This window comes from Notolabrus celidotus, chromosome 1 (assembly GCF_009762535.1).
Source record: "Notolabrus celidotus isolate fNotCel1 chromosome 1, fNotCel1.pri, whole genome shotgun sequence".
NCBI classification, from domain to species: Eukaryota; Metazoa; Chordata; class Actinopteri; order Labriformes; family Labridae; genus Notolabrus; species Notolabrus celidotus.
The window spans coordinates 41,099,095-41,171,183 of record NC_048272.1 but is presented as its reverse complement, the minus strand read 5'-3'; the positions used below and the strand labels follow the sequence as shown (position 1 = coordinate 41,171,183).

The window sequence follows — 72,089 nt, the reverse complement described above, 5'->3', positions numbered from 1 at the left end:
TTATAAATTAAACACAAAATGTGCAATGAAAGAACTGTGCAGGTATGTTTAACATTACATGCAGCGTAAACAGAAAATGTAAAGTCCAGTGTGCTTTAATGTTACACATAGATTCAGCCTTCATGTTACTGTAATGTTCTCTGACTGAATGAAGCTGTGAACAAGCATGGGTTTCCTCTGAGGTATTAATGTTATTTCAAATGTAATTATTAGGTTTTTTTTATGATTTTCAATTGTATTTCTGGTGGAATAGACCACTGAGCTCTGTGTCGGAGGCTAAATGCATAGTGATAGAATAATAATTTAGGAAGTCCCGGACCACATCTGTCTACTGGGAGTTGAAATTTTTCTAACTCCTTGGTTGTTTCCCATTCCAAAGAAATTTGTTACATAATCAATCAAACTGTTTAAAATACTTTATAGGAATATTTATCGGGAGAGGTTGGAGAGGGTAGTTAATTTTGGGAATACAGTTAATTTTCAGAGTGTTAAAGGTGACATATTACGCTCTTTTTCATTAAAATATATTGGTCTAAGAGGTCCCCAAAACATGTCTTTAAAGTTTATTGCTCAAAAAAACACTTTGAAATCAGATTTTTGGTCTGACTGTAAACCCCTCTTTTTCAGCCCTGCTCAGAACAGGCTGTTTTCTGTGTCTGCGCCTTTAAAGGAGAATGAGCTCTCTGACCACGCCCCCTCAGGAAGTGGATGTGCCCTCGGCTCTCCAGCAGGTTGATCTAATGTTTACATGTTGGCTGAATATACACGGCTGCTCACAGACCCACGTTACTTCAACCCTCTGAATCTGATCCAGAATCTGATCCTGACGGAGAGGCGCCTGCAGCAGGACCTTTCTGAACCATTGGTCACAGATTTAGTGTTTCTTATTGTTTTATTTGTCAGTATGTAGACGTGTGTCTTGGTACACAGCTACAAACATGTAGCTATGTGGCTATGCTAACTAGCGCTAGCACTTATCCATGATATATAAAAATCATCCACTAGATCTTCAAATCTGCAGACGTGGGGAGTAAAACCAACCTTTGTGTTTATTAAGACAGCCTACAACTAGCATGCCTCCCTCCTAAGCTCCTTGTTAGCACACATGTGTGCAGGGAATGAAAAACAGAGGAGGGGTTGAGTTGTATTTTATACAGTCTATGGGCTGAACAAGCTCCGAGCTCTGACTTCCTGTTACAGACCGGATGTCGTTGTGACGTAATAAAAACACTGAAAACTGAAACGGCTGGTTTCAGCACACATTTACAGAAAGGTGGAGAAATCAGAACAGGGGCAGAATGGATTCTTTTTATTTTCGGGGGGTTTGTAGACAGGGACACATATTTCAGGTAGAGAACCATTAAAAAGTCCATTTTGCATATGTCAACTTTAAAAGCCACAAAAACTACACAAGGAGAGTAAAAATTACAAAGCTTGCTACATCTAAGTTTATTTAATATATTACACAGATTTAGGATAATGCAAACAACAATTATAATAATCCACTGCTATAATTATTGTTTTTAAAACAACTTTGATAGTTTTTTTTCTTTTTTAATTTAGTTTACCTGTTTGGTTTAAACTTTGTCTGTTAAAAGTGTGGAACTTATTTGCTCTTTGATGGTGCTCCACTTTGTGGCATGTAGTAAGGCTTTAGATTTATGCCAAAATGGGCCAGCTCGTAAAAACATATACACAAGAAGATAATAATATTTCACATGTGCTCCTCGCGAGGAAATTCAACAACCGGGAGGTATTTAGGCAGATGCAGGCGTGCATAAAAGCACAGGGACGGAGGGAGGGAGTGACACTTGCTTGTGAACAACAATTCGCTCGAGCACAAATCAGCTTTGTGCGGAAAGTTTCTGCGAGAGCGCAGCGAGGCATACACGTACACACAGGCACTGCTCTGCTCTCAAAGCTGAGTTCTGCTCGCGTGAGTCAAACTACCTTTGACATATTGGAGGCGGAGACCAAGTGACGCACTGACCCTCTGATGATTGGTCAGCTTTCAACTTGACCACACCCACATGACCTCTGAAGTAGTGAAAAGGCTGGATCCAACACTGCTGCTTTGAGGTAGACTGGATCTGAAAAGCGGGCAGTAACTCATCTTCCATTTTCCCATTGATTCAAGCTACCCCCCCCCCTTCTTTTACTCACTGTTTGTCCCGAAACGTCCAAGAGAAGCTATAAAGGTGCACAAAGTCATTGGAAAGTGGAAAGTCTGTAGAAAATGGAGGGGAAATCTCTGTGTATCTCAGATGGGGTCACGCGGTAGCTAGCAACAATGCTGGCTATTAGGCTCACTCTGGGGTATGCAGCTGTAGGTCCCGTAAGAGGGTTGTTGGGTAGACCGTGAACTTGGGTTATATAAGCTGCGCTGCTGACCAATCACGACACAGCGAACTGAAACGAGCACGCTGATAGGTTCCCTCACCTGAAGTCTGAATGTACACAGACATTCATTTGGTGAATAGCTCCTGAGAGGAATATAAACAGGAACAGGAAAATCAAAACTTGTAGAGGAAAGTGTCAAAATAAAACACCTTAAATAAAATGATACCTTTTATTTCTGAAAATAATTGGACTGTATGTATAAGTGCCATGATATGATAAAATGATATCATTACACACATACAAAAAGAGCGACACAAGTTTCACTATTATGCGCATGACAAACAGTGGGAACAGTGTTATCCTATAATATGACATGGAATACAGTATCATGTATGCCATTGTTTCATGGATGAACAATGATATTTGCATTTGAGGCACTAAAAAAAAAAAAATGACATGAACTTAAGGGAACCAGTTATTTCAGATGAGCTCAAACCAAAATGTTCCCTGGCTGTAACCTGGATCATGATGTAGATGAGTGATACCTGTCTGACTCACCAATTCATTGTATGCTTGGTGGCTAGAAGTCGCAGAGTTTAAATGATCACATTTTGCCCTCTTGGGATCAAATCTGACTTGACCCGTGTCTGTAAATACTTTATGTTTACATATTCCATGACTTTTGTCAGTAGCTGTGATGTACTGCTCATTGATCCAACCATCTTTGCTGCAGTAGATGTTTGTGAATGTGTGGAGAATGTTGTGACTGAAGCAGAGCACAACTCATGTCCTACTGTCGTTATCACATGACCACTGGAGCGTGACTCGATTGGCCGGCCGTTGGGTTCGATGTGAGACGACTGATTGCTTTCCCCTCGGATAGATAGGGGAAGTTTCCCTCAAATGACAGAAGGTAATAATGGGCTACTGTCATACCAGTCACAGCCATGGGGTGGAGATGGCAAGTAGCCCCTTTTCACTTCAGGTCATTATGAGTGGTACAATCCCCCAAACACCCCGGCCACCCCCCCTTCCATATGGGGTACTTTTGGTCAAAATGGGGTACTTTATTCCCAAACGTCCCGGATGGTGCCCCGATTGGTTGGGTGGGTCGAGGTGTCCCCGCCCTCATTCCATATGGAGTACTTTTGGTCAAAATGGGGTACTTTATTCCCAAGCCCATGGTTTCACCTCTGAGGAGAAGCTAGAAGCATATGCTTGTCTGAAAGGCTTTGTGTGCTTAAAGATTAGTCCATTGAAGTCTAAGTACACAAGGCTGGTACACTGACACTGACCCTGTGAAAAGCTCAATAAATCAATTCTGGTTCCTTTGATTGCTACATTTTGGGTCACTTCTCAGTCCTAAGAAGTAGCCCATTATTACCCTTTCAGGGGTAGCCCAAGTCGCCCGTTTTTACCTGACCGAATGGCAGCTGTGACCCGCCATTGGAGGGCTCCCGCTGGCTGGCTCTTAGCCAGTGTTCGGGTGGATGGTTCCTCCAGCTCGCGGGTTCACCTCTGATGACAGTGACACTTTGCGCTACTTTTCAGTCCCAAAAAGTAGCTCATTATTACCCATTCAGGGGTAGTCCAAGTAGCTGGTTTTTGAAGTTGAATAAGCAGTGTGGTGACCCTTAAACTCTCCTCTCGCTGCATGGAGGACCTGTGGTGTCTTGGTTGCTGGTGTGTAACTGTCTATTGACATGTGTTTCACAGGTTAACCACCACTGGGGGTGTACCAACGGGAGGTGCTAGCAACGATCACACTGTTTAACTCAAGACACGGACAGTAAGTAATATTTGAATATTGACATTTACAGGTGCACTATGTGGTACTGCACCTGTCATACATGAATGACTACATGTGCAAATTTTCTTTTAAAGATGTCAAAGACGAAAACTGAGGGGGATTGCCCCATCTGCGGGAAATTACTCCAGTGCGTGTCGAAACACCTCAGGGAGATTCATCTCCTAAAGAATGGAAAAGAAAGAGCAATCCTCAACCTGCTGGCCACAGGAAGGATCCACCTGGGTGGGGGCACTTGCCCAATTCAATTGTGCAACGCCACAGTGTTGCACCTTGAAAAACACATTTGTGGACACAAAGATGTGACACAGCGGCATATAAAGTCCAGCCTTAAGGCTCTGAAGAGGCACACAGCTATCCAGCAGTTGGCAGCACTGCGGGCATCATGCCCAAACCCCCCGATGCTGAGCCGACTCGACCTGGAGGAGGATCCCCATGAGGGAGAAGACGGGTGCCAGGACCCGGCCTGTGTACACGTGCGGCAGCAGTTGGCCGAGCTGAAGCGGGAGGTCCTGGACTTGCGGACGGAATTAAAGCTCCTCAGGGTGAGTGAATCAAAAGTACAAGTCCAAATTGATTCACATCATTCAAATTCATGCAAATGAATTTGCGGTTTCGTTTTGTCTTGCTAACCACAGCACCAGGCAGGGGAGCCGGGACCTGCACCGCAGCAGGCAGGGGCGTCTGTGGACATCCCACCTCCACCACCACCACCACCACCACAGCAGGACCCGGCAGGTGCGACAGGGCACACCCCACCACAAAAGCAAGGGCCTACACCCCAGGGGGCAAGTGTCCCGGCTCTTCCTGGCCAAAAAAGAGCCAAGAAATTAAAACACTTAGCAGTTGAGGTGGAGGAGGATGAGCAGGGGCAGCAGCAGCAGGAGGAAGAGCATCTGCGGGTTGAGGAGGAGGAGGCCACGCCTGCAGCTTGTGCCTTTGAGGAGAGCTGGAGCGAGGTGAAGGATATGGTTTTGGTTAATCGGTGATGGAACAATTGTTGCGCATACTTCCTGATAACAATGTTGTGTGTTTTTTGTTTCAGGAGGAGGGCCAGAGCGAGGGCGTAAGGGCGGCCATCGAAAACATTGTGGCAGAGCAAACCTTGAAGGGCCAAAGCCCCAAAAAACATACGTCAACAAGCCAAGGCCCAGAGACCGTGGCGGCGACAGGCTGGAAGGGCCTTAAATCAGTGGCCAAAAGCCCCAAGAGGAGGGCAAGTGAAGCCCAAAGCACAAAAAAGAGGCCATCAGAGCAGGCCATTCATAACTCACTCTTAAAAATCTTTGGGGGCAAAAGTAAAGCATCCAGAATGAGAAATATCTCATTCCCTTCCTCAATGGGTGAGAAAGAACACATTGTGTGTGCAGGTGTGTGTGCAGGTGTGTGTGCAGGTGTGTCACGCCACTCTAAACACTCATCCCATCTTTGTTGTGTCTTCACAGAAAGCTACCTTGAGGATTACTCTACATTTATCTTCTGCCCTGAGGGCACAGATAAGATGCAACAAAATGCAGTGAGCAAGGCCAGCAGAGCCAGAGCGTTCATTAAGTATATGATGGTGGGGTGGGAGCAGACAAATTTTTGGACATGGGAATTCCTGCTCAACACAAAGCACTTGAAGGCGTAAGTGTTTGTCGAACTTTGAAACAAGTAACCGAGTACTCGGAACACAAGAATGATGCGGACTCAATCCAAACTTGTCTTTTCACAGATACCCGGCTGTCCTCCGAAAATTTGGATGGGCCCCACCCACAGTTATACTGTATCTGGGCCATGCAATTTCCTTCATGGAATACTTCAGAGATACCCCGCCACAGTACTGCCGCCTGGGAGCGAGTTGCTCGATCCTCATCTTCAGAGACCTAAAGAAAATTTACAAGGACGTGAGCAGGACTGTCCTGGGCCACCAGACCCTGATTAAACAAGATAAACAGGGAAGGCTGGTGGCCAAAGAGTCCCTGGCCACCTGCCAGAGGCTGGCCAAGGCCAAAATTCCATCACTGTTGGGTAAGGCTGTGTTTGGAGGCAATCACACGTACATCCATCACTGTGCTGACGGCTAAAAGGCTCTCTCTCTCTCTCTCTCTCTCTCTCTCTCTCTCTCTCTCTCTCTCTCTCTCTCTCTCTCTCTCTCCCGTTCAGATGGAGTGGAAAAAGGCCCCGCCTAAGGACCCGAAAACGAGGTACCGTTTTTTTGGGTACTTGGCGGCCTACCTCCTGTCAATCTATGGCCATAGAACGGGAGTATTGATCAGCATGAGGGTGAAGGAGGTCAAAGAGGCCCTGGGCGATGATGAGGCAGGCTACCTGATAAACGTGAGTGTTCAGTGAGGGTTCAGTCCATTCACTTTCCTGCCTGTTCTGTCGTCTCTGTCTCTCGCAGGTCATGGAACACAAGACTGTCAGAAAATACGGACTCACCCAGATTTATCTTCAGGCAGAAGAATATGCATGGTTTAAGCGCTGGCTGCATCTCAGAAAGAGGGCTGTTGCCCTAAATGGGTACTTTTTTAATACCTTGGGCCGGGGGCAGGCCAAGGATATGGTCTGCTACTTCAGGAGGGCGTGGACCGAGATGGGCCTGCCAGGAGCCCCCAGCCTCCTGGACATCAGGACGGCAGTCGCCACCTACGTGAGTATTGCAAACACCTGGAACTTGTTTTCCACAGAGCAGATACAGTCCATACTGACCCATGGCTGATCTTCTGTTTTCAGAACTTTGAGACCAATGATGCCAAGGTGAGGTGCAACATCTCAAACTTCATGTGCCACGATGTGGCCACGCAGGAGCGATTTTACGCCCTGCACAAAAACCTCACCCGTGCCAAAGAAATGAGGGAAATGTTTGTCTGCCTGGCTGTGAGGCAGGACAAGAAAACCCTCGCCACAACCCCTGCCACAGCCCCTTCCACTGCCACTGCCCCTGCCCCTGCCCCTGCCACTCCTGGTCCAAGCAGCATGAAAAGGCCCCGACCATCCTCAACCAAAGGAACGGAGGAGGAGGAGGAGGAAGAGGAGGAGGAGGAGGTGCTGACGGTAATTTAAACGACTGTAATTAACACAATGCCCCGGTCAAAATTGAGTGAGCTCAATATGTACTTTGTCTTTGTTTCCCCTACAGACATAGTTTATTATTTTTCTAAATCAGTTCTTTGTGTTCAGTTGTTATATTCTTGTTCTTGTTTTCAAAGTGTTATTTAATCTTGTTCTTGTTTTCAAAGTGTTATTTAATCTTGTTCTTGTTTTCAAAGTGTTATTTAATCTTGTTCTTGTTTTCAGTGTTAATTAATCGTGTTCTGGTTTTCATAGTGTTTTTTAATATTGTTCGTGTATTTAGAATGTGTTATAATTGTTTAAAAAAAAAAAAAAAAAAAAAAAAAAAGTAACATAACAAAAAAAAAACAAGTTACAAAACCAAAAGAAAAAAAAAAAGTAACAAAAAAAAATAAAAATAAAAATAACCTCCACATGGGCGCTGCCTTGACGTTGCGTGGAGGCTAACTAAAGCGCCCCATAACCCCGGAAGAAACTGTTGTTTCAGATGCCAGAGAGACAATGATGCAGTGACTACAGGGGCAAGTGGCAAAGGGCAACCTGAAGGAGGTATCTGGGAGGAGAGGTCAAGCCCTCTCGTATTGTACGAAAAACGGCTCGAGCGGGGAGGCTGGACTGTGAGTATGTCCATGGTGGGCTCCAGGACATGCACTGCGTCGAGTTTGGGGTCTCTCGGGACGACAGGGGCCTCGTGAGACCCAAAGAGAAGCGTTTCCACCACATAGTAGCCGAAAATGAAGTAAAAGGCCTCAAGTCCCCTTTTCTTCAATATCTCATACATGCTTCCAGATAAAGGGCAGAACTGTGAGCATGTACAATGAGTGTGCTGATTTTCAGGCTGGAGCAAGTTTCCCAAGTGGAAAAGGTGTCCATAAAGGAGGTGTTGGATGCCAGGGGCGTGAAAAATACTTTCATAAATGGTCGTCCAGGCATCAGGGGTTCCCTGGCAAGTCAGACTGTGGTCAGTGTACCTCCAGGCAGGGAGAGAGAGGAAAACAAAAAAAAATTTCATCCAGGCTGGAGGGGCCAGATCCGGACTGATGTGGCTGAAAATGAGGCACCAAGAGCGGATAAAATACCTCCGCGATGACCCCCTGGAGGAAAGGTGGTTTTCCTCTCCAGAGACTTATGGTGCGTTCACACCAAACGCGAATAGAATCATTCGCGCGAATGAATTACATGTAAAGTAAATGCAGAGACGCGAGTAGAGGTCTGGCGGCGCGTATCGCGAGTATTCGGCAACACGAATGACGCGCATCTTTCGCGCGAATGACGCGCATCTTTTGCGCGGAAGATGCGAATTCATTCGAGCGAAAGATGCGAATTCATTCGCACAAATGATTCGCCACAGTTGAAATATCTGAACTCAAGCGAATCATTCGAATGCGATGGCCAATCAGCGTGCAGATCAGCCTATGAAATGAGGCGGACCCGTCGAATTTCATTCATTCTGAAAATGGAGGAGAGACTGATCGTGGCTGTCTGTGGTTATCCTGAGTTGTACGACACTTCTTCATATTTTTATCAGCACAGGAACAATACCAGCTGCCTGCTTCTTCCCTAAATAGTTCTTGCATAATTTGGAGGTGTGCTTTGGGTCATTGTCCTGTTGTAGGAGGAAATTGGCTCTAATCAAGCGCTGTCCACAGGGAATGGCATAGTGTTGCAAAATTGAGTGATAGCCTTCATTATTCAAAATCCCTTTTATCTTGTACAAATCTCCCACTTTACCTGCACCAAAGCAGCCCCAGACCATCACATGACCTCCAACATGCTTAACAGATGGCGTCAGGCACTCTTCCAGCACCTTTTCACTTGTTCTGCGTCTCACTAATCTTCTTCTGTGTGATCCAAACACCTGAAACTTTGATTTGTCTGTCCATAACACTTTTTTCCAATCTTCCTCTGTCCAATGTCTGTGTTCTTTTACCCATATTAATCTTTTCCTTTTATTGGCCAGTCTCAGATATGGCTTTTTCTTTGCCACTCTGCCTAGAAGGCCAGCATCCCGGAGTCGCCTCTTCACTGTAGACGTTGACACTGGCTTTTTGCGGGTACCATTTAATGAAGCTGCCAGTTCAGGACCTGTGAGGCGTCTATTTCTCAAACTAGAGACTCTACTGTACTTGTCTTCTTGTACTGTTGTGCACCGGGGCCTCCCACTTCTCTTTCTGCTCTGGTTAGAGCCTGTTTGTGCTGTTCTCTGAAGGGAGTAGTACACATCGTTGTAGGAAATGTTCAGTTTCTTGGCAATTTCTTGCATCCTTGATCTCACAGCCCTCTTCATGAAGCTGCTCCTCATCTTCATCACTAGTTTTTAGGATCAACTGAAGTTTTATTTCCTGACATTTTGAGCTGCTATGAATGTAGAAAGATTTAAAGACAAGCTGAGGTACGTCTGCTACACAGGTCCCGCTAAATGGGAGAGTCCACCTTTAATTACCAGGGGAGATTTAATTACCACTTTAAGGAGATTTAACACTTCAAGAGCTGTTCTCAGAATGACATTAAATAAGTCTATATTTATATTAAAATAGGATATATGAGACACTATTTTACAGGAAAATAATGTAAAATTAGACATTGAGCACCCCCATGGTTTGAATGGAATGATCCACGTTTCATATGCAAATATTCCACTATGAGATTGGCAGTTGACTAAGGCTCGTTAGAACGAATCGTCCAATATTCGACTATGTGGGGTCACCCCTAGTGCTTACTGATGAAGACATTTCTCCACCGAGTGTAGGCTCACCAAAAGCTACTGTAATAAAATATGATTATATTATAAGTTTGTATTATATCAACCTCGTTTTAAACGTAGTTTAATCATGATCTCTGGGAAATGAACTGCATTACCCACAATCCTAGACTGTCACAGAAACATCTTCTGTGTTTTTTTTCTCTCCATGGCCTTCAAAATAAAATAATGTTATATGGGAATCTGATATGTAGTGCTTTATGAATCATAATGGGATCACACTATTATTGGTTAATTATGTGTATGCTACTTACATACATTATTTAAGCTGAATTCAAAGATAAGCTACTGTTGGAATTATGCTGTTGACAGTCAAAGACCGCTTTATTTGCCCAACTGGAATCAGGAAACTTATTTTTGAAGGAAGCTCGTCAAGAAAAACATTAAAGCTTATTAAATATCTTCAGAAAAAAAAAAAAAACATCCTGAGAAAAGCTACATGCTGCATATGTCACCGGAGGATGAAGCTTGCCGAAAAGAGTGGACAGGATTATTACAGCTGGTAAGCATTTCAATGTGTTAGGCTTCTTAATTCACTCATTGGGGGGTTAATCATACAGTTTCTGCAGCACAGGAGCACCACAGGGGACAGTGCTCTCCCCCTTCCTCTTCACTCTGTACACCTCAGACTTCAGCTACAACTCTGGGAGCTGTCACCTCCAGAAGTTCTCCGATGACACAGCCATCGTCGGGTGTGTGTCTGAGGGGGACGAGCTGGAGTACAGGGAGGTCATCGTGGACTTTGTCAACTGGTGTGAGCTAAACCACCTTCAGCTCAACACCAGCAAGACCAAGGAGATGGTGATCGACTTCAGCTGGAAAACACACCGGACTGCAGCGGTGAACATCCAGGGGTTGGACATCGAGAGGGGGGAGACCTTCAAATACCTGGGTGTTCACCTCAACAATAAACTGGACTGGTCACACAGCACCGACGTCCTGTACAAGAAGGGCCAAAGTCGTCTGCACCTGCTGAGAAGACTGAGGTCCTTCGGAGTGTGCAGGACTCTGTTACGGACATTTTATGACACTGTGGTAGCGTCTGCTTTCTTCTATGCAGTGGTCTGCTGGGGAGCAGGGAGCACAGACAGGGACAGGAAAAGACTTAACAGACTGGTCAGGAGGGCCAGTTCTGTCCTGGGCTGTCCTCTGGACTCCATAGAGGAGGTTAGATATATTAGACTCCCACCCTGCAGAACGGAGCGCTACCGCAGGTCCTTCATCCCATCTGCAATCAGACTGTTTAACACCAGCACTGCTGTGTCCCTTAATCATCTGTTCTCATCTTTCATTCCACTACATGGAAGTTACTATGTGACTTGGCACATTCACAAATAACTACTGTATCCATCTGAATCCCACTGCTCTTCATACTGTGTATGTCTGTTTTTAAATCACCTGGTGCAATTTTTATCATGCAATAACTTACCTTATCTATTTATCAGATAGAATGGAGGGACATGGAGGGACGCTCTAAGGCCAAATAACAGGAAACATGTCTGATCTGGAGATCGACACCAAAGCAACGGAGGTAGAAACATATAACTGTGTTGATTATCAGCCAGAAAAGAGGCATTAAAGGGAGTCAGAGAAACCATGTCTGGATGAAAGTCATTGCAGCAGCATGGCTTTGAAATCTAAACTCCAGCTGAAGTTTAAACATTTGATTTAAAAATCCCTTGATAAAAAACAAACTTATTCAGCCGTGATACGACACTTTAATAAAAGGAATTCTTTTATTAAAAAGACCAACCTGCGCCGTGTCCGATGGGGTAGATGGAAAATATTTAATATCGTCGACCGCACACTGTTTAACCTACCAATTGTTATTAACTCCAACTGTGGTCATTTTGTGACACACAGCCTCTGCAAGAAATCGCTAGTGTGCAATTACGCACGAGTCAAACTGGAGTGTTACATTAATTATTAATAACTCAGGACGTGCTGACAGGTTTTGATCTCATATGAATGAATGTTTTTATTCTTAAATGGTCAGCTGACACACACACACACACACACACACACACACACACACACACAGACCATCCATTCAATAAAATAATCAGGAGTAAAACAATCGTCTTCATGGTAAGTCCTGTCATCAATCACATCTTTCTGTTTAAATCACCAACAATATTTTCTATAGAGAGTTCTCTGTGCACACAGGAGTATTGATACTGAAAGCTTCGTAGATTTTTAAAGTAAATCAATAAAGAAAACACTTATTTGTTAAAGGAAGAAATCAGCTGACAGCTCACGCTGCTCAATGTCATTTCAAAAACGTTTCACAGGATGGATAGAGTGAAAAATAAAATACATATTAGGTATCATATCTAGTCTTACGATCTAAACATGAATCTGTGAACCTCCGTCTGTCTGTCTGAAAATGCACTGCACTGTTATGAGCTGATTCTCAGCCACAGACAGATTTTCTTTGCTGCACCGTGCTCCACACTGACATGAAAACTTGCGTACACAAAGTGAGACCTGGCGTGGGATTTGAGCGTATCCTCCACCCACGCTCAAATTGATAAATGCAGACCTGTGCGTGGAAATGGTCATACACCCCGTTTTCAACATTTAAAATAACACAATATGACCATACAAAAATAATTCATTCATTTGAGCGTCTCATGTTCTACCTATGTACTTTTTTGAACCTGTTAAATACTGTTTATTTTGCAATGAAATGATTTAATTCAAGAAAAATCTGAATAAAGTTCATTTGTTTTTTCAAAACATAACAAAAGCACTGTAAATTAATAAACAATCTATTGAACAAATAACTGATGAATACAACTGAAATAACTATAAATGAAACAATTACATTCAAAATGTAAACAACAATGAAACAACACACTTTGCATTAGAGAAAAATCCCTCTACTCATCGTTCATCATTCTCGTGTGCGCGTATCGTTCGCTCGCGCTCATCATTCACGCGCTTATCTTTCATCATTCGCGTACGCGTAAAGTTTATCATTGGCACACGCACATCGTTCATCATTTGTGCACACATCGTTCATCATTGTTAAAAACTGTCTATTTTGTAATGAAATAATTGATTTAAAAACAATCTATATTAAGTTAGTTTGTTATTTTAAAGCATAACAAAAGCACTGTAGATTAATTACAAAGAATTTATTGAACAAATAACAAGAAATAACCAAAACTGATGAATGCAACTCAAATAACTATAAACTAAACAAATACATTAAACATTTCATAAACAACGAATTCTCCCTCTACTGGGCCCTTATTTTATTCCTCGCCCCTGTCCTTCCCCTCTCCCTTACATTTGTCCTCTCCTTCTGCTTCCTCCCCCTTCCTCCCCACCACCTCCACCTCTGTAATTTACCCCTCCCCTCAAAATGATCCTTAAATAAAATGTCAGTTCCTTAAAATGAGGTGCTGTCCAGTTGCTGTCAGTAGATGCAGCATCCCTGGCCTGCCCTCAGCCTCCATGGTTCCCAGAGCGTTAACCTCCTCTTCAAAGCAGGCTTCCTGTTGGAACAAAATTACAATTGGGTAATATAATATAATATAATATATAATATAATATAATATAATATAATATAATATAATATAATATATAATTAATGTAATATATTAGCACACTGACAATAGTATTTATCAAAAAGACAGAAGTTTGGCCAACAGTCAGATTTTCTTTGCTGCACCGTGCTCCACACTGACATGAAAACTTGCGTACACGAAGTGAGACCTGGCGTGGGATTTGAGCGTATCCTCCACCCACGCTCAAATTGATAAATGCAGACCTGTGCGTGGAAATGGTCATACACCCTGTTTTCAACATTTAAAATAACACAATATGACCATACAAAAATAATTCATTCATTTGAGCGTCTCATGTTCTACCTATGTACTTTTTTGAACCTGTTAAATACTGTTTATTTTGCAATGAAATGATTTCATTAAAGAAAAATCTGAATAAAGTTAATTTGTTTTTTCAAAACAGAACAAAAGCACTGTAAATTAATAAACAATCTATTGAACAAATAACTGATGAATACAACTGAAATAACTATAAATGAAACAATTACATTCAAAATGTAAACAACAATGAAACAACACACTTTGCATTACAGAAAAATCCCTCTACTCATCGTTCATCATTCTCGTGTGCGCGTATCGTTCGCTCGCGTTCATCATTCACGCGCTTATCTTTCATCATTCGCGTACGCGTAAAGTTTATCATTGGCACACGCACATCGTTCATCATTTGTGCGCATCGTTCATCATTGTTAAAAACTGTCTATTTTGTAATGAAATAATTGATTTAAAAACAACCTATATTAAGTTAGTTTGTTATTTTAAAGCATAACAAAAGCACTGTAAATTAATACAAAATAATTTATTGAAGAAATAAAAAGAAATAACCAAAACTGATGAATGCAACTCAAATAACTATAAACTAAACAAATACATTAAACATTTTAAAAAACAACGAATTCTCCCTCTACTGCGCCCTTATTTTATCCCTCCCCCTGTCCTTCCCCTCTCCCTTACATTTGTCCTCTCCTTCTGCTTCCTCCCCCTTCCTCCCCCTTCCTCCCCACCACCTCCGCCTCTGTAATTTACCCCTCCCCTCAAAATGATCCTTAAATAAAATGTCAGCTCCTTAAAATGAGGTGCTGTCCAGTTGCTGTTAGTAGATGCAGCATCCCTGGCCTGCCCTCAGCCTCCAAGGTTCCCAGAGCGTTAACCTCCTCTTCAGAGCAGGCTTCCTGTTGGAACAAAATTACAATTGGGTAATATAATATAATATAATATATAATTAATATAATATATAATTATTATAATATATTAGCACACTGACAATAGTATTTATCAAAAAGACAGAAGTTTGGCCAACAGACAGATTTTCTTTGCTGCACCGTGCTCCACACTGACATGAAAACTTGCGTACACGAAGTGAGACCTGGCGTGGGATTTGAGCGTATCCTCCACCCACGCTCAAATTGATAAATGCAGACCTGTGCGTGGAAATGGTCATACACCCTGTTTTCAACATTTAAAATAACACAATATGACCATACAAAAATAATTAATTCATTTGAGCGTCTCATGTTCTACCTATGTACTTTTTTGAACCTGTTAAATACTGTTTATTTTGCAATGAAATGATTTAATTAAAGAAAAATCTGAATAAAGTTAATTTGTTTTTTCAAAACAGAACAAAAGCACTGTAAATTAATAAACAATCTATTGAACAAATAATTGATGAATACAACTGAAATAACTATAAATTAAACAATTACATTCAAAATGTAAACAACAATGAAACAACACACTTTGCATTACAGAAAAATCCCTCTACTCATCGTTCATCATTCTCGTGCGCGTATCGTTCGCTCGCGTTCATCATTCATTATTCTAGGGCGCATCATTCATCATTTCAGCACACATCATTCATCATTTGAGCGCACATCATTCATCACTGGCGCGCGTACATCATTCATCATTGGCGCCTGCATCATTCATCATTGGCGCGCGCACATCATTCATCATTGGAGCGCACATCATTCATCATTGGCGCGCACACATCATTCATCATTGGCGCGTGCAGATCATTCATCATTGGCGCGCGCACATCATTCATCATTGGCGCGCGCACATCATTCATCATTGGCGCGCGCACATCATTCATCATTGGCGCGCACACATCATTCATCATTGGCGCGCACACATCATTCATCATTGGCGCGTGCAGATCATTCATCATTGGCGCGCACACATCATTCATCATTGGCGCGTGCACATCATTCATCATTGGCGCGCACACATCATTCATCATTCGCGCGCACACATCATTCATCATTGGCGCGTGCACATCATTCATCATTTGCACACGCACATCGTTCATCATTCACGCGCATCGTTCATCATTCACGCGCATCATTCATTATTGATAAAAACTCTATTTTGTAATGAAATAATTGATTTATAAACAATCTATATTAAGTTAGTTTATTGTTTTAAAGCATAACAAAAGCACTGTAAATTAATAACAAAGAATTTAATGAACAAATAACAAGAAATAACCAAAACTGATGAATGCAACTCAAATAACTATAAACTAAACAAATACATTAAACATTTCATAAACAACGAATTCTCCCTCTACTGGGCCCTTATTTTACCTTTGTCCTCTCCTTCTGCTTCCTCCCCCTTCCTCCCCACCACCTCCACCTCTGTAATTTACCCCTCCCCTCAAAATGATCCTTAAATAAAATGGCAGCTCCTTAAAATGAGCCTCCAACTCCCTCCACAATGCCTCAGAAATGAGGTGCTGTCCAGTTGCTGTCAGTAGATGCAGCATCCCTGGCGTGCCCTCAGCCTCCATGGTTCCCAGAGCGTTAACCTCCTCTTCAAAGCAGGCTTCCTGTTGGAACAAAATTACAGTTGGTTAATATAATCTAATATAATATAACATAACATAATATAATATAATATAATATAATATAATAGCACAATGCCAATAGTATTTATCAAAAAGACAGAAGTTTTGCCAACAGTCAGACTCAGAACCCACCTCCATGGCTGTATGGACTGTGGAGTTCAGTCCATAGCTGTAGGGACTCTGGCTGCCTCTCTATGGCTACACTAAACAGTGCAGCTTCCCTCCATAGTGTCACCTGCACTCTGATGGCTTCCTGATGTAAAAGAAAAAAGTGGGTTAAATGCATCTGTTTTATATTTAAGCTAAACTTATTAATAATGTTATAAACATTTACTTCTTACTACACTTTCACAATTTAAATCTCAAAAAACTCCTTTTTTGAGTGTGTTACAGAAACTTTGTTTTCTCTATTTTAAATGTATCCAGGGACACTCTTTGATTCTGAAGCCCCAAGCTTACCAAAGACAAACAGAGACAGAGGTAAAAACGAAATTCTGAAATAGAGAGAGAGAGAGAGAGAGAGAGAGAGAGAGAGAGAGAGAGAGAAAGAGACCGAGAACCTTCACACACATTTCAATCTTTATACTTTATCTGTCTTTCTCTCACTCCCTCTCTTTCAGTCATCCAGGTCATGGTAATTCAAAGCGTGATCCAAAAAGGAAAATGGAGTTAGTATGTAAGGCTTCTTCAGGTTGGACCAGACCTAGTTAGAGCTAAAAATAATTTCTTGGAGAGCAAGACTTGGAGTTTCAGAGAACGATGGAAAGAGAAGACAGAGAACTTACTCATGCACATCGTTCATCATTTGCGCGCACATAAAGCATAACAAAAGCACTGTAAATTAATAACAAAGAATTTATTGAACAAATAACAAGAAATAACCAAAACTGATGAATGCAACTCAAATAACTATAAACTAAACAAATACATTAAACATTTCATAAACAACGAATTCTCCCTTTACTGGGCCCTTATTTTACCTTTGTCCTCTCCTTCTGCTTCCTCCCCCTTCCTCCCCACCACCTCCGCCTCTGTAATTACCCCTCCCCTCAAAATGATCCTTGAATAAAATGGCAGCTCCTTGAAATCAGCCTCTAACTCCCTCCACAATGCCTCAGAAATGAGGTGCTGTCCAGTTGCTGTCAGTAGATGCAGCATCCCTGGCGTGCCCTCAGCCTCCATGGTTCCCAGAGCGTTAACCTCCTCTTCAGAGCAGGCTTCCTGTTGGTAATTCAAAGCGTGATGCAAAAAGGAAAATGGAGTTGGTATGTAAGGCTTCTTCAGGTTGGACCAGACCTAGTTAGAGCTAAAAATAATTTCTTGGAGAGGAAGACTTGGAGTTTCAGAGAACGATGGAAAGAGAAGACAGAGAACTTACTTGTTCCAACATCAAGGTTTTTCTTGGGACAGCACTAAGGCTGCACTTTCGGTGGGTAGAGGAGCCGCCTACCTCTCTCCTCCAGATCAGGGGTAATGACCACTCCCACAGAACTGACAGTTTGGTGTCTGTTGTAAAATTAATTGTGAATGGGGGGGTTCTCCCCCCTCAGGGCATACCCGGTCAATATGTAACCCTTTTTCTCACTGAATGTCAGGCTGACTGACTCAAACAGAACCACTCTTTCCACCTCCTTTCCATCAGTCATTGCAATGACCCGTTTTTTTTGTCATCCCTTTGGACACCCCCTCTCCGCTGATACTCCATGAGAGTGTCTTCTCCTCCTTGCTACACAAAATAGCAACATGAAGAGGCAGGAGTTTAGAATAAGGCTTCCCAGCCTTGGATTTGAGTACACTGAAGTCCATGCTAGAGAAAAAGGACAGAAACAAAATCAAAGCTGTTAGATAATAATAATAATAATAATAATAATAATAATAATAATAATAATAATAACAATAATAATAATAATAATAATAATAATAATAATAACAACTAGAAAGGTTCCATTTCCTGAAAGCAAATGCGTTGAAATGCTGAAGCTAAAGGCTGAAAGCTGTGAAACACAGCTGAACATGTGGAGATGTGAAGTAAAGAAAAAATAAACAAAAGTTAAAAAGAGCAGAATAATCAGAAGTCTTAAAAATAATAATCCCCCAAAAATAATACTCAAGTAAAGTACAGCTACTCAAAAAATGTACTTAAGTACAGTACTCAAGTACATTTACTCTGTTACTGTCCACCACTGCTGTTGAAGTACTTTTGCTTCAGTAACCTGCTGCTGTAACAACAGAATTTCCCAGCTTAGGATCCTCTAACTGTGTCCCTTGCATGGGGCGTTCAGGGTATTACCTTTAGACACACAAGGGTGACTTTGCATGATGATGCCTTAGCTGTATATGGACTTGTTTACTTGAAATGTTTCTAACAAGGTAGTATGAAAAACAATCTACTAATACAGAGTCTGTGTATTTCAACAACCAACTCTTTAAACCCAATTACTCCTGTGTTATCTTACCAGACACATTTAGCTTCCCTCCCTCAAACCACTTGATCCTCCCTCGGCTCAGGTCACAGTCCTGCACCGAGCTGAGGGAGGATCAAGTGGTTGTCTCTGACGTCCCACTGCGGCCCAGAAGCTCTCGGTGTCGGAGACCGAGAAGTCCTGCAGAGCTGTGCGGTCTGATACACCTTCAAAGCCGGTGTCACGGTTTAACTGGTGTTGGATTAACTGGTGACAGTCCGGACATTAATTATGACAGGCAAGCTTTGCAGAAATAGTCCCCTTCCACTGATGGGTTGCTTGTGCAAAACGTATGGTACCACTTTGGGCAGCTGGTGCACTCAATCTGTAAGGAGAGGTGAAATATCAAAGAAGCTCACATTACTGTCAAACATTTGGTTAATCACACCTCAGGAACAATACAGCAATTCAAAATGAGAAATGAAATGTGAAATCCCAACACCTTTACCGTTTGTGAACCCGTCAGTGCTCATTCAGCTGCACCAGTGTCTTTACAAAGTGAGAACATTGCAGGTGACGTAAAATACTAATTTTAAGAAGTTGTGCTGGTGAGAGTTAACTGTCACAGTAAGGTGTCATATCCATGGTGGATCCCATTCTTCAGCCCATAGTTGGACAAAGTTTGAATAACCTTACCCACTGGTCCACCTCAGCCCCTGAGCTCTCCTCCCCACAGGCACGACACAGTTCAGAGAGGTCATCTGTAAAACACCACAGCACTTATTATACTGCCAGTGAACTAAATGTCCTGTTTTTGATGGGTACAAATTACCTGTGTCTCTGATCAAGGTTGTGGCTATCTCCAGTCTCATTTGTTCCACCCCCTTTCCATCAACTGGGTAGTCCACACTCTGTTGACCAAGTATCTGTTCTGCCAGCTACAGAGGTAGCAATAGGAATCATGAGGATGACTTCTTGGAAATGCAAGTCGTCACAGACAGAAATTACAGTTACCTTGCACACGAAGACACCACATGACGTTGTGTCCTGCTGTTTGGGGTGAGGGACTGTGGAGCAGGTCCACCTCCCAATGGCAGCATTGTGCCTTCGTAGTAGTGCTCTGCACATACAACAAAGACAGATTACTGCAGTTACATTTTCCTTCATTTGGCCATAGATTTAAAAGAGCCTACAAATAAAGGTTGTAAGCAAGACAAATTATCTTCTATGATCATCTCCCCCAGTGTCGTCCAGAGGGCAGGAACATAAGTGTATGTAAAGCACACCTAACAGTTTGTTCTGTTACCTTGTTACATCCCTGCAGTGAAGGAGTTGTTCCGTTGTTGACCCAAATGGATCCATAAATAGACACCGTCCCTCTTTTATGTACATGATCTACAGAAGTGTAAAAATACATTTTAAGATCACACAAGATCCTTTATGTATGACAATCTGTTACCAAATATGATTACTTACAACCAGTGTCCAGTGTCTATTATGGCACACAGCACCAGCAGCCACCTCATGCTGGCTCAGGTTCAACTGAAAATAAAAGCAAAAACAGATTCATATCATGTTACTTCCTTTAACACAATCACTTCTTTTTCTTAAATAGTACATTTTACACACAAATTCAAAATAATGGATACTCACCCTTGTGCTTCTCACTGCAGATTTTTGCCAGATCGCGGTCATCACCAGGGCATCTACTATTTTCGCACCCGTCCTCCTTCCTACAATATTTAAATAAGCGTCGACAACCTGCGAGTGCAACACCGACTTGTGAGTGACCAGCGATTACAACCTAAACAGAAATCTCAGACCACAAGTTCACTGAAAAAACATAAGCACCTGACTGTCCAGCTCCTGACTTGGGGCCAGGCCCTTCAGGTTCTCCAAGTAAAGCTTGTAGGGCCCGACCCTTGACCAGACGGTTTCGATCCTTCCACCTGCCTAAATGTCTCTGATCACTGTAAAATGATCCACATAAGTCATTTGTGAAATGCATGCTGTAGTAAATACTTAGAATTTACATGACTCACAAAGCTGGATGTCTGTTGAAGGCTGGTCTTCCTTTGGTGGCGTGTCTTGTGATGGTCCAGCCAGAGGAGAGGAATGTAGTTTTTTCAACTTGTGAGGAATCCTCTCCTCTGGCTGGACATAATGTTTTAATTGATCAATGTTAATTTTGTGAGATTTCTTGCCTTTTTCAGACACCAGGTCAGCACTTTTGTCCTCTATTCTCACTATTTGAATGGGTCCCAACATCTCCTGTCCAAGCTTTCCGCCTTTGCGTTGTGCATCCCTAATGTTTTTCCTTAGGACTAGGTCCCCAACCTTAAAGTTGTCCTCCTGGCCATCCTCGAGACGCTTCCTCTTAGCCTTGTCCTGGCATTTTCTCACGTTCTTCTTCACCTCCTCATAAGTATTTTTAGTGTCTTTGAGGCCCTGTGCTATGTCCTCGTTGTGCACCAGGTTAGAGATGGTTTCCTCTGTTACCTGACATAAAACACAGCAACAGTGTCAGGCAAACTGGAGAAAAAGCTGAAGCGATTCAAATTCATTACAATTAAGGACGTGAACATGAGAGAAACTTACCTCGTATTTTAGTGGAACCTCAGAGGGATACCTTGCTTCCCTACCAAACATCAGGAAATAGGGGCTGTATTTGGTTGTCAGCTGCTTTTTTGTCCTTAAACTGAACATTGTAGCCTGCAGATACTTGTCCCACATCTTGGGATGGTCAGCAACCATCTTGTTGAGGGACCTTAACAATTCAGAGCAAGCATGAAAAGGCAGGAAAGCATTTGGGCTTTTCTAGAGAGAGACCTTTAATTATTGATCAGATAAAGTCACCTCTGTATGATGTTTGCTGTAACTGATTATTATTTTAAATGTAAATGAAAACCTACCTCTGTATTGTCCCATTCAGTCTCTCCACAAGGCCATTTGTCTGAGGGTGATAAGGAGCACAGAGGCTCCTCTTGATCCCCAGCCTCTCACACAACCCAAAGTTGATCTTGTAATTATGGTTGGATAAAATAGGAAAGTCAGCATCACAGAAGTAACACACCAAAGACTCAGAATTATTCATGAATGTACCTTGTTGCGAAACTCAGAGCCCTGGTCTGTTAGCAGTCTTTTGGGTGCACCAAATTTGTAAAAGAAATCAATAATACAATTTGTGACCTCATCTGCTGTTTTACTCTTGAGTGGGTAGGCCTCTGACCATTTGGTGAAATAATCAACCATAACACATATGTACTGATTACCACCTTCTGTTACTGTTAGTTTACCCACCAAGTCCATCCCAACCAGCTCAAGAGGCTCTGTGACCTAGAAAGCAATATTAAAAAACTGTAGCATGAAGTGACTGAAGATGTGTGTGAGGGCTGACAGTGTGTCACCTTTACCTCTATGGGAATGTACTCCTTCTTTTCTTTGAGCAATCCTCTTTTCTTTTGACACTGTGGGCAATCTAAGCAGAGAACAAAGTGTGAGAGTTATTAATTAAAATCTAACCACAGTCAATATTTCATGATAGCGACACACACACACGCACACACACACACACACACACACACACACACACACACGCGCGCGATTCAGATGACCTCATCAGTGAGTGACAAACACAAGCACACACACAGAGACACACAAACACACAGGTGATTCAGATGATTTCATCAGTGCTTACACAAACAAGCACGCATGCACACACACACACACACACACACACACACACACACACACACACAGGTTAGATATTTTAATAATTTGTAAAGCAGTTTTATAGGTGCTACTACTTCTACCACTCCTTTCACTTCTTCCACTTGTTCTACTTCTTGTACTTCCACTAATTCAACTACTTCTACTACTCTTCCACATGTTCAGCTGTGTTTCACAGCTTTCAGCCTTTAACTTCAGAATTTCAACGCATTTGCTTTCATGAAATGCAACCTTTCTAGTTTACAGAAAGTCTTTATGAAATGTGCTAACACAAATCTGTGTCTCGTCTGTGGACGTTAAATCCAGACAGATCTGAACAGTCATGCTAGACATTTAGGCTGATATAATTTTAGAGTACACAATGAATATTTTAAAGATACTAACTTACCCACTTGCGAATGTCCTCCTCCATGCCAGGCCAGTAGTACCTGCTAATGATAGCAGCGTGGGTCTTTTCCACCCCACAGTGTCCACCAATGTCAGTCATGTGGAACTCCTCAAAGTAAGAGTTTGCATCCTCTGCTGTTAGCACAACTTTTGCAAGGTGCTCACTTTTGTTTTGTCTGCGCCTACAGACATAGTGGAGCTCTCCATCTGTTTTTTTTATATAAATTTGTTAAATGTATTCAGATCAACACTGTCAGATGACTGTCATGGTTTAGCATTCTCACCCTTAATCCTGAAGTTTTCAGCTCTTCTCTTAATAACATAACGCTGTTTGCTTGATAGTCCTTCAGGGTACTGACCGTGGCGCAGAACATCAAGCACCTCTAGTGCTAACTGCTTATTCATTTCTACTTGCCTTTCCCTTTGTCCTTACCTCTCTTTAACTGTCGTATCTAACCCTACTCCTTCACCCCTTCACTTACCTATGTTACACAAAGTACAAAGACAAAAGACAAATACACAAATAACAACACTAAAGACAACAAAACCTACACAATTACAACAAACACAAACAATCTTCAACTCCTCTCAAACTTTCAATCACAAAGACAATCACTCACCCAGTCATGCACTATGTAGTATCACTGTCTATCACACTCAAACTAGCTTTATCTATCTCTATCCCTATCTCTATCTCTATCTCTATCTCCACTCTCAACTCTCAATTCTCAACTCTCAATTCTCAATTCTCTCTCTGTCTCCAACCTACTAACCCACAAAGTTTGCCATGTCCACTGTACTTATATAGCCTGATGATGATCTGCCCCACATGTGTAACTAATAACTGAATTATTGCTGTAATTGTAAGAATGAGCTGTTTAACAATCAGACTGTAATAGGTGCTCAGCCTCTTGAAATTGTGATATGGAGAATTCCTTGCAAGTATTGGAACCCTTTTAGCATCAAAATCCTGACTATTTATTGTCTTGGATACATTATAATAATCAGAGGTGAAAAAGATCTGTCATAAGACTTGAATTGAAACAGTGATAGATGTCTAAATGTCGTATCACAACTTAATCTGGTTGACTGCACTTCACCACAGCTGACAGCTATCTCCATGTTGACTTAGAGTACAGTTTAAACATATACCTGACCATACACAGACTTTATTTTGTACTTCTATACTTATGTAGATACGAACACAGGATGATGATCACAGAAAACACTTACAAACTGTAAACTTTTCACCATTTATTCAACTTCGAAGTGTTTTGAGCGGGCTTCGACACAGCTACCTATGTTTTCATTTTTGTACAACAGTGACATTTACTCTACATTACTAATACTATATTCACTAATAAAGGCGTCAACACAGACGTCTTATTGCAGCGAAAACTGATGTTCCATGTTTTATTTTTTATTTCGTGTGAGTTTTGACCAATTAAATAACATTTTCCTGTAGGAGGAGTAAATGATCTTCACGTATTTCTGTTGACATTTAGATCGATGTTCCTCCAAACGGCGTGTGTCGTATTGTTTCAACCATGTGAACATAAACGACACCGTAGAGTCAAAGACGAGCGAAGTATTCGGATGTTTTCATTTCCTGAATACATGACTAGGGGTCCTGAAAAGCCGCGCCTCCAGCGCATCTGTCCGGACTGTCACCAGTTAATCCAACACCAGTTAAACCGTGACACCGGCAGCAACAACTTGCTCTAGCTGTATTTCAGATGATAAAAAACAAACACAAGTAAAGCTAACATGCAGGCTATGCTGTGCATTCTAACTAATTACATAATTTTTTAATGTGGTAATATAAGCGGTTTACTTACATGGGAGATAGACATGTTTTTACTCCGATGAAAATAAAGTCAATCGCTCGCCGCTCCACAGCTAGCTATCGTGACGTCATCCTCCAGCTGGAGTCTGCCACAGTGCTTTCATGTGTTTGGAGGCGTGTCCCTCCCCTCTCCCTACAGGCTGCTCTGAAGGAGGGGGAGGGCTCTGTTCGGCTGTGTGCTTTCAAAATCAAGCTAACTGCTGCGGCTTTCTCAGGATGTCCTACTCCACCTTTAATTCTTTCATAAACCGATGAGCAACTGTTCTACACCTGTTGTGTGATTGATCTTGTCCTGTGGATCTATCCATACTGGGGTCAAGCGTACAATTAAAATCTCCTCCTATTACATACTGCCCCGCATATGTTGAACTATGGTCCTTGTGAATACTGTACGAGCTCAGCGCTCTATCTTAAAGCCTGTGGGATTTATTAAACAAAAGGTGTCGTCAGGCCTAATCGCCTTTTTCACAAAGTCACCTTTTCGTACGCCACGCAGCCCTGGTTGTCACCAGTGACCCCAAAATCACCACAAACCTTGTAGATGCACTCATGATGAACACACAGCCAGCTCAGACTCCTAGTTCAAAGCATTTCTGAAATGTTGATGAAAAACACAGAAAAAGGTGAGTTTTTACCATTTTTTCAGTGACCTTTGACACTTAGGAAGGTAGCATCTGTCTGTAAATCACACCACACATTGCACCTATGGTCCTTGTGAATACTGTGCAAGCTCAGCCCTCTATCTTAAAGCATCTAGGATTGATTCAAGAAAAGGTGTCCTCAGGCCTCCTCGCCTTTTTCGGTAAAGTGTGGAAATCGTGCCTTTTCGTACGCCACGCGTCCCTCGTTGCCACCAGTGACTCCAAAATCACCACAAACCTTGTACATGCACCCATGATGAACATACAGCCAGCTCAGCCTCCTAGCTCAAAGGATTTCTGAAATTTCACTGATAAAAACTCAAAAAGGCGACTTTTCAAAACTTTTTGATGAACTTTCACACTTGGCAAGGTTACATCTGTCTGAAAATCACAACATGCATTCTAAGTATGGTCCTAGTGAATACTGTTCGAGCTCAGCCCTCTATCTTAAAGCCTGTGGGATTTATTAAGCAAAATGTGTCCTCGGGCCTAATCGCCTTTTTCACAAAGTCACCTTTTCGTACACCACGCGGCCCTCGTTACCACCAGTGACTCCAAAATCACCACAAACCTTGTACTTGCACCAATGATGAACATACAGCCAGCTCAACCTCCTAGCTCAAAGGATTTCTGAAATTTCCTTGAAAATATCTCAAAAAGGCGACTTTTAACCACCTTTTGGTGGATTTTCACACCTGGGCAGGTAGCACCTGTCTGAAAATCACACCACACACTCTACCTATGGTCCTTGTGAATACTGTATGAGCTCAGCCCTCTATCTTAAAGCTTGTGGGATTTATTAAACAAAAGGTGTCGTCAGGCCTAATCTCCTTTTTCACAAAGTCACCTTTTCGTACGCCAAGCGGCCCTGGTTGTCACCAGTGACCCCAAAATCACCACAAACCTTGTAGATGCACTCATGATGAACACACAGCCAGCTCAGCCTCCTAGTTCAAAGGTTTTTTTGAAATTTTGATGAAAAACACAGAAAAAGGTGAGTTTTTACCATTTTTTCAGTGACCTTTGACACTTAGGAAGGTAGCATCTGTCTGTAAATCACACCACACATTGCACCTATGGTCCTTGTGAATACTGTGCAAGCTCAGCCCTCTATCTTAAAGCATCTAGGATTTATTCAAGAAAAGGTGTCCTCAGGCCTCCTCGCCCTTTTCGGTACAGTGTGGAAATCGTGCCTTTTCGTACGCCATGCGTCCCTCGTTGCCACCAATGACTCCAAAATCACCACAAACCTTGTACTTTCACCCATGATGAACATACAGCCAGCTCAGCCTCCTAGCTCAAAGGATTTCTGAAATTTCCTTGAAAATATCTCAAAAAGGCGACTTTTAACCACCTTTTGGTGGATTTTCACACCTGGGAAAGTAGCACCTGTCTGAAAATCACACCATGCATTCTAACTATGGTCCTAGTGAATATTGTACGAGCTCAGCCCTCTATCTTAAAGCCTGTGGGATTTATTAAGCAAAATGTGTCCTCGGGCCTAATCGCCTTTTTCACAAAGTCACCTTTTCGTACACCACGCGTCCCTCGTTGCCACCAGTGACTCCAAAATCACCACAAACCTTGTACATGCATCCATGATGAATATACAGCCAGCTCAGCTTTGTAGCTCAAAGGATTTCTGAAATTTCACTGATAAAAACTCAAAAAGGCAACTTTTCAAAACTTTTTGATGAACTTTCACACTTGGCAAGGTAGCACCTGTCTGAAAATCACACCATGCATTCTAACTATGGTCCTTGTGAATACTGTATGAGCTCAGCCCTCTATCTTAAAGCCTGTGGGATTTATTAAGCAAAATGTGTCCTCGGGCCTAATCGCCTTTTTCACAAAGTCACCTTGTCGTACGCCACGCGGCCCTGGTTGTCACCAGTGACCCCAAAATCACCACAAACCTTGTACACATGGTCATGATTAACATACAGTCAGCTCAGCCTTGTAGTTCAAAGCATTTCTGAAATTTTGATGAAAAACACAGAAAAAGGTGAGTTTTTACCATTTTTTCAGTGACCTTTGACACTTAGGAAGGTAGCACCTGTCTGAAAAACACACCACACATTGAAATTATAGTAATGATGAATACTGTGCAAGCTCAGCCCTCTATCTTAAAGCATCTAGGATTTAATCAAGAAAAGGTGTCCTCAGGCCTCCTCGCTTTTTTCGGTAAAGTGTGGAAATCGTGCCTTTTCGTACGCCATGCGTCCCTCGTTGCCACCAGTGACCCCAAAATCACCACAAACCTTGTAGATGCACTCATGATGAATATACAGCCAGCTCAGCTTTGTGGCTCAAAGGATTTCTGAAATTTCACTGATAAAAACTCAAAAAGGCGACTTTTCAAAACTTTTTGATGAACTTTCACACTTGGCAAGGTAGCACCTGTCTGAAAATCACAACATGCATTCTAACTATGGTCCTAGTGAATACTGTACGAGCTCAGCCCTCTATCTTAAAGCCTGTGGGATTTATTAAGCAAAATGTGTCCTCGGGCCTAATCGCCTTATTCACAAAGTCACCTTTTCGTACGCCACGCAGCCCTGGTTGTCACCAGTGACCCCAAAATCACCACAAACCTTGTAGATGCACTCATGATGAACACACAGCCAGCTCAGACTCCTAGTTCAAAGCATTTCTGAAATTTTGATGAAAAACACAGAAAAAGGTGAGTTTTTACCATTTTTTCAGTGACCTTTGACACTTAGGAAGTTAGCACCTATCTGAAAAACACACCACATATTGCACTTATAGTAATGATGAATACTGTGCAAGCTCAGCCCTCTATCTTAAAGCATCTAGGATTTATTCCAGAAAAGGTCTCCTCAGGCTTCCTCGCCTTTTTCGGTAAAGTGTGGAAATCGTGCCTTTTCGTACACCACGCGTCCCTCGTTGCCACCAATGACTCCAAAATCACCACAAACCTTGTACTTGCACCCATGATGAATATACAGCCAGCTCAGCTTTGTGGCTCAAAGGATTTCTGAAATTTCCTTGAAAATATCTCAAAAAGGCGACTTTTAACCACCTTTTGGTGGATTTTCACACCTGGGAAGGTAACACCTGTCTGAAAATCACACCACACACTCTAACTATGGTCCTTGTGAATACTGTATGAGCTCAGCCCTCTATCTTAAAGCTTGTGGGATTTATTAAACAAAAGGTGTCGTCAGGCCTCCTCGCCTTTTTCACAAAGTCACCTTTTCGTACGCCACGCGGCCCTGGTTGTCACCAGTGACCCCAAAATCACCACAAACCTTGTAGATGCACTCAAGATGAACACACAGCCAGCTCAGACTCCTAGTTCAAAGCATTTCTGAAATTTTGATGAAAAACACAGAAAAAGGTGAGTTTTTACCATTTTTTCAGTGACCTTTGACACTTAGGAAGGTAGCACCTGTCTGAAAAACACACCACACATTGCAATTATAGTGATGATGAATACTGTGCAAGCTCAGCCCTCTATCTTAAAGCATCTAGGATTTATTTAAAGAAAAGGTGTCCTCAGGCCTCCTCACCTTTTTCAGTAAAGTGTGGAAATCGTGCCTTTTCGTACACCATGCGTCCCTCGTTGCCACCAGTGACTCCAAAATCACCACAAACCTTGTACATGCATCCATGATGAATATACAGCCAGCTCAGCTTTGTAGCTCAAAGGATTTCTGAAATTTCACTGATAAAAACTCAAAAAGGCAACTTTTCAAAACTTTTTGATGAACTTTCACACTTGGCAAGGTAGCACCTGTCTGAAAATCACAACATGCATTCTAACTATGGTCCTAGTGAATACTATACGAGCTCAGCCCTCTATCTTAAAGCATCTAGGATTTATTCAAGAAAAGGTGTCCTCAGGCCTCCTCGCCCTTTTCGGTACAGTGTGGAAATCGTGCCTTTTCGTACGCCATGCGTCCCTCGTTGCCACCAATGACTCCAAAATCACCACAAACCTTGTACATGCACCCATGATGAACATACAGCCAGCTCAGCCTCCTAGCTCAAAGGATTTCTGAAATTTCCTTGAAAATATCTCAAAAAGGCGACTTTTAACCACCTTTTGGTAGATTTTCACACCTGGGAAGGTAGCACCTGTCTGAAAATCACACCACACACTCTAACTAAGGTCCTTGTGAATACTGTACGAGCTCAGCCCTCTATCTTAAAGCTTGTGGGATTTATTAAACAAAAGGTGTCGTCAGGCCTAATCGCCTTTTTCACAAAGTCACCTTTTCGTACACCACGCGGCCCTGGTTGTCACCAGTGACCCCAAAATCACCACAAAGCTTGTAGATGCACTCATGATGAACACACAGCCAGCTCAGACTCCTAGTTCAAAGCATTTCTGAAATTTTGATGAAAAACACAGAAAAAGGTGAGTTTTTACCATTTTTTCAGTGACCTTTGACACTTAGGAAGGTAGCACCTATCTGAAAAACACACCACATATTGCACTTATAGTAATGATGAATACTGTGCAAGCTCAGCCCTCTATCTTAAAGCATCTAGGATTTATTCCAGAAAAGGTCTCCTCAGGCTTCCTCGCCTTTTTCGGTAAAGTGTGGAAATCGTGCCTTTTCGTACACCACGCGTCCCTCGTTGCCACCAATGACTCCAAAATCACCACAAACCTTGTACATGCACCCATGATTAACATACAGCCAGCTCAGCTTTGTAGCTCAAAGGATTTCTGAAATTTCACTGATAAAAACTCAAAAAGGCAACTTTTCAAAACTTTTTGATGAACTTTCACACTTGGCAAGGTAGCACCTGTCTGAAAATCACACCATGCATTCTAACTATGGTCCTAGTGAATATTGTACGAGCTCAGCCCTCTATCTTAAAGCCTGTTGGATTTATTAAGCAAAATGTGTCCTCGGGCCTAATCGCCTTTTTCACAAAGTCACCTTGTCGTACGCCACGCGGCCCTGGTTGTCACCAGTGACCCCAAAATCACCACAAACCTTGTACACATGGTCATGATTAACATACAGTCAGCTCAGCCTTGTAGTTCAAAGCATTTCTGAAATTTTGATGAAAAACAAAGAAAAAGGTGAGTTTTTACCATTTTTTCAGTGACCTTTGACACTTAGGAAGGTAGCATCCGTCAGAAAAACACACCACACATTGAAATTATAGTAATGATGAATACTGTGCAAGCTCAGCCCTCTATCTTAAAGCATCTAGGATTTAATCAAGAAAAGGTGTCCTCAGGCCTCCTCGCGTTTTTGGTAAAGTGTGGAAATCGTGCCTTTTCGTACGCCACGCGGCCCTCGTTTCCACCAGTGACTCCAAAATCACCACAAACCTTGTACATGCACCCATGATGAACATACAGCCAGCTCAGCCTCCTAGCTCAAAGGATTTCTGAAATTTCCTTGAAAATATCTCAAAAAGGCGACTTTTAACCACCTTTTGGTGGATTTTCACACCTGGGAAGGTAGCACCTGTCTGAAAATCACACCATGCATTCTAACTATGGTCCTAGTGAATACTGTACGAGCTCAGCCCTCTATCTTAAAGCCTGTGGGATTTATTAAACAAAAGGTGTCGTCAGGCCTAATCGCCTTTTTCACAAAGTCACCTTTTCGTACACCACGCGGCCCTCGTTGCCACCAGTGACCCCAAAATCACCACAAACCTTGTACTTGTACCAATGATGAACATACAGCCAGCTCAGCCTCCTAGCTGAAAGGATTTCTGAAATTTCCTTGAAAATATCTTAAAAAGGCGACTTTTAACCACCTTTTGGTGGATTTTCACACCTGGGAAGGTAGCACCTGTCTGAAAATCACACCACACACTCTACCTATGGTCCTTGTGAATACTGTATGAGCTCAGCCCTCTATCTTAAAGCTTGTGGGATTTATTAAACAAAAGGTGTCGTCAGGCCTAATCGCCTTTTTCACAAAGTCACCTTTTCGTACACCACGCGGCCCTGGTTGTCACCAGTGACCCCAAAATCACCACAAACCTTGTAGATGGACTCATGATGAACACACAGCCAGCTCAGACTCCTAGTTCAAAGCATTTCTGAAATTTTGATGAAAAACACAGAAAAAGGTGAGTTTTTACCATTTTTTCAGTGACCTTTGACACTTAGGAAGGTAGCATCTGTCTGTAAATCACACCACCCATTGCACCTATGGTCCTTGTGAATACTGTGCAAGCTCAGCCCTCTATCTTAAAGCATCTAGGATTTATTCCAGAAAAGGTCTCCTCAGGCTTCCTCGCCTTTTTCGGTAAAGTGTGGAAATCGTGCCTTTTCGTACACCACGCGTCCCTCGTTGCCACCAATGACTCCAAAATCACCACAAACCTTGTACTTGCACCCATGATTAACATACAGCCAGCTCAGCTTTGTAGCTCAAAGGATTTCTGAAATTTCCTTGAAAATATCTCAAAAAGGCGACTTTTAACCACCTTTTGGTGGATTTTCACACCTGGGAAGGTAACACCTGTCTGAAAATCACACCACACACTCTAACTATGGTCCTTGTGAATACTGTATGAGCTCAGCCCTCTATCTTAAAGCCTGTGGGATTTATTAAACAAAAGGTGTCGTCAGGCCTCCTCGCCTTTTTCACAAAGTCACCTTTTCGTACGCCACGCGGCCCTGGTTGTCACCAGTGACCCCAAAATCACCACAAACCTTGTAGATGCACTCAAGATGAACACACAGCCAGCTCAGACTCCTAGTTCAAAGCATTTCTGAAATTTTGATGAAAAACACAGAAAAAGGTGAGTTTTTACCATTTTTTCAGTGACCTTTGACACTTAGGAAGGTAGCACCTGTCTGAAAAACACACCACACATTGCAATTATAGTGATGATGAATACTGTGCAAGCTCAGCCCTCTATCTTAAAGCATCTAGGATTTATTTAAAGAAAAGGTGTCCTCAGGCCTCCTCACCTTTTTCAGTAAAGTGTGGAAATCGTGCCTTTTCGTACACCATGCGTCCCTCGTTGCCACCAGTGACTCCAAAATCACCACAAACCTTGTACATGCATCCATGATGAATATACAGCCAGCTCAGCTTTGTAGCTCAAAGGATTTCTGAAATTTCACTGATAAAAACTCAAAAAGGCAACTTTTCAAAACTTTTTGATGAACTTTCACACTTGGCAAGGTAGCAGCTGTCTGAAAAACACACCACACATTGAAATTATAGTAATGATGAATACTGTGCAAGCTCAGCCCTCTATCTTAAAGCATCTAGGATTTATTCCAGAAAAGGTCTCCTCAGGCTTCCTCGCCTTTTTCGGTAAAGTGTGGAAATCGTGCCTTTTCGTACACCACGCGGCCCTCGTTGCCACCAGTGACCCCAAAATCACCACAAACCTTGTACTTGTACCAATGATGAACATACAGCCAGCTCAGCCTCCTAGCTGAAAGGATTTCTGAAATTTCCTTGAAAATATCTTAAAAAGGCGACTTTTAACCACCTTTTGGTGGATTTTCACACCTGGGAAGGTAGCACCTGTCTGAAAATCACACCACACACTCTAACTAAGGTCCTTGTGAATACTGTACGAGCTCAGCCCTCTATCTTAAAGCTTGTGGGATTTATTAAACAAAAGGTGTCGTCAGGCCTAATCGCCTTTTTCACAAAGTCACCTTTTTGTACGCCACGCAGCCCTGGTTGTCACCAGTGACCCCAAAATCACCACAAACCTTGTACACATGGTCATGATTAACATACAGTCAGCTCAGCCTTGTAGTTCAAAGCATTTCTGAAATTTTGATGAAAAACACAGAAAGAGGTGAGTTTTTACAATTTTTTCAGTGACCTTTGACACTTAGGAAGGTAGCACCTGTCTGAAAAACACACCACACATTGAAATTATAGTAATGATGAATACTGTGCAAGCTCAGCCCTCTATCTTAAAGCATCTAGGATTTATTCCAGAAAAGGTGTCCTTTTTGGTAAAGTGTGGAAATCGTGCCTTTTTGTACGCCATGTGGCCCTCGTTGCCACCAGTGACTCCAAAATCACCACAAACCTTGTACTTGTACCCATTATGAACATACAGCCAGCTCAGCCTCCTAGCTGAAAGGATTTCTGAAATTTCCTTGAAAATATCTCAAAAAGGCGACTTTTAACCACCTTTTGGTGGATTTTCACACCTGGGAAGGTAGCACCTGTCTGAAAATCACACCACACACTCTACCTATTGTCCTTGTGAATACTGTATGAGCTCAGCCCTCTATCTTAAAGCTTGTGGGATTTATTAAACAAAAGGTGTCGTCAGGCCTAATTGCCTTTTTCACAAAGTCACCTTTTCGTACGCCAAGCGGCCCTGGTTGTCACCAGTGACCCCAAAATCACCACAAACCTTGTAGATGCACTCATGATGAACACACAGCCAGCTCAGACTCTTAGTTCTAAGCATTTCTGAAATTTGGATGAAAAACACAGAAAAAGGTGAGTTTTTACCATTTTTTCAGTGACCTTTGACACTTAGGAAGGTAGCACCTGTCTGGAAATCACACCACACATTGCACCTATGGTCCTTGTGAATACTGTGCAAGGTCAGCCCTCTATCTTAAAGCGTCTAGGATTTATTCAAGAAAAGGTGTCCTCAGGCCTCCTCGCCTTTTCGGTAAAGTGTGGAAATCGTGCCTTTTCGTACGCCATGCGTCCCTCGTTGCCACCAGTGACTCCAAAATCACCACAAACCTTGTACATGCACCCATGATGAATATACAGCCAGCTCAGCTTTGTGGCTCAAAGGATTTCTGAAATTTCACTGATAAAAACTCAAAAAGGCAACTTTTCAAAACTTTTTGATGAACTTTCACACTTGGCAAGGTAGCACCTGTCTGAAAATCACAACATGCATTCTAACTATGGTCCTAGTGAATACTGTACGAGCTCAGCCCTCTATCTTAAAGCTTGTGGGATTTATTAAGCAAAATGTGTCCTCTTGCCTAAACGCCTTTTTCACAAAGTCACCTTTTCGTACGCCACGCAGCCCTGGTTGTCACCAGTGACCCCAAAATCACCACAAACCTTGTAGATGCACTCATGATGAACACACAGTCAGCTCAGCCTTGTAGTTTAAAGCATTTCTGAAATTTTGATGAAAAACACAGAAAAAGGTGAGTTTTTACCATTTTTTCAGTGACCTTTGACACTTAGGAAGGTAGCATCCGTCAGTAAATCACACCACACATTGCACCTATGGTCCTTGTGAATACTGTGCAAGCTCAGCCCTCTATCTTAAAGCATCTAGGATTTATTCAAGAAAAGGTGTCCTCAGGCCTCCTCGCCTTTGCGGTAAAGTGTGGAAATCGTGCCTTTTCGTACACCATGCGTCCCTCGTTGCCACCAGTGACTCCAAAATCACCACAAACCTTGTACATGCACCCATGATGAATATACAGCCAGCTCAGCTTTGTGGCTCAAAGAATTTCTGAAATTTCACTGATAAAAACTCAAAAAGGCAACTTTTCAAAACTTTTTGATGAACTTTCACACTTGGCAAGGTAGCACCTGTCTGAAAATCACAACATGCATTCTAACCATGGTCCTAGTGAATACTGTACGAGCTCAGCCCTCTATCTTAAAGGTGGAGTAGGACATGTTATTTTGATACATTTTTCTCAATCACGAGCAAAAAGCGATGTATACATCGATAGGGAGTAATACACAAAGTGATCTAACACTGAGATGAGAAATCTCAGTTGTCTGTGTCAGCAGCTAGACTGCAATAAGTTTGTCCAATCATTCATTCACCACCGAGCGCAATGATTGGCTGACCGGCCGGATGACCTGTGACCTGCCGAAAGACACACCTCCTGTTTACAGGAGTGCGCGTGACCTGACTGAGATCGTCATCAACAGGCTGTTCACTAACGCAGAACATCTGATAAACATGTCAGAGAGAGAGTAACCAACGATTTAGCTCAAGTTCTGCCCTCAAGTTCTGCCGCTAAACAGAGCAAGAAGAGGAAGACTGTGATGGAAAAGGAGACGACTTAAAAACACTGGATGAAGATACAAACACGAGTCAATATTCGGGCTGCATTTCTGCGACGGCTGAAGGATTTGAAGGGTCTCTAAAGCGACACCATGGTTGCTGATTTTCTACTGGACAGGTAATCATGTCATTTCATTTGTCTTTGTGTTCATGGTTTAGTTCATCTATGAGACAGCTAGCGATAACTTCGGCTAATGCTAACGGCCGGCTAACGGCTTGTAGCTCTGTTTATAGAGACCTGTACACAGTCTGTTAGCTTGTAGCTCTGTTTATAGAGACCAGTATACAGTCTGTTAGCTCTGTTTATAGAGACCTGTACACAGTCTGTTAGCTTGTAGCTCTGTTTATAGAGACCAGTATACAGTCTGTTAGCTCTGTTTATAGAGACCTGTACACAGTCTGTTAGCTTGTAGCTCTTTATAGAGACTTGTATACAGTCTGTTAGCGTGTAGCTCTGTTTATAGAGACCTGTACACAGTGTGTTAGCTTGTAGCTCTGTTTATAGAGACCTGTATACAGTCTGTTAGCTGCTAGCTCTTTATAGAGACCTGTATACAGTCTGTTAGCTTGTAGCTCTGTTTATAGAGTCCTGTACACTGTCTGTTAGCTGCTAGCTCTTTATAGAGACCTGTATACAGTCTGTTAGCTGGTAGCTCTTCGGTTGCTCTTTATCAGCATGAATGGGGTGTTGTACTAAGTCTAAATGCCGTCTTGTCTGTGTTTTCATAGCTACGAGAAGGAAACATGGACGTCCACACCGTTAAAACACGGGACGCAGAGGCCTCCACCCCAGCTGTTTCATGTGTTCGGAGTCCCCCTCTGACCGGTGAGTTTCAGGCCCGATAAGAACTCCATGAACATGAACGTTGCTTTGACCACTGCTTGCGTGGAGGTATAAATACTGCTCTCTTTTTTATTATGAGCTATTTTTGATTTACGTACGCAGAAGGGTTTTTTTAATGTCCGCACAAAATAAAATCCAAACCATTCTCTTTCACTTCACGTGATCTGCATGCTAAATCACAATCTGAGACCACACCATACAGACTAAAGAGATGAGAGACAAAAAGTTTGGCTGATAAAAAATCCTGTGAATGTTAGCTGCTTCTCTAAAAGCTTGGTTTGGTGAAGGAAAGCATGAATAAAAGTGTTCAACAAGGAATCAAATACACAGAATAATTGTATTAATAATCTGTGGGCACAGTCTTCCTCTCCAAAGAGGGAGAGAGCACATTTTGACATCACTTACTCTGAAAATATTAGATAATATTCAAGATATCAATAAGAAATACAGTATATGTACCATATGTGCACAATACACACTGCAGTAGGCACTAAGCACACACTAGTGATAGTGGTGTCAACTCCTTGCATGGCTAGAAGAAATAACTGTTTACATACGGGGCTGAAGGAAGGGTTATTATGATCGAAATCAAATGCACAGTGCTGTAAGATAATGAGAACCTTTGACTAAACTTCTGATTCTTTCTTCTATGTCAGGTATTGCACAATATTTAACAAGAAGTCAAAAAAGTGGAGCCTGTACACAATGAAGGTGGGTAAGGACTACAAGTACATCACAGACCTCCAGAGCTAAATCCTACACAGAAAGCTGACAGCAACTGGGGGATGCCAAAGAAGAGAACAAGGAGGCCGGATGATCCACGCCAACATGTTTACCTTCAACAGCCATTATTTTTATTTCTGTAATAAATACATTTTCTAATAAAAGTAAATGTAAAACAACTCTTTGATATTGCAATTATTTGTTTCTAATGTTGTATGTTACTTGATATGGATTTAAATTATTTTGTGATTTGAAGAGAGAAGGCCAGTGTGCATTTAAAGATTTATTTAACAAATGTTAACACAGCACACTCAAGTATTTTTTTACATGAAGATAAAATATATACAAAGGAACTAAAGGGTCACCATACAAGTATTGTATGTAATCATGTCATAGTTTCATTCACTTCCAACTGAAACCTTTATACTGTCCATGTGGATCTGGGTAAGGGTCACGGATTTTCCAGATACAGCAACAAGGTATTACTCCTCTATGACCTGCACCAAGTGCTCCATGCTGCCAGACAACAACCTGCCTGTGCAGCATGGCGGAACTTTCTGTTGCTGTCCCCAGGATCTGGAGCTCGTCCCCGGTCGTTGCTCTCCCTCTCGCTCGTCTGGCTCTGCCTTGCACTCGACCCCGGCCTCGTCCTCTCTGACCTGAGGTGCTTGGCTCAGGATCGTAATCAGAAGTCATCATGAGAGCTCTAACAAGCACAAAAAACAGTCAATATGTTGTAGTTCCAACACGAAAATGAAGACTGTCAACAATGGTGACCGCTAATATATATATAGGCACTGTAGCCGTCTAGTAACTAAACATCATGACATGCTAAATCAAAATAAACATGGCTAACCAGGAGTTATTAGCCCGGCAGCAACAACTTGCTCTAGCTGTATTTCAGATGATAAAAAACAAACACACGTAAAGCTAACATGCAGGCTATGCTGTGCAGTCTAACTAATTACATTATTCTTTAATGTGGTAATATAAGCGGTTTACTTACATGGGAGATAGACGTGTTTTTCCTCCGATGAAAATAAAGTCAATCGCTCGCCGCTCCACAGCTAGCTATCGTGACGTCATCCTCCAGCTGGAGTCTGCCACAGCGCGTTCATGTGTTTGGAGGCGTGTCCCTCCCCTCTCCCTACAGGCTGCTCTGAAGGAGGGGGAGGGCTCTGTTCGGCTGTGTGCTTTCAAAATCAAGCTAACTGCTGCAGCTTTCTCAGGATCTCCTACTCCAGCTTTAAGTTGGACAAACTACCCTCCACAGTGCTGCTCTCCTCTGTGTGAACACTGTTTAAATATCTCCTGATTCCTTATTCTATAGTGGAGCGTTGTTCCATGTTTAACGGATGGTGGCCTTATTTGAGTTTTCTCTCCTTCATCACCTCGTTGTTTTTGCAATATAGATTAAAAAAATCTAAGTTTTATACTTATAATATTCTGTTGTCCCTTTTACTTTAAGCTATGAGTCTCTTAATTGTAAAGGGTTATGTGTAATATTGTCATGTGGTCACCATCATGCAGACTTTGGGTCAATAAGGAAAAACAACAAACATTCCACTATTCGTCGACTATGGGCAAAATCTGATGAATCAGATTCGACTAAGCAAATCCTTAGTCTGGGTCACCCCTAGTATATATACATATATCCAGTATATAAAAACACATTGTGTTGTTTCAATACTGTATATACTGTATGTATATATACAGTATTTACACACATATATGTGTTACTGTGTATATATGTAGATGTATTACTTCAACATGAATTAAACATTATTTTGCTAAGAAAAAAAAGTAAAGTTTTACCACACTAACAAAAACTTGATCCATCTACAGACCTCAACAATCTGTGTATCATTCGCTCATTTGATTTTCAAAATAAAACCAAAAATGAAAACACGGATAACAACTCTATTTCGGATTTCCGTTTTTGTGCTCAATTGAAAAATGGGGAAAACAGATAACAAGAGTTTTATCTGATTTCGACATTTTTCATCTGGCGACACTTAAGTGACCCAGAAGTGAACTTTACTCAGACGTCAAGAGAAGAAGAAACAGGCTTTAGGGTGAATGTAGCACCTGTCAAAATCTGTTTTGGTATATTAATTTGATATTAATATTCAGTAATCTTTATTTTCTGTAATGAGAAGCAATGTTCTGCACTAAAGGATTAGTGACCAGTTGTGTTCTACTGCACATGTAAAACACTTTTTTTAGTAATCTTAATCTAACAGTTGAATAATCTGGGTACATATTCTGGAATAACTATTAAATAAAAGCAGAGAGAGATCCTGAAATGTTAAATTAATGTCAGACTGTGAACGTTATCGTCACTGATTAAATATTAAGATACTGTGGAATATACCCTGGTTGCCCCCCCCAGCCTGGATACATGCTGTAACATGTACTCCTGGTTCCCCCCCCCCAGCCTGGATACATGCTGTAACATGTGTACTCCTGGTTCCCCCCCCAGCCTGGATACATGCTGTAACATGTGTACTCCTGGTTCCCCCCCAGCCTGGATACATGCTGTAACATGTGTACTCCTGGTTCCCCCCCCAGCCTGGATACATGCTGTAACATGTGTACTCCTGGTTCCCCCCCCAGCCTGGATACATGCTGTAACATGTGTACTCCTGGTTCCCCCCCCCAGCCTGGATACATGCTGTAACATGTGTACTCCTGGTCCCCCCCCCAGCCTGGATACATGCTGTAACATGTGTACTCCTGGTTCCCCCCCAGCCTGGATACATGCTGTAACATGTGTACTCCTGGTTCCCCCCCCAGCATGGATACATGCTGTAACATGTGTACTCCTGGTCCCCCCCCCAGCCTGGATACATGCTGTAACATGTGTACTCCTGGTTCCCCCCCCCCAGCCTGGATACATGCTGTAACATGTGTACTCCTGGTTCCCCCCCCAGCCTGGATACATGCTGTAACATGTGTACTCCTGGTTCCCCCCCAGCCTGGATACATGCTGTAACATGTGTACTCCTGGTCCCCCCCCAGCCTGGATACATGCTGTAACATGTGTACTCCTAGTCCCCCCCCCCAGCCTGGATACATGCTGTAACATGTGTACTCCTGGTCCCCCCCAGCCTGGATACATGCTGTAACATGTGTACTCCTGGTTCCCCCCCCCCAGCCTGGATACATGCTGTAACATGTGTACTCCTGGTCCCACCCCCCCCCCCCCCCCCCCCCCCCCCCCCCCCCCCCCCCCCCCCCCCCCCCCCCCCCCAGCCTGGATACATGCTGTAACATGTGTACTCCTGGTTCCCCCCCCAGCCTGGATACATGCTGTAACATGTGTACTCCTGGTTCCCCCCCAGCCTGGATACATGCTGTAACATGTGTACTCCTGGTTCCCCCCCAGCCTGGCTACATTCTGTAACATGTGTACTCCTGGTTCCCCCCCAGCCTGGATACATGCTGTAACATGTGTACTCCTGGTTCCCCCCCCAGCCTGGATACATGCTGTAACATGTGTACTCCTAGTCCCCCCCCCCAGCCTGGATACATGCTGTAACATGTGTACTCCTGGTCCCCCCCAGCCTGGATACATGCTGTAACATGTGTACTCCTGGTTCCCCCCCAGCCTGGATACATGCTGTAACATGTGTACTCCTGGTTCCCCCCCCAGCCTGGATACATGCTGTAACATGTGTACTCCTGGTTCCCCCCCCAGCCTGGATACATGCTGTAACATGTGTACTCCTGGTTCCCCCCCCAGCCTGGACACATGCTGTAACATGTGTACTCCTGGTTCCCCCCCCAGCCTGGATACATGCTGTAACATGTGTACTCCTGGTTCCCCCCCAGCCTGGATACATGCTGTAACATGTGTACTCCTGGTTCCCCCCCAGCCTGGATACATGCTGTAACATGTGTACTCCTGGTTCCCCCCCCAGCCTGGATACATGCTGTAACATGTGTACTCCTGGTTCCCCCCCCAGCCTGGATACATGCTGTAACATGTGTACTCCTGGTTCCCCCCCCAGCCTGGATACATGCTGTAACATGTGTACTCCTGGTTCCCCCCCCAGCCTGGATACATGCTGTAACATGTGTACTCCTGGTTCCCCCCCAGCCTGGATACATGCTGTAACATGTGTACTCCTGGTTCCCCCCCAGCCTGGATACATGCTGTAACATGTGTACTCCTGGTTCCCCCCCCAGCCTGGATACATGCTGTAACATGTGTACTCCTGGTTCCCCCCCCAGCCTGGATACATGCTGTAACATGTGTACTCCTGGTTCCCCCCCCAGCCTGGATACATGCTGTAACATGTGTACTCCTGGTTCCCCCCCCAGCCTGGATACATGCTGTAACATGTGTATGTATTATTCAATCATTCTTTATCTACAGAATAAATAACTTTCCTACATTTCAAAGATCAGATTATTCAGATTATTTATTCAGATTATTTCTTTTGATTTAATTCTTCACAAAGACGTTTCTGTCGGGCGTCCGTCCTCGCCCATCGGACAGATTGGAAAATGTCATCCTCAGTCCCATTAAAGTTACTAACCATAGACCTTTCTGGAGTCCCTGAGCTCCCTTGTCTTGTAGGTTCCTCTGGATCTCTGCTGCTGTGGACGTGCCAGACTCCAGCTGCTACAACTACTACTATCCGTCTCCCCACTATCATCTCTCTCTCTCTCTTCACCTCCCTCTATCCCTCTCTCAGACCTGCTGCTGAACTAACGCTTACAGTCTCTAATGATGCTGTTTGTTTGTATCAGGATGACGAAGCAGAGACCAGACTCTCCTGGACCCAGCTGTGTGTCCCTAAAGAGTGACCGGTCTAATGGATGCAGGGGAGGAATAATAAACTGGGGTTTATGTTCAGACTCTGAGCTTCATGGTGTGGGATGACTCATCAGTGTACAGGTACATATCTGTAAATCAGCACATCGTTAAAGTTCTATGTTTTCCATCAGTTCTCTCAGACAGTGTAAATGTGATGTATTCAAGTGTTTTTGTATTCTAGTTTAGATCATAATGGCCTGCAGCTTGAAAACTGTAAAACTACATATCTCAAAATATGAGAATATTTCATAGGATCAATCAGAACTGTTGGAACGGCAAGGGGCAACAGGCCACAGGTAGGCCGCCTGCTTCAAGGACTGTAGTCGTCCATCATTGATCTGGTAAGCTGAAGCAGCGTCCCGATGTCTTCTGACTTTAACTCGTGGAGTCATTTTCAGCTGTGAACGTACGTTTGATCCAACTTCTCGTCTTTGCTCTGTTGTTCTCATGAATGAAGGATCTGATTTAGGAACGGGGGGCAGTTTGGAAAAAGTGAGTCCACATCAGTGTCCTCAGGATCTGCTGTCTGATCTCAGTGGTCCTGACGCCGTATATGATGGGGTTGAAACAGCTCGGGAACAGCAGGTACATGGTGCTGAAGAAGACCCGGACGCCTGCAGGGAGACCGTTTCTGATCCGGTACGACAGGAAAGCTACAAGTGCGATGGTCAGACTGACGGTGATGACCACGATGTGTGTCACACAGGTGTGAAGGGCTTTGACCCCGGACTTTCCTGAACCCAGCACCGAGCTGAATATGACCACGTACGAGGCGGCGATGAAGACGAAGTCGGCTACAGGGATTAGAAACGCAGTCAGTAACCCCACCAGGTTGTTGATGGAGGTGCTCCCACAGGCCAGCTGCACCAACGCCATGTGCTCACAGAAACAGTGGTTCATCACTTCCCCAACACAGAACGACAACCTTCCTGCCAGACCGACCATCAGCGTGTTCAGGAAGAAGTTTCTGAACACCACGGGGATCACAAACTTCAGGAATCCTGGTAAAGCCATGCGCTCATGGTAGAAGAGGGGCATGCAGATGGCAAAGTATCTGTCCACAGCCATCCAGACCAGCAGCGTGGACTGAAAGGCTCCGACAAAATGAATGAAATGCATCTGAACCAGGCAGCCAATCAGAGAGATCCCCTTCCAGTCAAACAGGAAGCTCAGCAGCATGTTGGGGACGAAGAACAGAGGGAGGCTCAGGTCCACGCACGCCATGCCAGCGATGAGGATGAACATGGGGGAGTGGAGGCTCCTCTGTGATATGATGACGTACAGCAGCAGAGAGTTGGCCAACAGTGACAGGACGAACATGATGAAGAACGGGAGGAAGAGGACGGGCCTCTGAGCTCCCAGCTCACTGAAGCCATCCAGGATGAAGAGTCTGTAAGAGGAGACGTTCTCCATCCTCCCTCCTCCGGGTTCTGGGTTTCAGTTCAGAGAGTCTGAAAAGAAAGAGAAAACAGAGAAGGTGTTTCACAGCTGACGGTGAGATCTACAGAGCCGACCAAACTCTCCAATGAGCTCAGAACACACTGCTCAACGAGAGGATTCAACAGATCCACCGTCGTCCACATTGAAAGTCCAAATAGAACAGCAAAGGGGAGATTTGTCCTCACACCTACCTGCTGAGGTGATGGAATATAGAATAGAATGCCTTTATTGTCATTGTGTGACTTGCATACAATGAAATTAGGAAGGAGGAGGAGGAGTCCAGGCTGGGACTGTCCTGAGAGATATCCTGAGCTAACAGTCAGCTGTGTGTTCAGACTCACACACCTCACACACAGACTGTGTGTTCAGACTCACACACCTCACACACAGACTGTGTTCAGACTCACACACCTCACACACAGACTGTGTGTTCAGACTCACACACCTCACACACAGACTGTGTTCAGACTCCCACACCTCACACACAGACTGTGTTCAGACTCACCTCACACACAGACTGTGTTCAGACTCACACACCTCACACACAGACTGTGTTCAGACTCACACACCTCACACACAGACTGTGTTCAGACTCACACACCTCACACACAGACTGTGTTCAGACTCACACACCTCACACACAGACTGTGTGTTCAGACTCACACACCTCACACACAGACTGTGTTCAGACTCACACACCTCACACACAGACTGTGTGTTCAGACTCACACACCTCACACACAGACTGTGTTCAGACTCACACACCTCACACACAGACTGTGTTCAGACTCACACACCTCACACACAGACTGTGTTCAGACTCACCTCACACACAGACTCTATGCAGACTCACACACCTCACACACAGACTGTGTTCAGACTCACACACCTCACACAGACTTTGTGTTCAGACTCACCTCACACACAGACTGTGTTCAGACTCACACACCTCACACACAGACTGTTACCTGTAGATTTATTTCTGCTCTTGTTTTCTTCAGTCCAGCTGTGAATCTGATGTCTGCCTGAGCAGTGTGCGCCCCCTGCAGCGTGCAGCACATGATTTTAAATACTCTGTGATGTTTAGAGTGAAGTTTAACACGTTTCTCTGTGAACATTAGAGAAAAGTCTGACCTTCAGGGTCACCAGCCGTCCCTCGTCAGCCGGGATATCCCGTGTTTCAAACTGGATTGATTGACCTGAACGGGACGTTCTCTCTCTGAGACCAGCAGACCACACTTCACTGATCCTAGATCAGATCTGACACGGACAGTAGCCCATCATGCACAGATCACATCCATCAAGTGACACCTGTCGTCCAATCACAACCCCCTCAGGTGATGCACCTACAGCCTCTAAAGCACCAAGTCTCACTGAAATGAGTCAGGGACTCGTGGAGGGGGTGGTTCAGTCGGCTGGAGGTGCACAGGTGAGATGAAATGAGGACCAATCAGCTGCTACAACAAGCAACAGGGAGCAGAGAAGACCAGGGTCGGGCCACTCAGCAGAGACTCCACACAGGCCTCCTGCACTTCATGCTGCCAGGTGTTTCAACAGGTCACACGGGTGTGAGCTGACAGAGCGTCACTGAAGGCCACACTAACAACAGCTGCTGCAGTAACGCTGCTTTCATGTCACATGATCCAGCCTGAGGCCGTCACAGCGTTAGGGAGCATCCACACGAGTCACGCCTCCCTGTAGACTTTGAATTACTGTGAGGCTCCAACCTGAGGTTTATCTCATCCTTCTGTTCAGAGGGGTCAGTGAGGGTCACTGACGGACTCATTCACTTCACCTTTCACTCACACAGAGACGATCATGGTTTCTCCTCTCTGTCATGAACATATCTGAGGTTACTCTCAGATGGAGCTCTGAGGGTTTTTAAAGCTGTAGTCACACAACAGATCAAATACAGTTCTACCTCATCCACAACATTCACACATCAGAGCCACTCAGACGGCTGCAGCACCGAGCTCAGACTAAACATTTCGTCTGATTTGGTACAGAAACAGTCACCAACCCTTCCTGTCAGCGTTTCACGGCCGACCCTGACGGAGAAGTCAGCCTGAGGTTAGTCTGAAAACCTTCAACAGAGTCAAACATGAACCCAAGTGTTTCCTCCCTGCAGCCTTTCTCACTCCGTCTCATGGAGTCGTTTCAGAGCAGCAGAGGAGAACGTCACAAACAAACCACCTGATCCTCTCATGAAGGACAAGGATCCGTGTCAACACACCGACAGAAACCTCCACTCTGAAAACAAACCTTTGAACAGCTTCACCAGAAAATACACGTCACATAAAACCTTTCACTCTGACGCTGAGTGATGCCAGGATGTGACCATAAATGTGTCTTCACCTACAGACACACGGTAACCTTCATACTTACATGCACACTTCTATATACACACATACTTTTCTTACACCTCACGCACATTGCTTCTTACTTGTTCCCTTTGTTCTATTTTATGTTTATATGTCTATTTGTGACTGTAGTTTACATGTGTGTGTGTTCCTGTTGTGCCTCTTGGTCAGGTCATGTTTGGAAGTGAGAACTGGTTCTCAAACATTTTTTACCTGGTAAAATAAAGGTAAAAAAAAAAGAGCAGACAGAGCGCAGAGGGGCTGAAGGTCGATCTTATCAGAGAGAACCACACGCTGAAGTCCCCCACACCATCATGCAGACTAAAGCAGGAGTCAGAGTCAGCTTCTCTGCAGCCTGTTTGAACCATGTGAGTTCAGCACGTTGAACACAAACAGCACAAAGACAGCAGCAGCTCAGAATCAGGAGATCAGTTCAGTCTGATGATCACTGCTCTGGATCCAGGATGTGTGACGGTCAGCCTGAGGAGCTGCTCACCCTCCAGCTCGAACAGATCAGCAGCTGTTACTTCAGCCGGAGTCTGTCCCATCTGCAGGTGGATGATGTCAGCTGCTAATTCTGGTTCATCCATCCCTCCGTCCACCTGTCCCTGCTGAGCGTCTGACGCTGCCATTGGCTGCAGAGACAAAGTCCAATCCCCCAACAGAGCGCAGCAGCATCTCTGCAACAACACCAGAGTTCAGACAAACTTTTTAGAAGTCAATGAAGTTTGGCAGGTCAGAGGTCAGAGGTTATTCTAATGATGACATCACCAGTTTCCAGCACCGCTACATTCTCTTCCTGCTTGTGTACAGGAAGCTGTGGCGACTCTTAGCATGTTACTATCATTAAGAAGACACTATGTCTGGTTGTCTGTACTTTTGAAAGATGCGGTCATATGTTTGAATAAAATCTTAACTTTGTATCATGAAGGAGAGCATTTCATCATGTCTGTGTCTGCTGGAACACATCAGACATGTCCTGTGTGACCGGCTGTGTCTCTCTGCTGGACCTGGAGGGTGAGTCTCTTTATCTCTGGTGCAGGACGGGAACCCCGGCCTCACAGGTCTTCCTCACTCTGTTTCTCTTTAATGTTGGAGCTGATGTCAGTTTTGAATTTTAAACGCCTTTGAATTTCTGGCACTATATATTTAGTTATGCATTACAATTTTTTCCCTGTGAATTCAACTCTTTGAATTTCCACCATCATTTTTCAGTGTTCACAAATTCAGAATGAAAATATTTAAGATATTAAAATCGTTAGACTAAATTCAGATGCCAAAATATCAAAAATATATAAGCTGAATTTTACAAACTGAAATATTTTGATAATACTGAATGTTTTTAAATCTAAAATGAAAGACCTTGAAGCTGAATCTTCAGGATGTCGTTGTTTTTAGTGTATCTTGTTACAACTGCCTCCTAGGTAACAGCTCTTTCTGTGACATACAAATCAAGTGTTGTTCGGTTCTCTGTGTGTCTATGTCTGTAACTCTGTGTTTTTTGCTGCTGACTGTCTCGGCCAGGTCTCCCTTGAAAAAGAATTCTTTGATCTCAATGGGACCAACCTGGTTAAATAAAGGTTAAATAAAAATAAAATAAACACATAAAATGCTGAAAAATGAAAGTTGAAGTTAGTTTTAGAAAATTTGAAGAGGTGACTTCTGAAGCAAAAAAATTCAGATTCATAATATAACAACAGTCCATGTTTCCATACATGTGTATGTGGTCTTACCAGAATGCCACCACCAATATGGCGGCGACATTGACGTATGACCAGTTAGTCAATGCAGCATCATTTCTATGGTTAGCACTTTCCCGCTACAAACGGAACAGAATAAAAAGAGACATCACTAAACGGGTTCTTCTTTAGCTCAGTGCTAAGCATGTTAATGTATATTAGACCATAATGTAAACATCTGGAGCACTCTTTAAATGATCTCTGGATGCTGTAAAACTTTATGTCTGTATGTGGAACAGATAATATCCAAGCTTTCCTTCTTCAGGGAACCTATAGAAACTTAATCCTGATCCTTCACCATGTCTGTGGTGATAACTGTACAAAGGTAAGCTAACAGAAGTTTAACTGTATAAAGGTACGCTGCATTAACAGAAGTTTAACTGTATAAAGGTAAGCTAACAGAAGTTTAACTGTATAAAGGTAAGCTGCATTAACAGAAGTTTAACTGTATAAAGGTAAGCTAACAGAAGTTTAACTGTATAAAGGTAAGCTAACAGAAGTTTAACTGTATAAAGGTAAGCTAACAGAAGTTTAACTGTATAAAGGTAAGCTAACAGAAGTTTAACTGTATAAAGGTAAGCTGCATTAACAGAAGTTTAACTGTATAAAGGTAAGCTAACAGAAGTTTAACTGTATAAAGGTAAGCTAACAGAAGTTTCACTGTATAAAGGTAAGCTAACAGAAGTTTAACTGTATAAAGATAAGCTAACAGAAGTTGAACTGTATAAAGGTAAGCTAACAGAAGTTGAACTGTATAAAGGTAAGCTAACAGAAGTTTAGCTGTATAAAGGTAAGCTAACAGAAGTTTAACTGTATAAAGGTAAGCTAACAGAAGTTGAACTGTATAAAGGTAAGCTAACAGAAGTGGAACTGTATAAAGGTAAGCTAACAGAAGTTTATCTGTATAAAGGTAAGCTAACAGAAGTTGAACTGTATAAAGGTAAGCCAACAGAAGTTGAACTGTATAAAGGTAAGCTAACAGAAGTTTACCTGTATAAAGGTAAGCTAACAGAAGTTTACCTGTATAAAGGTAAGCTAACAGAAGTTTACCTGTAAAAAGGTAAGCTAACAGAAGTTTAACTGTATAAAGGTTAGCTAACAGAAGTTTAACTGTATAAAGATTAGCTACATTAACAGAAGTTTAACTGTATAAAGGTAAGCCAACAGAAGTTTATCTGTATAAAGGTAAGCTAATAGAAGTTTAATAACTGTATAAAGGTAAGCTAACAGAAGTGTAACTGTATAAAGGTAAGCTAACAGAAGTTTAACTGTATAAAGGTAAGCTAACAGAAGTTGAACTGTATAAAGGTAAGCTAACAGAAGTTGAACTGTATAAAGGTCAGCTAACAGAAGTTTAGCTGTATAAAGGTAAGCTAACAGAAGTTGAACTGTATAAAGGTAAGCTAACAGAAGTTTATCTGTATAAAGGTAAGCTAACAGAAGTTTACCTGTATAAAGGTAAAATACATTAACAGAAGTTTAACTGTATAAAGGTAAGCCAACAGAAGTTTATCTGTATAAAGGTAAGCTAATAGAAGTTTAATAACTGTATAAAGGTAAGCTAACAGAAGTGTAACTGTATAAAGGTAAGCTAACAGAAGTGTAACTGTATAAAGGTAAGCTAACAGAAGTTGAACTGTATAAAGGTAAGCTAACAGAAGTTTACCTGTATAAAGGTAAGCTAACAGAAGTTTATCTGTATAAAGGTAAGCTAACAGAAGTTGAACTGTATAAAGGTAAGCTAACAGAAGTTGAACTGTATAAAGGTAAGCTACATTAACAGAAGTTTAACTGTATAAAGGTAAGCTAACAGAAGTTTCACTGTATAAAGGTAAGCTAACAGAAGTTTAACTGTATAAAGGTAAGCTAACAGAAGTTTACCTGTATAAAGGTAAACTAACAGAAGTTTACCTGTATAAAGGTAAGCTAACAGAAGTTTACCTGTATAAAGGTAAGCTAACAGAAGTTTAACTGTATAAAGGTAAGCTAACAGAAATTTAACTGTATAAAGGTAAGCTAACAGAAGTTTACCTGTATAAAGGTAAGCTAACAGAAGTTTCACTGTATAAAGGTAAGCTAACAGAAGTTTACCTGTATAAAGGTAAGCTAACAGAAGTTTACCTGTATAAAGGTAAGCTAACAGAAGTTTACCTGTATAAAGGTAAGCTAACAGAAGTTGAACTGTATAAAGGTAAGCTAACAGAAGTTGAACTGTATAAAGGTAAGCTAACAGAAGTTGAACTGTATAAAGGTAAGCTAACAGAAGTTTACCTGTATGAAGGTAAGCTAACAGAAGTTTACCTGTATAAAGGTAAGCTAACAGAAGTTTAACTGTATAAAGGTAAGCTAACAGAAGTTGAACTGTATAAAGGTAAGCTAACAGAAGTGGAACTGTACAAAGGTAAGCTAACAGAAGTTTACCTGTATAAAGGTAAGCTAACAGAAGTTGAACTGTATAAAGGTAAGCTAATAGATGTTTAACTGTATAAAGGTAAGCTAACAGAAGTTGAACTGTGTAAAGGTAAGCTAACAGAAGTTTATCTGTATAAAGGTAAGCTAACAGAAGTTGAACTGTATAAAGGTAAGCTAACAGAAGTTGAACTGTATAAAGGTAAGCTAACAGAAGTTGAACTGTATAAAGGTAAGCTAACAGAAGTTTATCTGTATAAAGGTAAGCTAACAGAAGTTGAACTGTATAAAAGTAAGCTAACAGAAGTTTATCTGTATAAAGGTAAGCTAACAGAAGTTGAACTGTATAAAGGTAAGCTAACAGAAGTTGAACTGTATAAAGGTAAGCTAACAGAAGTTTAGCTGTATAAAGGTAAGCTAACAGAAGTTGAACTGTATAAAGGTAAGCTAACAGAAGTTTAACTGTATAAAGGTAAGCTAACAGAAGTTTCACTGTATAAAGGTAAGCTAACAGAAGTTTCACTGTATAAAGGTAAGCTAACAGAAGTTTAGCTGTATAAAGGTAAGCTACATTAACAGAAACTTTACAGGACAATATGAATAAATAAACAAAATAAAAATAGTTTAATCAGGTTGAAAAATATTGGAGGATAAGCGAGAGTGTCTTTTTGAGTGAGGACACATATCAATTTAAAACAACTGAAATTCATCTGAAAAATGACTCATTTAATAACAGAACTGAGGTAAGCGTGTGGCTAAGAATACAAATAAAGACATAAAATAATAAAACTGCATTATTACTAAAAACAGATAGTTTCACTTGAAGTCATTGTACCGCTATCGCTGCACTCTCCACGCCCCCTGAACCCCCCCGCTCCACTTGTTTGCTGGAAATATCATCACTTTGATCCTGGACAGAGATTCTACTGAAAACCGTCAGCTGCTGAGTTCATGATTTTATTCACTGCACAGGTAAGTGATGTCTGGAGTCACCTGAGCACAGATCAATCAAACCGAGCTAACACTGCTGATTACAGGAGAGATTTCATTACAGATGATAACCTGCTAACGTTTACAGGGTTATGTTTAGAGAACATGCTCCTCTTTGAATACTAGTCTCACATGTTTTAGAGAAAAGATGGATGAATTCACTTCTGTGTATTTGATCTTGAATAGGACACTTAATATATCTGAAATATGAACATATGTTACAGGGAGGTAAATAAGTCTCAGTGTTTGTTGATGTATCACACTGTAAGTTTCATACTGCACTCTGATTGGTTCCTAACTAGTGATGAGGTCATAAGTCCTGCAGGTAGGTCCAGGTGGGTTAAACATAAGTAAAGTAAGAGTGGGTGGATGTAAAGGACAGAGTTTAAAGCTCTGTGATGAAATGCTGCCCAGCCTCTGATGTCACTTTTTATGTCCACATGCTTTCTTTTTTACAATCCTTATAATTTAAGTGTCTGTTTTTTGTATTCAGTGCTGCTCATACGGGCCTTAAATTGCCCCCCGGGGACAAATACAGTTTTTTTAATTGAAATGGAATTGAATTGAATAATGAAGGAACCAGATATTTACTAACGGCTGCTTTATTACAGACGATCAATGCAGGCCTTGAACTCAGCCCAGGTAAGCGTGTTAGATGTGACTGAGGGAGAACAGGGAGCCTCCACTGTCCACTTTATGCAGACCTGCAGTTATTTCACATTGTGTCACCTCTGAAGAAGAAGAAGTATAAATACACAGGTTCAAACACAGGTATGAATGAAGGTAAACTTGTTTCTCATTGGTCAGTTCTTTGACACTCAGCCTGTCTGAGATTGACTGAGAGCTGAGCTGAGAATATGTCTCCTTCCTACAGAAAGCTAGACTGCCCTCTAGAGGCAGAGAGCAGCAAGTACAGTCACAGTAAAGGATGAAGCAGCTGACAGGGAGGCAGAGAGGCTGTGTCTGAGAATCAAAGATATAAAACCTGAACCACTTCAGAATGTTGATTTATTGTCTGAATGTATCTCTGAGTAATATTCATATTTAAATACATCCCATCCATTCACATTTAAATGTATAATATAAAGGTAGTTTAACTACCAGTTCAAGTGAATTCATCTCCAGTCAAAGGTTACTGAGATCTATGCTAAGCTAGTTAGCTTTAACAGGAGTTTTACATCGTAGAAAACAGACTGAACTTTAAAGAGGTGACTTCATCTACATTTTCTATTTACAGGAAACAGCCAGGGGTTGATCAGTTAGCAGCTTAGCTAGTACCTCTAGCTAAAGCTAACTGTGCTATATAAACAGGTAGCTTAACCTTGCTGAAACTTGACCAGTGTAGCTTCAGATGTGTAGTTTCCTGGATGAATGTGAGGCCTGCAGGTAGTTTACAGATTACAGATTACAGATTACACTGTTAATTTGAGTCGGTACAGATTAAAAGGCGTTTCCCAGAAATGAAACTTTCTCTGCTCAGATGTGTTTTTGAAAAAGTAATGCTCACGTCAGAAAGTCAGATTCAGGTCAGCTCGTCATGTTAGGTCACACATTGAGTCCCTGCGTTCAGCCTTTGTTCGCTGGTATGAAGATAAAAACATGGTCTCCAGACTCTGTGTTTGTGTTTGTGTGTGTGTGTGTGTGTGTGTGTGTGTGTGTGTGTGCGTGCGTGTGTGTGTGTGTGTGTGTGTGTGTGTGTGTGTGTGTGTGTGTGTGAGAGAAGAAGCTTAACTGTGTAGCTGTAGTCAGCTACTGAAGCTAGCTAGTTAATGCTGCTGCTCATGTCAGCTTCATGATGTACTCAGTGTTCAGGGCCTTTTTATTTGTTCCTCTCAATAACAACAGGTTAAAGTGAATGCTAAGGCCTGCTGGATTTATGAAGCTTTAGATACGGTTCCTGAGTCTTCCTGCTGGTCTGCAGGTTTTACTCAGTACCTTTGTCTGAACCACGCCGTCTCTTCTTGTGTTTCAGGAAGTCGTTTCTGATGTGGTTGTTATGCATGTGGATGTTGGAAATGTGATTTATTTTACAGCCGTGGTAACTGATGTCCTGATTACTGAAGCTCTTCAAACCAGGTATCATTTTTAAAACTGTGCTCACGCAGACTTAGTGTAAAAAACATGAAATATGATCTGACTTCAGTTCACCCTCCCGCCACCTGAGTCGCCAATTTCCCCTGCCTCCAAAACGTGCGTATGCCTGCGTCACAGTTTGCTTACCTGTCCGCACATTATCCGTCGTGTTTCTGTTTTACAGATCTCAAACTGAGCGTGAGAAGTGGCGTACGTGAATTTCAGGCCCTGTTTTGTTAGTTCACAGCGTTGATAAATGACACCCTGTTTGACCCTGTTTGGGCTTTTTAAAAACATTTGATGTTTTATTTTTGTAAAAACTGATCATACTTGTTGAAGTTATGATAGAGTGCATATTGACTGTACTGAATGTAATCACTCTTACTTTAGGGCAAAGTCTCCTCATAAAGAAACAACCTGCATGGAAATAACCAAAGTCCTGGAAACAATGACCTGATTCTAACTGAGTGAGAGACGTTAGTGAAAGTTGATTTCCTAATTACTTAAAGACGTGATTGTCCTTGTTTGGGTCTGAGTGTGATGTGAGGTGGACAGAGAGAGGGTGCTGGGACTCTGGTGTCATCATGTTTACAGTATCATTGCACAGTAACGAGACCCAACGGAGCTCTGCCCTTCATCACACTCATCATCAGCAGCTCTATCTGCTGCTCAACAGACCCCGGAGACGTCAGTGTGGACACTTGGACACCGTGGAGGCTGTAATCAGCCTCGCAAACAGGCTAATGAGCTCCCCATGGAGCAGCTTCATGCAGTGGTGGTTCTGGGGAGGGGCCAACAGGGGCCAGTGCTCCTGTAAAACTGAACCTGGACCCCCCCTGTGGCCCCCCCTCCACACCAAAATAATATTATACAATAAAAAAAGCTTCGGTATTGCGCTGATGTTACAGGCGGAACACATGCGTGTGGCACTTGCTTCCAGTCCCTTAGAGCACTAAGGGACTCCTGTTGAGTGTAAACAGCCAAACAGCTGCTGTCAGTCTGCATGTTGATCTAGTACACAGTAGTATATATATGTCTAGTATATAGGGATGCACTGATGTTTTGCCAGTTTGTTCTCAGCCGGTCCTCGCCCTTCTCAGTCTCTTTTGTCAGGGTTGAATGTGTCCCTCTGACAGTGTTGTAGTACTCGAGTCCAGGACTCAGACTTGAGTCCGAGTCGAGTCACCTTTTGCAGGACTCGTGACTTGGACTTGGACTCGAGCACTGATGACTCGTGACTTGACTTGGACTCGAGCGCTGATGACTCGGACTTGGGGTCGGACTCGAGCGCTGATGACTCGGACTTGGGGTCGGACTCGAGCATTGATAGAGAGGATGATAGAGAGGAGGACTTAGGCTTATATATTGATCCAGACTGTTTTAATGTTCATGTTAGATTTTGTATGTTTCATAAAATGTATTCCGTTCAGAGCGAGGGCTGGCATCAGTGTCCGCCTGCATGCGCGTGCACGTGACGTCTGCCAGGATTAAAAGACGCTACCAGCCGTGCATTTTTCTTTCAAAGATTTCACAGTAAATGCAGCGAGAGCAGAGAGACATGTTGGAGATTTAAGAGACCCATCAAGGAAAGAGACCAGCTCAAACTTTAACAGACATCTGTACAGGATGAACCCAAAAGTGAGAGAGATGTTTCTTGAGACCGTTCATCACTTTACTGTGTTAGTATAACGGTAATATTAGTGACTAAAATAACTAAACCAAAGTTATTAAGTTGTTTGATTTATTGTTAGTTTATTTGACACCAGCAGTGATCCCAGTGCAGCAGAATCTCTGAGCGCGTCCCCTCATCAACTGAAGCACAGCTGAAGATCATTTACGCACGTCACACAGCGCTGTGACTTCATTCATAAATTAATCTCCAGACACACCGGCCGGATTTCATTAGAATCTCACTGCAGTGGCAGTCAGACCTCGTCAATTTACTAAAATCAAAACTGAAAATCAAACCGGCCACGGCGCTGGGGGTGAGCGGATCGTACAGGATCAGACACATTTTAAATGTCCAGTAAAAACTTCAGATTCTCTGAAGTCTTATTAAACAAGATAGATTCTCATTAAACAGTCTGTAGCGTCCTCGTGCTCTAACATCTTCTGGTAAAAAAAAAACTAACAACATTCACCTCTCCCTGTGTCCACCCCTCCTATCTTACCTGCCCATCCAGGTGAAAACCATCAAACTATCAAAATGCTTACTAAAATAAAATAATGATAATGCACATGACATTGCCCTTAATACAAACAACAACATATAAATGACATAAAGTAAAATGATTAGGAATATATTAGAATCATTTATATTTATGGCATAAAATGATGGAAATAGCTCCAACACTAATGTTAATTAAATAAATGTGTTTCCTACACATCCAAAAGGTCCCACACAGCCAGACCAGGTCCACACAGCCAGACCAGGTCCACACAGCCAGACCAGGTCCACACAGCCAGTCTAACAGTCAATAGTTTGGATTCAAACGGCTGCCCTCCTTGTAATATATAATATTATCGGTGAGGACTCGACTTGGACTCGGACTCAAGTCATGAGGACTCGACTCGGACTCGGACTCATATTTTTCTCTGGTGACTTGGACTCGGACTCGGACTGGAACACAGGACTGAGGAATCGACTCGAACTCGGATTTGGGGACTCGACTACAACACTGCCCTCTGACAACACCCTTGGCCCCAGCCTGCCCCCCCAGTAAAATTGGTCTAGAACCGTCACTGGCTTCATGCCTTCACTTTGAGGCCTATCTGTGTGTAGTCCACGGGGTCTCTCTGTGCATACCATGTCCAGAACATGGGGAAACTCCACTTTTATCTCAGCTTTCACATTCAGAACAGGTTCTTTGTTTTGAACTTGTTCTGAAGAGATTTGATTGCTCTACATAGAGCGAGTTAGGAGTGAAACTCTAGCAGTGCAAATACATATAATATATGAAACTATAGAACAACAGTACAACGATATCAATGTTACACATGATAGTTACCTGAGGTGCAGGTTGTTAGCAACTTGAGTGAGTGTTCATGAGTCTCAGTGATTTTTGGTGTTGAGTGAACAGCTGTTGCAGAAAAGTCGTTTGAATCTGGATGTGTGTTTTAGTTGACCTGCAGGGCCTGACAGAGAGTCACAGTGCTGGGATGTGTGGAGTCTGTAATGATGTTATCTGCTCTGCAGAGGTGGAGTGAGGTGGTGATGTTCTCAGATGGTTTAATCTGAACATTTGAAGGCCTAAAGAGGCGACCATATCTGAGTTAGTCTGTGAAGCAGCCTATTTTTCAATCATTACAAATCCTCCCCATCTTTGATCTTCACCGTCTACAAACTAATATTTTTGTCTTTCAATACATTCACAACTTACTCCCAGTAAGCTTTCAGATTGTATTTCAGTTTAACTCTCAGATCCATCTTTACCAAACAAGGTCTGCAATTAAACTCCATCCAGCTTTCTTTTGGACAACATTTTCTCAGTTTTCCATCAGATACAGAGGCCCTCACTATTGGAACAGTTTACCTGGTCATATAACAAGTAACACAAATTTCAACTCATTCAAGAAACAAACCATAAAACTTCTATTAGCTGAGTTAAAGGTGACATATCATGCAAAATGGACTTTTTAATGGTTCTCTACCTGAAATATGTGTCCCTGGCATGTCTACAAACCCCCCCCCCCCCCAAAATGAAAAGAATCCATTCTGCCCCTGTTCTGATTTCTCCACCTTTCTGTAAATGTGTGCTGAAACCAGCCGTTTCAGTTTTCAGTGTTTTTATTACGTCACAACGACATCCAGTCTGTAACGGAGTCAGAGCTCGGAGCTTGTTCAGCCCATAGACTGTATAAAATACAACTCAACCCCTCCTCTGTTTTTCATTCCCTGCACACATGTGTGCTAACAAGGAGCTTAGGAGGGAGGCATGCTAGTTGTAGGCTGTCTTAATAAACACAAAGGTCGGTTTTACTCCACATGTCTGCATAGCCACATAGCTACATGTTTGTAGCTGTGTACCAAGACACACGTCGACATACTGATAAATAAAACAACAAGAAACACTAAATCTGTGACCAATGGTTCAGAAAGGTCCTGCTGCAGGCGCCTCTCCGTCAGGATCAGATTCTGGATCAGATTCAGAGGGTTGAAGTAACGCAGGTCTGTGAGCAGCCGTGTATATTCAGCCTACATGTAAACATTAGATCAACCTGCTGGACAGCCGAGGGCACATCCACTTCCTGAGGGGGCGTGGTCAGAGAGAAAACAGCCTGTTCTGAGCAGGGTGGAAAAAGAGGGGTTTACAGGAATGCCAAAATCTTTATTTTCTTTTCTTTTCTCTTGTCTGCATATATATTTCTGGTTTGTGTCATGTTTGTCACAAACTGTCAAATATTAATGCAATTTATTCTTGCACCTTTTTCTTCTGTGCTTGTGACTGTGTGCATGCAACCATCACCATCCCTCTTAGAACTCTGGCCTATCTTTTATTGGCAGCTAATATCATGTTCTGTAAAAGAGGGCGTGCACACCTAGGTGGGCCAAAAAAAAATAAAAATAAGAGAAAGTGAAAGAAAGATTACATAAGGATATACAAAGGGACAGGGAGAGAGAAGGAGAGAGAGACCTAACACACTTAGATGGAGATGGAGAAAAAAAAAAAAAGGAAAAAAAAAAAAGAAAAAAGAGAAAAAAAAAATTAGGAATGCCAAAATCTGATTTCAAAGTGTTTTTTTGAGTATAAACTTTAAAGACATGTTTTGGGGACCTCTTAGACCAATATATGTTGATGAAAAAGAGCATCATATGTCACCTTTAAGTAATGCAACATGATTCAATTTTACTGCATATTTACAAACACATAATCTCCCTACTTTCCCAACTTATAAATAAATATTTTGTTCTTTTGTGTTTTGTTTGTTTTTTAACTTTCCCTTCTTTTCTTTTCATCATTGTTTTAAATATGAATCCCTCTTATTAATCTTTTTTGTTTTGTATGTAGATATTCTGTTTCTACATTAATACTTTGTCTTTGTGTTGATTATTTTCTATGGAGGGCCACTCGACAAGCCTGTTAGGGTGTTTTTGGCTCCTCCTGCACATAACATGTTAGTGGTTAATTTTATTATTGAAATTTTACCAGTAGGTGGTGCTATTACAAAGACTGAATATTATCATGTTGTGTGTGGGGGGGTTACTTTACTTTGGTGTAAGGCAGTTTGGACCCTATGTTTGACTTACAACAACTTCCTGTTTCATTGTGAGTCATAAAACTTGGACAAGCCGCCACAGCTGTGACCTTTGAGTTTTTTTTACATGACTTTGAAAACTCTTCATTGAAAAGTCTCTTCTAACTTTAAACAAAATCCAAGCTATACTTGATGTTCCCTCAATGAGGAGTTAATCCAAAGAGGCCCCTGGAAATGACTAAAAATACTCTGCTTTCTGCCTAAAGAAACACCTACTTACGGTGCAGGCTTGCAGGTTTTTGTAATGGAGCATGGTGATGGTCTGAGCATACCTGATCAAATATAAATAGGATGCGGCCAACAGAATAAGAATCAGAAGTGATTATATGGTAGCCAGAAGGTGGTGCCCGGACTACTGTGACGAACATCTCTGTGCTCAGACTGGGACTCCTGACTAGCACATGAAATGTAGTCCCTGAGTAAATCCTCCAAAGAACTGTTTAAGAAGAAACTGGGCTCTGGTTCCTCATACATACAGAGGCTCAGGTCCTGGTTCATCCTCAGCCCCCCCGGCCTGGCTGCATGTCATCCTCAGTCTTTTGCTCTATTTCATATTCCACCCACTGTCCCTAAATAATAACGACCTATGGAAAAACTTAATCCTACTAATAGACGAGACGTTTAAATGTTCACAGATGTTCATGTGGACTTTATCAAACATTCCCCCCGTTTCCCCGGAAGAACATACTTTTATAAACCATGTGTATTTTGGACATCTTTAATCCGTACAGTAAAGGGTTGATGAGTGGTTGTTCTGTCAGCCAGTATAACAACAAAAAGATACGCAGCATATTTGGTAAACGGTAAAGGTTAAACCTGCTCTGTACGATCTCAAAGAAACACCCAGAAGAGAAGTTGAGCAGTGAGGCCAGGTGAGGGGTGCAGGTCCTGACTGCTTTCTGTCTGGTCTGTTTGGAGCCAGAGAAACAGACTTTAAGGATCTTAATGTAGGTATAAATGATGAGAGCTATTAGACCAAAGATTACTGTAAACAAGTGACAAAGTCCAACCATATTATTGACAGTTGTGTCTGAGCAGGCCAGTTTGACAATATAATAGTTATCACAGTAAACTTTGTTAATGATGCTGAGTAGAACTCAACGACACTGTGCAAACAACAGAAAGACAGGCGGCTAACCATGACACTGCAATAAGCAAAAACCCTTTGTGGGTGCTTTGTGAATTAGACATATACAGTTGAGGTCTTTTGGTCTCATTTGCACAGATTCAGCAGCTGCAAAAGATGCACAATCTCCTAATGAATCAGGACCTGAGAGTTAACTCAGAGCCTTGTAGTGCTATTTGACAATGGAAAGGCAGTCTGTAGTTTGCTGGAGACTATTCTCAGCATGAAAAAGTAAGACATCTTTCTGTGGAGCAAGCAGTGATCTGGCTCTGACTAAAACAGCTTAACTGATGTTGGTAGTGAAGGAATCGGATGCATCAGAGGATGGAACTATTGCTATAACCTCAGATGATAAATAAATGACCCATAGTTGGTTGCTTTGTGCCATGTTTTATATCTACAGCTCTAAAATGCAACAGCTTTACTGTCACACTATGTTGCAAGAAAATGTGTAAGCAAACAAGCTTTGGAGGAATCAATATCAGGAAACTTCCCTCTAAGACAATCAGCCAGTCAGTCTAATATTTGTCTAGCACCAGTTCATAAGAACTGTTATATCAGGACACTTTCCATGAAGACATTTCACAGAAAGAGCAGATCTAGACTGGACTCTTAAATAAAATAATCATTGTGCATCAATCCACTTTATTTATACAGCTTCAAATAGCATTTAGACATGCAGAACACTTTACCAAAACCTTACTGTGTTGAAGTCAGAGCTGTTGGCTCAGGGCAAATGGAACTGTCAACACATTAAACACATACACAGTTCATTTAAATGAGACACACTAGGATTCAACAAGTGTGTACATTTGCTCTTCAAAAACCAGCTCAGCTGTTTGTGCTGTTATCAAGTGCATGTTTGATTTCTTGTATGACAGTACAGTGACCCTTAGACATCAAGAAAACTGGACTCATTAAAAGGTATTCATAAATATTTGATCTCAACGATTGAGTTGGATAATCAGAGCTTTAGAACAAAACAGGCTTTTACATATATTGAATATTTTGGACATTTTCAGGCCGTACATGACCGGGTTTAGGATCGGCTGACATGTAAGAAGGTATAAGGACAAAATTATGGACAGCAGACTTGGTACTCCGCTCATATTCAGCCTGCTCTGAATAATCTCAATGCAAATTCCAAAAGTAAAGTTGAGCAGAGAGGCCAGGTGAGGTGTGCAGGTACTGACAGCTTTCTGTCTGGTCTGTTTGGAACCAGAGAAACAAACTTTAAGAATCCTCATGTAAGTGTAAAAGATCCAAATCAGAGGAGCACATATTCTGATTATGCTAATAACTATACCGTAAATGTTATTTATTGTGGTGTCAGAGCAGGCCAGTTTAACTATGGAGTAGTTATTACAGTAAACATTGTCAATAATGTTCCCACACAGCTGCAGAGTAGAACGCAAGGACACTGTGCAAGCAACAGAAAGACAAGCAGTTAACCATGACACTGCAATAAGCACGGCAACCTTTTTAAATGTCATAAGAGAGATATATTGCAGAGGATAACAGATGGCAAGATATCTGTCATAAGAAATGACGGCTAAAATAAAAAACTCTACATATATATATGAGTACACACAGAAGATCTGCAGGAAACACAAAGGAACAGAAACAGTGTGACTGTCAGAGAGAATCTGAACCAAGAGGAGAGGGAAGAACCCCGTACTACCAAACAGCTCATTGACAAACAGACTGCATGGAAATATATACATAGGTTCATGTAAGCTCCTGTTCTTACAGATAACAACAATGAGCAACAGGTTGGCACACAGAATTAACGTGTAGATAAACATTACAATCATGAAAAACAAGTGTTTTAAAACCCTGGTTTCAGAAAAGCCACCGAGCCTGAAATGAGAAAAATGTGTAAAATTGATCATGATTGATCACGACCCATTACCTCATTAACCATAAGCAGAGGACCTGCAGCAGGACCAGGCTGTATGGAGACGTTACACAGGCTCAGTTATATTGTGAGCTCTCATTTGAAATGTTCGTTCCGATTGCTGGGACTATCTGTGCCTCCCAGTGTTCACCTTCTTTTGGGTTAACTAAAGCAGCAGAACAATGTTAGAGAGTGCAGATGAGTTTACTGCAGAGCTTGGGTCTTGTTGAGTAAATACTTTCTAAGACAGTCACATGACTGGTCCCGGGTCTGGAACAGCTGAGGGATTCAAAGTGATGACAATAACTCTGCAGTCTGTTTGTGAATGAGCTGTTTGGTAGTACAGGGTTGTTTCCATTTCTCCTGGTTCAGATTCTCTCTGACATTCACACTGTTTCTGTTCCTTTTTGTTTCCTACAGATTTTCTGTTCTTACTCATACGTAACTGTTGAATTTACAAACTTAGCAGTAATATCCTATGACAGATATGTTGCTATATGTTATCCTTTACAATATAATGTAAATATGACCTCTTTCAAGGTTACCATGCTCATTGCAGTGGTATGGTTACCTCCTTTTTTAGTGGTGTTTGTTACGACTGTTTTGACTGCCTCTTTACAGCTGTGTGGAAACATCATCAATAAAGTCTACTGTAACAACTACTCCATAATTAAACTGAGTTGCTTTGACACCAGAGTAAATAATGTTTTTGAACTAATTGTTGCTACTTTCACAATCTTTTGTCCCCTATCTGTAATATTTTACACTTCCATGAAGATTCTTCAAGTTTGTTTCTCTGGTTCCAAACAGACCCGACAGAAAGCTGTCATTACCTGCACACCTCACCTGGCCTCTCTGCTCAACTTTTCTTGTGGGGTTTCTTTTCAATTATTGGAGAATAGGTTTGATATGAACACTGTGCCCCACATATTCCAAATGATTTTGTCATTTTACTTTGTTGTATCCCAACCACTCTTCAACCCTTTAATTTATGGCCTTAAGATGTCACAAATTGGCACCATATGTGAACATATATTCTTTAGGAAAGTTTAGAACATCTGGCTGATACATTAAACTAGAACAGAATGACATTATCCACAGCATGAGTTCATTTTGCTGATATTGTATAAAATGATCTTCATACTTTGACTTGTTTGTTTGTATTAAGAAAAATATGGTGCCCTTATACATTTACAGTGAAAACAATATAAAATTATTAATTATTCTCTTAACTTTACAGTTAGGTCATACTCTGCCATACATTCATCATTAAACTCTTGCACTTTTGAACAAGAAATTACACGTCAACATTTTTGTAGCTATTTCAATTTGGTACATTTGAGTATTAATTCTTACTCAAGAAATAATGTCATTAAGTTGTCTGTTGTAACTCTAGTTGTAAACTCAACTTTGAGATTGTCTTTCATTTAGTTTTACCACCTGATGAGTTTTTTTTATTGTGGCCAAATAAATACTACTAAACTGTCTCTTGGTACCTGCAACTGAGAATCCTCATAACAGTTGGACTTCATGCAACACTAAAGCTTACAGAGTTCATTTTCTGAGTTAATTAATACAGAATTGAGTAATTGGTCTTTGAGAATGTACTTGGTCACCCATTTAAAAAGAACAATTATATCAGGTAGAGATAAACCATGTGTGTTCTCATACTATACTCAGCTATCAGGTTGTATTTTTAGGTTTAAAGCATGTTTCAATGCAAACCAACAGACTGAAGGTGTTGCACACAGTGGAGACGCTCAGCTGGTGGCTGTCTCGGCAAGCTCTTTTTTGGGGGGAGCCAAATATGATAACTTTTTATTGGACATCACCCCATCGTTAGATACAAAGCCTACAGACTGGTGGAAAGTCAATGCAGAGAGATGTCCTAGACTGGCAAAGCTGGCACACCAGTATGTATAGACACAAACAACATCAGTGCCATCTGAGCAAGTGTTTTCTGCTGCCAGACTGATTTTGACCCAGTTGTGCTTCCTAACAAGGACATCCCACTTTGTGGACATGTTTATTTCACTCAACAAAAACAAGTTGGCAGAAAACTGGACACTCTTGTTGCAGCAACAAGCAATCACTGATTGATCAATCAATTGTATTCTATTTTCCTAGCTGGAAATGATGGTGGCCGTCGTTTGGTGTCCTTGCAACTGGGTCTGGTCGGGCTCAGCCTGTAAAAAACAATGTGGAGCCGCCACCCTGTGAGGATACCACCTGCAGGGATAGGCATGGTGGTCCACTTTATAGTAGGCCCGGCAGCATTTGTGTTTTTGGACCTGGGCATGCTGATGCCCGGCCCAGTAGACTGAATTTTGGGATCCATCCATCCATCCATCTTCTTCCGCTTATCCGGGTCCGGGTCACGGGGGCAGCAGTCTCAGCAGGGAAGCCCAGACACTCCTCTCCCCGGCCACTTCCACCAGCTCTTCTGGGAGGATACCGAGGCGCTCCCAGGCCAGCTGAGAGACATAGTCTCGCCAGCGTGTCCTGGGCCAATAGAACGACATCATCTGCAAAGAGCAGAGACGGAATCCCAAGGCCACTGAACCGGAAACCCCCCGCCACTTGGCTGGGCCTAGAAATTCTGTCCATAAAAGTTATGAACAGAACCGGTGACAAAGGGCAGCCCTGGCGGAGTCCAACCCCCACCGGGAACGAATTTGACTTACTGCCGGCAATGCGAACCAGACTCTGGCTCCGACAATACAGAGACTGAATGGCCCGTAGCAAAAGGCCATCCACCCCATATTCCTGGAGCACCCTCCAAAGGATACCTCGGGGGGATATGGGAATTTTGGGATATGGAATGTCAACTTGCTATTGGAGAAGGAGCCAGAAATGGTGTTGGAGTACCTGCTAGATGTAGTTGGGCTTGCCTCCACACACTGCACTGTCTCTGGAACCAAACTCCTCTCTCCTTCAGGTCACAAAGGGACATGGGACATCTCCCATGGGACATCCCCCACAGGTGGCCAATGATGGAGATACCTGAAAGGGGATGATTAGGTGGAACTTAAGTTTTAGAGCCTCAGAGTTCCATCTCTGTGCTATGAAGATGACATGGTTCTGTTGGTTTCTTCAGGCTGGGATCTCCAGTAGGCATTGGGGCGGTTTGCAGTTGAGTGCAAAGCGGCTAGGTACCTCCACGTCAGAGGCCATGGTTCTCAGCTAGGAATTGTTGGATTAGGGCACTGGTGGCCTAGCGGTCTAAGCGTCCCACGTATGGAGGCTATAGTCCTTGTCTCAGTGGTCGCCGGTTCGACCATTTACTGCAAGTCTTCCCCCACTCTGTACTCCCCACATTTCCTGTCTCTCTTCAGCTGTCCTATCCAATAAAGGCAAAAAAAAAGCCACAAAATGTATTTTTAATAAAAAGAATAAATTGTTGGATTGTCTTCTCTGGGTGAGGAGGCCAGGTGTAGGAGTTCAAACCTCTTTAGGTCTTACCCCCCCAGCTAGGGTAAAATGGATTATGAGATTGGTGGCGTAGTGTCAGCAGTAATATGGGCATTATACCAGACCATTGAGGTGAAGATGAAGCTGAGCTGAAAGGCAAAGATTTCCAGTTGAAAATATTATTGGACTATGATTGGACTTCCAGTAGGCATTGGGCTTGTTTGCAGCCAAGTATGAAGTATGGACGGTCAGTACCTTACGTCCTAGGCCTTGTTTCTCTGCTGGGAAACAGTGCATCGCTGCCTGTGGATGGGGAGTGAGTCTCAGCCCCCCAGTGAAGGTGTTCAAGTATCTCAGGGTAATGTTTGTAGGATAAAATATATTGCGAGATTGAAAAATGACATGTTTTTGTTTAATTGAACCTGGATTGTTGTTAAATGATATGTACCTGTCTCAGACCCATGGCCAAACTGAAGACTGTACAGAAGTTCTTGCTCTGGTTACCATTTACTTTCAGAATCCTTTAAGGCTTTACATTGTCAGGGCCCTGCATACCTCAATGTTCAACCCCTCATTGTCCTAAAAGACTGTACTGTATAATAACTTGGTGTTTGTAAACCCTATTCCAGTTGCAACTAATACTAGAAAATTAGGTGTGTTTTGCAATAAGCCTGGCTTGCATAGAAAAGGGCCTGTTTAGCTCCAAATAAATGCACAGTGGATCATTTAAATGTATGCAAACAGCACTGGCGTACAGAGACACTATGCACTCAGCAGAGCAGTTTATTGAGCACATTTAGATTTAGACATATGAGACAATTTAGACAATTAGACATATGCAGCTGATGTCCTTTAGTCTCATTTGCACAGATTTAGCAGCTGCAAAAGATGATAAATAAATGACCCATGTTTTACATCTACAGCTCTAAAATGCAACAGCTTTACTCTCACACTATGTTGCACGAAAAATGTGTAAGCAAACAAGCTTTGGAGGAATCAATATCAGGAAACTTCCCTCAAAGACGATCAGCCATTCAGTCTTATTTGTCTAGCACCAGTTAATAACAACTGTTATATCAGGACACTTTCCATGAAGACATGTTACAGAAAGAGCAGATCTAGACTGGACTCTTAAATAAAATAATCATTGTGCATCAATCCACTTTATTTATACAGCTTCAAATAGCATTTAGACATGCAGAACACTTTACCAAAACCTTACTGTGTTGAAGTCAGAGCTGTTGGCTCAGGGCAAATGGAACTGTCAACACATTAAACACATACACAGTTCATCTAAATGAGACACACTAGGATTCAACAAGTGTTTACATTTGCTCTTCAAAAACCAGCTCAGCTGTTTGTGCTGTTATCAAGTGCATGTTTGATTTCTTGTATGACAGTACAGTGACCCTTAGACATCAAGAAAACTGGACTCATTAAAAGGTATTCATAAATATTTGATCTCAACGATTGAGTTGGATAATCAGAGCTTTAGAACAAAACAGGCTTTTACATATATTGAATATTTTGGACATTTTCAGGCCGTACATGACCGGGTTTAGGATCGGCTGACATGTAAGAAGGTATAAGGACAAAATTATGGACAGCAGACTTGGTACTCCGCTCATATTCAGCCTGCTCTGAGTAACCTCAATGCAAATTCCAAAAGTAAAGTTGAGCAGAGAGGCCAGGTGAGGTGTGCAGGTACTGACAGCTTTCTGTCTGGTCTGTTTGGAACCAGAGAAACACACTTTAAGAATCCTCATGTAAGTATAAAAGATCCAAATTAGAGGAACAAAAACTGTCAATGCAGTAATAAAGAGCCCGTAAATGTTATTTATTGTGGTGTCAGAGCAGGCCAGTTTAACTATGGAGTAGTTATTACAATAAACATTGTCAATAATGTTCCCACACAGCTGCAGAGTAGAACTCAAGGACACTGTGCAAGCAACAGAAAGACAAGCAGTTAACCATGCCACTGCAATAAGCACGGCAACCTTTTTAAATGTCATAAGAGAGATATATTGCAGAGGATAACAGATGGCAAGATATCTGTCATAAGAAATGGCAGCTAAAATTAAAAGCTCTACATTTACATATAAGTACACACAGAAGATCTGCAGGAAACACAAAGGAACAGAAACAGTGTGACTGTCAGAGAGAATCTGAATCAAGAGGAGAGGGAAGAACCCTGTACTACCAAACAGCTCATTGACAAACAGACTGCATGGAAATATATACATAGGTTCATGTAAGCTCCTGTTCTTACAGATAACAACAATGAGCAACAGGTTGGCACACAGAATTAACATGTAGATAAACATTACAATCAGGAAAAACAAGTATTTTAAAACCCTGGTTTCAGAAAAGCCACCGAGCCTGAAATGAGAAAATTGTGTAAAATTGATCATGATTGATCACGACCCATTACCTCATTAACCATAAGTAGAGGACCTGCAGCAGGACCAGGCTGTATGGAGACGTTACACAGGCTCAGTTATATTGTGAGCTCTCATTTGAAATGTTCGTTCCGATTGCTGGGACCGTCTGTGCCTCCCAGTGTTCACCTTCTTTTGGGTTAACTAAAGCAGCAGAACAATGTTAGAGAGTGCAGATGAGTTTACTGCAGAGCTTGTGTCTTGTTGAATAAATACCTTCTGAGACAGTCACATGACTGGCCACAGGTCTGGAACAGCTGAGGGATTCAAAGTGATGACAATAACTCAGAAAACTGAAGATTGACCCCAGGACCTTTGTGGAAAAATACTTTTAGGGCCAGAAATGAGTCAGGGATTAGATATCCATCCATCAACCTTTGACCCCTTATTACATTCAGGGTCGCAGGGGGGCGCAGAGAGAACCCACGTATGCACGTACCCAGGGAGAACATCAGGATTAGATATCAGTGATAATGGGGGAGATTTTTCCAGATTGATCTGAGTTCTGCATTATCTGAACGTACCAGTTGATACACGTTATGACAGAGAAAGAGGTTGGAGTAGGAGCTGAAGACCTGCAGACTGGGGCCCCCACAAGGTGTTCCCCAGCTCACCCTCAATGCATCTTTAGGGTGACCAGGTCCAAAGGATTGCCTTCTTTGCCACTTGATCCATCTCACCACTAGGTGGTGATCAATTAACAGCTCTGGGGCCTGTTGCATGAAAGTAGGATTAAGATATCCGGGATAAATGACTGAGCCGATTTCACCCAATCCAAAACAAGAGCGTCCAGGCTCAGTCGGTTGCACAAAGACCAAGCCAGGATGAGCAGACACGGATTCATCAAGCCAGGGGAAACCAATCCTGGCTAAGTGCGCGTACACGGCTTCATTAAATAGACCCCAGATATCGATCGCAGATTCACTGATTCACCATGGCAACGCGTGCGGCATACTTTTCACCGTCACAAGCGGAGATCGTCATGGAAGCATATGAAGAGGTGAAAGATCAAATCAGAAAGAAAGGCAACACAGCATCAATAATTAAACAGCGCCAAAAAGCTTGGGAAACCATTGCAGATCGCCTGAATGCGTAAGTAGTGCACATGTACACACACACACTTACACTCTTGATAATCACTAAATTAAAATTGTTGTGGAATCGATGCAGATGTGTTTGAAATTGTGTAAATATAACTTCATCAGACTGTATAACTCTGATTTAATTTCCCCTTGGGAGAAATAAAGTTTCTCCTATCTTATCCTGCAAGTGTGTGTGTGTATATATATGTATATACTTACTTACAGGACAAGATAGAAACTTTCTTTATATATATATATATGTGTGTGTGTGTGTGTGTGTGTGTGTGTGTGTGTGTGTGTGTGTGTGTGTGTGTGTGTGTGTGTGTGGCTTAAACATGACTGGGCCAAAAAGAACTTGGCAGCAAGTAAAAGTCAAATACAAGAACATCTTGCAGAATGGTAAGTGCCCCCCTGACTAATACTTACACAAGTGTACATTGTACCCAGAAGGTGCCTGCTCACACAAATGATGTACTGTTTTAGCCGTCAAAAAGAGAGGCCAAATACAAAGAACGGGTGGTGGGTCACCTCCCACCGCCCTCACCCCAGCCGAAGACATGGCCTTATCACAAAATAAAGGCAGGCCAGTTTTGGAGGGGATCCTTGGGGGGACAGAAACAAATGCATGTCACTCCCAAGAGGCTAACCGCTTCATACAAGGTACCTTCTTCCATCTTTACATGTGATGTAAGCACATTCATATCTAATCCATTTGGACTATCTGACTTTGGTTTGCCTTGCAGTTTCTGGCAGCACTATCTCCTTGCTGGAGCCACCAATGCCAGATGAAGATGATGATGATGATGATGATGATGATGATGATCCAGTGAGTACACTGTAGGCCTGCCGTGTTCCCTGATGACGACAGTGGTCGGCTGGTCAGGGACCAATATGTGTTGAATTACTTTAGTTAACATGCTTTAAATTTCAGTTATATATGGCCTGCAGTGGCAGAGACATATATATATTCAAATTTGAATTAATTTGACCTCTTATAATTGCACTGTATATTGTGTATACAAGCTTGTAGGGAGGCTACTGCATGTATTAATTTGTCTGTTCATTTGTTGTGTATGGATTTGGCCTGCATTTATTTCAGTGTGCAGACATTATATACAGACTGATTGTGTATGCATTATTTTGTTGTATGCTTTTGATTCCATGCTTTCTATCTTGTAGAGTCACTGTGTGGCTTCAGTTTTGAAAGGAGCTGATGGTTTACCTGCTTTTATTATCCTTATTCAATAAAGGAAGATCATGTCACTCTCTGTGTATTTATATGGGATGTGTATTTTATATATCGCGTGTGGGGAAACTAAATTATCTAATTGCAATTTGCAACATCTAAAATCATCATTTATCTACAATGATTAAAAATCAATGATCGCAAATGTTTAAATAATGACTGTGGGTCTAGTTGAATGTGATAACAATGTGTAGTGGACAGCAGAATAACTATTAGTTTCCATTTGTGGTGACTGCTGACTGAGATAAGGGATGAGATTAAATAGATCCTGGAACTTAGCCTGGTCTGGAGCAGGCTAGCTCCAAAGACTAAATCTCCATGGTAACTAATGTCATAAAATATCCTGCTTCCTCCTATCCTACTTTCATGCAACCGGATCACGGATAAGTTGAGCCAGGATAAGCAACATATCCCGGCTTAATCCCTTATCCTAGTTTCATGCAACAGGCCCCCTGCTCCTGGACACTCAGATGCAGATTTGTTGTCATAGAAACCGAGTCCTCATCACCGATGTTTTAAGTAAGATGAATCTAAACATTGATTAACCAAAACACTGCCCCCTACCTCCTCCTTGATCAGTTGTATACCTTTGTGTTCCCTTTGTTGGAGCTATTTGTTTATTTTTAGTATTTAGTTGTTTATTTAGTTTGGAATTAATAAGTAGTATTAGTTGTTAGATTTATCTAAACTTTTCTTTTTAGAACTCATTTAAGTTAGATTTTGGGGTTATATTTTTAGTTAGTCATTGTTTAGTATATTTAGATTTTTGTATATTTAGTATTTCTTTTGTTTGTTTTGGTGTCTTTGGTAATTAGGAACTGTGGGCACCGGAGGTTATTTAGGTAGGTAGGTGGCAGAAGGCTGACATGCACCTGGGTGGGCCTCTGGTTTTTTACCAGCACAATAGAGGCAGCAGGAGCTGTGATTTTCTTTGTTCCTTTTTGTTTGCTATCTTGTCATAAGGAATAAACCATTGAAAAACGCTGAACTTTTGCATGGACATTAGACTTCTTTTGCCTGCGTACATCACATCCCCACGGTGCATCAGTGACCCTTTGATTAAGTTTAGTTAAAGTTTGAGTTTGATACTTTAATTATTCTTGGAGTTTTTTTATGACAAATGGTCACTACACCCTTCTTTCCCTAATGTTAAATGAACTCTCCATAAAGGGCTTCTTTTGAACATCAATAATAAAAACAGCAGGAGAGGTCCCTTGGATATTAACTTCAGTAAGTTGTTGTGGGTGTCCACTTTCCTGAAAGCTTTAAAAGAACCAGACACAAAAATGTTTGTCATGAAGGAGGGTCTTGTGTTATATGTCATCGTGTCATTCACTTTGCAGTTTCTCACCTTCAGATCACTTTGATAACGAGTGAAGATGGTAAGTTTGAAATGTGTTGAATAAAATGACCTCTCTGTGGTGTCTTTTCTGAAAGTACATGGAACATGTGAGTTGATGCTTGAGCTGATATTAAGCTGAAACCTGGACACTGGACACTTTTTGCACCAAATGTAAAATTTGCATTTGGTTAAATTCTTCCTGTACACAGTTTTTCAGTGTTGAGAACTGAAACAATGATTGTAATTAACTCTACTAAGGTTTCATTTTTCACACTTGCAGCTTACTCAGACACTGGGCTGTTAAAGTATATATATTTTATCATTATGATGTGCATCTATGTTTTGATTATTTGTGCAAATCTTTTGCTTGTTGTGGTAATCTGTATGAACGGAAGCTTACATGAACCTATGTACATATTCCTCTGCAGTCTGTTTGTGAATGAGCTGTTTGGTAGTACAGGGTTGTTTCCATTTCTCCTGGTTCAGATTCTCTCTGACATTCACACTGTTTCTGTTCCTTTTTGTTTCCTACAGATTTTCTGTTCTTACTCATACGTAACTGTTGAATTTACAAACTTAGCAGTAATATCCTATGACAGATATGTTGCTATATGTTATCCTTTACAATATAATGTAAATATGACCTCTTTCAAGGTTACCATGCTCATTGCAGTGGTATGGTTACCTCCTTTTTTAGTGGTGTTTGTTACGACTGTTTTGACTGCCTCTTTACAGCTGTGTGGAAACATCATAAATAAAGTCTACTGTAACAACTACTCCATAATTAAACTGAGTTGCTTTGACACCAAAACCAACAATTATTATGAACTAACTGCTGCTACTTCAATAATTTGTGTTTCACTGTCCGTGACATTTTACACTTACATGAAGATTCTTCAAGTCTGTTATTCTGGTTCCAAACAGACCCGACAGAAAGCTGTCAGTACCTGCACACCTCACCTGGCCTCTCTGCTCAACTATTATTTGGGGGCTTTTTTTCTATTATTAGAAAACAGATTTAATATGAACAGTGTACCGTACATGTTGCAAATATTACTATCATTGTATTTTCTTATTTGCCAACCACTCCTCAACCCTTTAATTTATGGCCTCAACATGTCAAAAGTACGCGTCAAATGTAAAAATATTTTCTTCCGTTCTTTTGGAAAGATTAAAACATCCAGCTGATCTAGTTGATCCATGGCACTGAGTCTTGAATAGAAAGGTAAACCATCCTCAGTATGAATCTATTTCACTGACATAATGTGTGGAAATGTAAGAAATGTCTGTGTGTGATAAAATATGTTGCATAAAATAATTTGTATTTGACTGACTTTGGTCAAATATTTCTATTTTTACAATGATTTTACAGTTCTGCATTCTTTTCACTAGCAAGGACCACGCCACACAAGGACATAAGTTTGGACATTTAATGAATTAGTTGTGCGTAGTGTGCCCAGCAGAAGGAGACTCAGGGTGGGGGTTCCGTCTCAGCGTTACCC

The 72,089-nt window shown here is 42.1% G+C and overlaps 5 protein-coding genes across 5 annotated transcripts; 2 read left to right on the top strand and 3 right to left on the bottom strand.

Moving 5' to 3' along the window:
- The first annotated feature begins 4,224 nt into the window (after positions 1 to 4,224).
- LOC117812245 lies at positions 4,225 to 6,213 on the top strand. Its single transcript, XM_034682942.1, has 5 exons — positions 4,225 to 4,692; positions 4,786 to 5,106; positions 5,193 to 5,490; positions 5,593 to 5,773; positions 5,862 to 6,213. The coding sequence occupies exons 1-5, from the start codon at positions 4,225 to 4,227 to the stop codon at positions 6,211 to 6,213; spliced, it is 1,620 nt and encodes a 539-aa protein (XP_034538833.1).
- Positions 6,214 to 41,560: 35,347 nt separating this feature from the next.
- Positions 41,561 to 44,550, bottom strand: LOC117821810 (olfactory receptor 52K1-like). Its single transcript, XM_034696324.1, has 3 exons — positions 44,353 to 44,550; positions 44,187 to 44,261; positions 41,561 to 43,229 (listed from the first exon to the last, which is right to left on the bottom strand). The coding sequence occupies exon 3, from the start codon at positions 43,189 to 43,191 to the stop codon at positions 42,244 to 42,246; it is 948 nt and encodes a 315-aa protein (XP_034552215.1). The 5' UTR covers positions 43,192 to 43,229; positions 44,187 to 44,261; positions 44,353 to 44,550; the 3' UTR covers positions 41,561 to 42,243.
- Positions 44,551 to 59,992: 15,442 nt separating this feature from the next.
- Positions 59,993 to 61,128, bottom strand: LOC117821836 (olfactory receptor 11A1-like). The gene has a single exon (XM_034696358.1). It carries the CDS (start codon positions 61,061 to 61,063, stop codon positions 60,116 to 60,118), a length of 948 nt encoding a protein of 315 aa, XP_034552249.1. The 5' UTR covers positions 61,064 to 61,128; the 3' UTR covers positions 59,993 to 60,115.
- A 4,515-nt stretch (positions 61,129 to 65,643) lies between these two features.
- On the bottom strand, positions 65,644 to 66,890 carry LOC117822346 (olfactory receptor 11A1-like). The gene has a single exon (XM_034697034.1). The coding sequence runs from the start codon at positions 66,888 to 66,890 to the stop codon at positions 65,943 to 65,945; it is 948 nt and encodes a 315-aa protein (XP_034552925.1). The 3' UTR covers positions 65,644 to 65,942.
- A 3,931-nt stretch (positions 66,891 to 70,821) lies between these two features.
- LOC117821795 (olfactory receptor 142-like) lies at positions 70,822 to 71,848 on the top strand. Its single transcript, XM_034696302.1, has one exon. The coding sequence runs from the start codon at positions 70,822 to 70,824 to the stop codon at positions 71,773 to 71,775; it is 954 nt and encodes a 317-aa protein (XP_034552193.1). The 3' UTR covers positions 71,776 to 71,848.
- The last annotated feature ends 241 nt before the right edge of the window (positions 71,849 to 72,089 follow it).

Excerpts from the sequence above, each read along its gene's own strand:
- LOC117812245 (XM_034682942.1), top strand. The coding sequence starts at position 4,225 with ATGTCAAAGACGAAAACTGAGGGGGATTGCCCCATCTGCGGGAAATTA. Across the intron at positions 5,107-5,192 it reads TTGAGGAGAGCTGGAGCGAG|GAGGAGGGCCAGAGCGAGGG; the intron begins GTGAAGGATATG and ends TTTTTGTTTCAG. Across the intron at positions 5,491-5,592 it reads CTCATTCCCTTCCTCAATGG|AAAGCTACCTTGAGGATTAC; the intron begins GTGAGAAAGAAC and ends GTGTCTTCACAG.
- LOC117821810 (XM_034696324.1), bottom strand. The coding sequence starts at position 43,191 with ATGGAGAACGTCTCCTCTTACAGACTCTTCATCCTGGATGGCTTCAGT.
- LOC117821836 (XM_034696358.1), bottom strand. The coding sequence starts at position 61,063 with ATGATCAATTTTACACATTTTTCTCATTTCAGGCTCGGTGGCTTTTCT.
- LOC117822346 (XM_034697034.1), bottom strand. The coding sequence starts at position 66,890 with ATGATCAATTTTACACAATTTTCTCATTTCAGGCTCGGTGGCTTTTCT.
- LOC117821795 (XM_034696302.1), top strand. The coding sequence starts at position 70,822 with ATGATTGTAATTAACTCTACTAAGGTTTCATTTTTCACACTTGCAGCT.